This window comes from Diadema antillarum, unplaced genomic scaffold (genome assembly GCF_040938485.1).
Source record: "Diadema antillarum isolate AM-2024a unplaced genomic scaffold, OU_Dant_1.0 seq00000606_RagTag, whole genome shotgun sequence".
Classification (NCBI taxonomy): Eukaryota; Metazoa; Echinodermata; class Echinoidea; order Diadematoida; family Diadematidae; genus Diadema; species Diadema antillarum.
In genome coordinates, this window is record NW_027271533.1 from 266167 (window position 1) to 338255 (window position 72089).

At 37.7% G+C, this 72089-nt stretch overlaps 3 protein-coding genes across 3 annotated transcripts; all 3 read right to left on the reverse strand.

Moving 5' to 3' along the window:
- Positions 1–2096: 2096 nt before the first annotated feature.
- On the reverse strand, positions 2097–28822 carry LOC139735915 (sodium-dependent lysophosphatidylcholine symporter 1-B-like). The gene is made up of 14 exons (XM_071646670.1): positions 28760–28822; positions 12785–12952; positions 11663–11784; positions 10745–10874; positions 9996–10074; positions 9387–9535; positions 8328–8418; positions 7010–7128; positions 6482–6562; positions 5554–5637; positions 4813–4928; positions 4015–4152; positions 3276–3452; positions 2097–2196 (listed from the first exon to the last, which is right to left on the reverse strand). Exons 1-14 carry the CDS (start codon positions 28820–28822, stop codon positions 2097–2099), a joined length of 1617 nt encoding a protein of 538 aa, XP_071502771.1.
- A 2842-nt stretch (positions 28823–31664) lies between these two features.
- Positions 31665–47399, reverse strand: LOC139735920 (sodium-dependent lysophosphatidylcholine symporter 1-like). The gene is made up of 14 exons (XM_071646674.1): positions 47131–47399; positions 44731–44901; positions 43498–43619; positions 42951–43080; positions 42464–42542; positions 41199–41344; positions 38816–38906; positions 37114–37232; positions 36052–36132; positions 34848–34931; positions 34025–34140; positions 33200–33337; positions 32384–32560; positions 31665–31764 (listed from the first exon to the last, which is right to left on the reverse strand). Exons 1-14 carry the CDS (start codon positions 47164–47166, stop codon positions 31665–31667), a joined length of 1590 nt encoding a protein of 529 aa, XP_071502775.1. The 5' UTR covers positions 47167–47399.
- Positions 47400–54781: 7382 nt separating this feature from the next.
- Positions 54782–56224, reverse strand: LOC139735921 (uncharacterized). The gene has a single exon (XM_071646675.1). It carries the CDS (start codon positions 56207–56209, stop codon positions 54782–54784), a length of 1428 nt encoding a protein of 475 aa, XP_071502776.1. The 5' UTR covers positions 56210–56224.
- Positions 56225–72089: the final 15865 nt, after the last annotated feature.

A 72089-nucleotide genomic window follows, 5' to 3' on the forward strand; every position in this document is an offset into this window, starting at 1 on the left:
ACACTCACACAAAAACAAACACAAAACAAACAGAGAAGTAAAACGAAAACACATTAACACACTCTTTTATTCACTAGTCTTACTCTTGAAATGTTGCATCATAAAATAGTAAAATAATAAAGTTGCATCATAAAATGTGACGTAAGTAAACTAGGGTCCGATTCACGAAGGTGGTATATTGAAACCATGGTTTAAACCATGGACAATTTGTATGGAGCGCCAAGTGTTGCATGGCCTATTTCTTTACGATATCTGTCATTTTGTCGACAAAATGATCGTTCGTAACGAAATGACAACATTTCGTCGACAAAATGATCATTTCGTTAACGAAATGGTAATTTCGTCGTGAATTCGGGCCAAAGTGTTACAAAAACTTTTCCCACTTTTGATCCTTAATAGTTCGAAAACTACATATCATGTTATCTTGTATTACAAGATAACACTGTTACTAGATAAGGAATAGGGTACAATGTAGTTTCATTAAATCCATGACTGAATTTAAAGTTAAGTTCCAGATTAAGGTCATATTTGAACCCTCTGTACAAAATTTAACGGGTACCAATGATGTGTATGTGAGTGTGTGCTTAAAATGACCCTGAACAATAAACATGAATACCACCTTTTCAGAGCTCTGCTGACTAGGGTTCTGGTGTGATGCTCCAAGGCACATGAATGAATAATTCATGATGGATTGCCGTGGGAACTGTTGGTCTGAATTCACGGTTAAGGGAAAAATGCATGCACATGAAAAAAAAAACATATAAGCACATGTTTTTATACGTTTTCACACACCACATTTTAGGATGAATAAAAACTATCGTAGCTGTGATAGTGGAATTTCTCATTAATGTGCATTAGAGCATTCAAACCCTGGTCATTGTGTAGGACCATTGTCTCGGCGTTAACCACACGCTCGCATACACACCAATCGAGCCCTGTGCCACGTTCAAGATTTGTACAGAGCGTAGAAAATAAAGCAAAATCTGAACCCTAACTTTAAAGATAAATCTTGAATTTGATGACACTGACTGAATTATGTTTTCATTTTTAAATTACCTCCAGCAAAACTGTACACTATTCAGCTATTGCTCATATCAATGTCAGTGTAATCTGATACACTGTATATTGTTTTTGAGCTACTACGGATCAAAAGTGGGATTTATTTTTTGTGTGTGTGTTTATAACGCCATAACTTATCACGTTTTGTAAGAAAACCTCTCCACAGTCAAAACCTGTGCGTCAAGAAATATAAGTCACCACAAGAGAAGTATCAAGTTCGAATCAAATTAAATCAAATCAAATGAGTAAGCAGGCGGACCTGTCACACGACAGTTATTGATAACGTCTTCGGAATCTGGGATTTGATCACATGGACAGAGGTCAGACAGCCTGTAATGTCCAATTAATGACCATTATTTTATACTTGGAGATTAATATCTCTGGTGTTTGATTGGGATCTCCACACTCCCAATTAAAATCGATATCATTATTTCCGTACTCTTTAATTTCACTTTTCCTATTAATAACATATCAATATGTGGTTGCCTCAGAGAAACTACATACTCGCACATACACGCACACACACACACACACACACACACATACACACACATACACAAGAAAATCAGAAGAGAAACCAAGAGATATGCAAGTAGAAATAAATTGACGCCCAACTTGATATAAACACCATCACAGTTCTTGTCGAGCCGCTTTGTACATCAGTTCGTATTCATCATGAGTTATACAGTTTTCATTCAGTACTTGTGCGGTAAGTCAAAGAATAACGAAATTATGTCATTGAATAGTAATTGCCAACAACAATGAATTTTTGTACAAGAAAAGAACACATGTCATTCATTATGCCCACTTGACTTCCTTTTATCGTTTTTTTTTTTTTGCGTCACAACGTGTTGCTCGACCAACAGAGTGGGAACGGACTTTTGTGAGATTCTTTATGATTCCCGCAGACGAAAGAAGATGAGGCTCATACGGTGTAAAAAAAAAGCACGACAAACCAGATCAAATCTTCATGATCTCTGAGAGAGTTTTGTATGCTATGAAAGGAACGCCCATAGCACAGTAACGCGTTAATGTTTTCATATAATCGACGTTGAGGGCGTACGCATTGATCGTGTCCTTTGTCTCTGCTCCTTGGATCTGAGCACTGTCGTTCGTCTTCGTACATCTCTGTCGTCACTGTATGGGAATAGACACGGTGACAAAAGAGGAATTGAGTGAGCAAGTTAACTGGAGAAAAAACACAGTGACATTTGAATAGACTAGTCCCGACACGGGTAACAAATGAGCAGTTTTAATATGATTGCCATTTGCTCAGGGACATAACAAATACACAGCAACTAATACAAAATAAAAACAATGCTAACAATGTTTTACGACAATGAAACTATAGTATCATTAGTAAGAGAGATGTTGTGAATAATACATTGGCTAGTTATAGGTAGATTCCTAGATCTCAGCCCCTCCTTCCAGTTGTAAATGAAAGAAATGGCAGCAATTGATAACTTCTCGCGAATGGATACAATTAAAATGACGTATCTGTATTGTCTTGTCTAACTGAAATGTAGTTACACGACAGCTGCATTGCAATGAGGAGCCCAGGAGATAATAAAAGCAAACGCAACGTGTTATCAAACAATAACCAGGATCTGTTAAAAGACAATAAAATCATATTTATGATGATTATTTCAGCCACAATCATCCACATGAAACTAAGAATTATGTTAGTGACAATGATACTGGTAATTATTAAAACACGATTAAGAAATGAAAGCTATAAACAATGTTGTAACATGATTATTCAATGATGATATAAAATACGTTTGGGTTTCGAATTTATCATCAAATGTCTAATTTAAGTGTGTTATGCGAATTTTTACGTATTTTCTTGTGAGCAAGTGACCACGAGACAGAGTGCTTCGAGACCCCTCCGAAGGATATTGTGAGGAAACAAAAATAAACAGTAAATTTGCCCCTAAGAGCAGGCACATCCATTGTAACTGTGGACTCGAACTAGAGGCCTTGAGATTGAGAGTTTCTGGTCAAAACCACTGAGCCACGACATGTTTCAACGATGAAAATGATAATGGTAATAAAAGTAACAGAAATGATAAGAATAAAAAAAGCGATGACACAACCAGAAATAACATAGAATAAAATGACAGCAATGCCGGTGATTATAGCTGTTATGATAATAGTGATGATGATAATGCTGTTATTTATAACGATATTGAAAAGCAAAGACGAAATCATCTCACCGCCAGATTTCTAATAATGTCTTATTCTTCTTTCTGATCTCTTCGGTGATGGGGTAAAAGAGCAGGAAGACTAGACCGACGATGGTGCAGCCGAGAGGAGCGGCCGACACCAGGATACGAAGAGTCCTCGATACCGCGTCCGGCTGCTCGCAGGCTGCCGACACGTAACCAGATGCTCTGAAATCAGACGCAGCGAAGCAGAGCAAACAAACGTTACGTTACATGTTTTCAACAGCGATATCATCACACGATGAAATGATAGTCAGTCAGATGGTTGCTTCTGTAAATTTTCATTCTATTTATTCTTCATTTCGAACAGTTTATTGATTAATGTTCGACTGTTTCATGCTTGAGACACTCTGTTTTTTTTTTTTCATTTTGACAGTTCACGTCTTTTTTAGCTTACGATTTCGAAATATATTTCAAATGAATTTTAATTCAATGTGATATATCTAAGTTATTATCCACGTAGGTTGTACCATCCACAAATGAATACAAAGCGATTAGCAGTCTTTTCTTTGGTCCCCAAAACTTTTTTTAAAGATAATTGTTAATCATATAACAGTTTCAAAAACGTCATTATGTTTCATACTATGGAACACCTACTCATTCGGTTAGCATTGCACAATGTGATTTGCAATAAATCAGGGCTTGGTGCTATACCTGTGCTTATGAATGTAAACTGAATAAGAACAAAATCAATATTAACAATCTCATTCTATATTTCGGTCGCACTTACCCTAGAGCAAGTGTAGAAACTGCCAGGGCCACCCCGGCAGAAAATTTTGTAAACATAACGAAAAACGAGTAGAAAACGGCTTCGTAGGTATTCCCAGTTTTAATCAAGAAGTCGTCGATTACATCAGGCACCATAGACCTAAAATCGAAAGTGAGAAAGTCATTCAGTTAGGCCTACTTGAAATCCAGATTTTACATGTAATCTTATTCGCATATCACCAAAGAAACTATTCGCGAATACTGTCAAGAATTTAATAGTACATCTAACATTATAATATTGGTATCGCATTTAAAACGTTTCGTTGCTGTCGTTGCGTTCTAAGCGAGTGACTTCAAATGTTAGACAGGGGATATTGTGCTCTTCATAGATTGTCCTTGCGTGTAGGTGGCATGCATAATTATCTTCTGTCTTAAGGTTTCTTGGAATATACAGGCTCATCACGAATGCTTAAAGATACAAAGAGAACATGAGGGGGGAGAAAAGGAAAGGAGAGAGCGTGAAAGAGAGATACAGACAAGCAGAGATATACCGAAATAAGTAACTAAAAAATAATGATAGTATTGTCTTTTACGTTTTATTCGAAACCACTTTTTTTTTCCTTCCTGTCATAAATGCATTCTGTTGTAAAACAGCTATTTCCGCGTAGACTATCATGACTATCCACACTCTTGTAGATATTTATCCACACTCTTGTAGATATTAATCCACGCAATTGATTGCTTGGTACAGGGATATCGTTTCATTCGAAAAAAAGAAAGAAAAACAAAGAAAAACAAACAAAACATTAAACCGTCGTACCAAGGTACAAGCATGGCTACTGAAATGGCGTTTCCAGCAAACACGCAGAAAATGTAGAGCGCCCACGGGTATCCCGTCGGAAGGAAGGCATGAGCCAGGAACATCGGGATGTTGGCCTTGGAAAGAAAGATTAGAGAGAGATCACTTTGTTAATTACTGCATATGTATTATGCTATTATCTATTTAGAAATCTAAATCAAAACAACTCATGAAGAGAGCACGTTACTGCGATGTTTATGGAGTTAAATAAGGCCTTTGACACCACTGATCATAAAACTCACCCTTACAAAATAGACAAGTATCAATAATGAAAACGAAGCTCAGCTTATTCTTGGTTCAAAGGGTTCCTTATCTGGCATGTCTGATAGGCACTATTGTGATATCCGTTATCCGATGCAATGTAAGAATACGATGGTGACTCAACGTATGTGATCCACCTCATACTCACATCCACATTTTCCTCTTACACGCAGATCTGTATACATAAATAATAACATCATATTGAATCTATTAAGTTTATATGCTAATTTTCGTTACATTTTAATCTACTCTCAAAATAATTGACGCTACGTATTTGAGTGTGAGCCTAAAGTAACTATACACTTGTGTTACATGCTTTCCATGTCTCCTTTGCATTTTCTTCTCCGTATAAGTCCGTCAGCTACGTGTCTCCATATAGGAGATTTCTGACAACATTGCATATATGAGAGCGCAAGTATTACTTATCAATATATCGCTTACCAACGTTCCAACGAAGAGGGCAGCTTTCTTTCCGAATTTCAAGAGAAACATCTGCCACAAAGGCATCAGCGCGAATCCACAGAACTGGCAATGACGGACAAACGTAAAGGGTAGTGTTAACAAGAAAAAAAGGAAAAAATTAGCTCTTTACCTAAAGCTTATTTTCCTCAAAAGGTACTTTAGCACATTTTTCGACATGCTAAGCTGTATGAAAGAAAAATATTATTCAGAGGGGTAAAAGTTCAAGTGTGAGTTTCTTAAGTTTTAGTTGTTACGTTATATTTTGTCTTTTGTGACGGTGAGAAATATCCTCTTTTTCTCTTCTTTCTCCTGCTCCACCTCTTCATTTCTCCTCGTTTTTGATTTCTTCTGTTACGAGACATAAGCAGTTATTGGACTTTGATTCAAAAGTTTGTTGATTTCCCATGGCCCTGGTTACTTTGAAGGGCAGCCATAACCGCGTACGAAACAAAGAGTTATAGCACATGGAGTAACAAACACATCAGCATGTTTCAAGACAAGATGAAGATTCATTTAGGGCTTTCCAGCATTATGGAAATGAATCAGTGTCTTTATCACTAAACCCGAACTGCCATGTGCAGTGTGAGCTTTATCTCCCAATCATGTTTTTTTATTTCATTTAATTTTATATAATTATTTTACTACCGAAATTGAAGAGCTGGCTTCCAAAAGGCGCTAAATCCATCATTTTTCAATAGATTTAGCGCCTTTCGGAAGCAAGCTCTTCAATTGGAGAAGCTCACTCATACCTAAACTTAAACAAACCATCCCTGTATATGTTTAATTCATATGTAAAGTCTTCTCCACATCATATCGAGAAGTTTATGCTATATTCATTACAAGGAGGGAATATCATACTATAGGTAATTGTTGCTAGATATAAACAGTGATGATAGCTAACACTTACGATGATAACGATGATGTAATTCTGGTAGTCATCTTCTTCCATGGAGTATTTTATAAATAGCGCGTAGTTCCCTTGAATAGTCTGAAAATTAAGCAAATTGATAGAATTTTTCAAAAAATATGAAAACTATTAGGAAACACAAACGAGGGAGAACGTCTCCTTGTTAAACTGACAGTTATTTGCTACGATTCAAGATAACATCCTTCAATGCAATAAAAAAGGAAGCTCGTAGATTAATTGTGTGATATGGCAGCACCACCATCGTACTAGAAATATACTTACATGTCACTTGAATATATATATATTCTTCGCGTCTATAGATTTTGCAGCAAGTGATGTAATATTAGTATTTAATGTTCTCTGATGTGCAATTTCAAAATCCCACTAGCAAATTCAATAAACGCACATGCATGTAACTGAAATATATCGAAAGTATGAATTAACTTAATATCATATACATATACTTACTTTATGGAGGAATATAAAAAGAAAAGAGAAAAAAAAGAGGCGAAAAGAGTGACGTCATACCATAACAGCCAACATCAGGAAGAGGAATGAGAGCATCAGTGTGACGTAAGGTTTGAAGGTTAGCACTTTCTTTAATGCCATAGAGAAGTTCATTTCCTCTTCATTGTCTTTCTTCTTTACTGCAAGTGAAAGGAAGGAGAGGAGACTTTAGAGAGATGAATTTGAAAGCAAAACGGGATTAAAGGGAAGGTATAGTATTAGTGGAAATGGAGATGAGGATTGAGCTTTTTACTTTTGAACGATACAAAGAAACCACTTACGGAATGTTACAGAGCGTACCATCTTATGAGGCATTCAAAGTGCATTTGATGAAAATGTCGGTTTTGAAATGGCTGACATATCCGAAAACATAGTAAACCAAACTCGTTATGATAAAAAAGTAGATTCCACATTTTCTTCTTGGATCGCTTTGTTTTGGATATTTCAGTCATTTCAAAACCAATTTCCATCAAAATGAATAAACAATTTGTCTTGGAATGATTATTTCATAGGAGGTTGAAATTTCTTATTATATCTAACCAAAAGAGTTACAATCCTGAAGTCGGGTCTCAACCAAAATTATACCACTTCTTTTAAACACCGTGTTTTAAACATTAAATTCAATTTCAATTTTAATTTCAATTTCAAATGATATTTCATTTCCAATAGCAAATCTTTGTTCATACAAGATCAAGAGAAAAATACTATGTTTACAACAACACTAGATATAGTAAAACTGATGTTCAAATAATTGTATTACTGGAAAAAAAAGAAAGTTATGATAAGAAGCATTTCAGGTATTCTTATTCCTTGCTTCGTTTTCGAGGTTTAATCGCAAATATCTCAAATTGCAGAAAATGGAGTTGACTCGTTTTGAGATCAGTCTTCTATAAATTCACAGACGCTCTTGGAAGTTAAAATTTTCAAACTCTAAAATGGCGAACAAATGACAATTGGAACACATCTTTGGAAATTTGAGGTACACCTATTCTTAAACCACGAATACGGCCTGCAGAAGATGTCTTTATAGTCCAGATTTCAAGTGATTGAATACGGGCTCATATCCACGATGGCACAGGGGCGACCAATCATTAAATTCTAGGCTTCGGGAAACGTTTGGAACATTAAACTTGATTTCTTTTTTTTTTTTTTGCTTCTTACATATCATTTAAAATGGAACTATATCTGCCATTAGACATACTGTGTCATGTGTTGCCATGTTTGTTGAAAGCTATTCATCGCATTAATTGATCTTTAATTCTAAGGCCCTCATCTCTTAAACTTGCGATTATTTCCATTATGAACGAAATAACTGCAGCCATCTTCTGTGTTCACTCACTCTTCTTTTCCGTTGTTCCAAACAAGGCGCTGCTTGCACTTAAAAGAAGGACTACGCATATTACAAAGGCCCCAATGCTGTAGCCCTTTTTCTAAAAAATAAAAGACACGAAACATAGTTAAGATTTGTTGGAAAAATCAAAAGAAATAATCTCTTTATTCTCACTCCAAAATCAAGGGTCAAAATCTACGAGATATGATTATTTAGTACAATGCATCACTTCGTTCAATTGAGGAGGCATTAGTGTGCATTGCTTTTACAATATTCAAAGTGTTCTTGCATGCTGCATCCGAAATGAGAAAGAATACACATCTCAGTTGAAACATTGGACGTATATTGGACATCAAAAATCTGAATTATTGACATGTTTAGATTGGGCTTCCAAATCTTAGTAACTGACTTTTGTCTACTGGCAACCAATTCTTATTATTAGCACATTTTGAATGGACATTAATCTTTGGTACAATGCCATACTTATATTTTATATTGCGGCTATGTGCGTTATTGTTTGTTTTTTTTTCTCGACGTCCGAATCTTGGTTATTGCCATTATTTAGACTGGACCCCTAAATTTTAGTAGTTGTCTTTTTTTGGACTGGACATCCAAATCTGACTTCGGTATATTTAGGATGGACATTATCATCTAAGTTGCTCTCATCTTTAGATTCGACACCAATATCTGAGTTTAGACTTTTAACTATATTGGCCATAAACATTTTATTTATCTATTCAGATTGGACATTCTTTTTTTAAATATCATTTCTTAACCAATTTAGCTTAGACATTCTTAATTTTAAATACATCATGATTTATATTGCAACATATTTGTTAAATTTTCCTTTGGTAGAAACTGTCAAATTATTCTTTTTGTTTGTTTGTTTTATTTTCAATAATGGTATGCATATGAAGTCCAAAACATAATATAAATTTGACATAAGCAGATACAAAATTCTAAAGGCCTATCGCGATTTAGAATGCGAGGTTTAATATTCTCTTGTCCTTTATTGTGTTTCTGTCTTCTCTTTTATTCAACAACTGCTAAATCGGTGACTGTCCCTACCTCTTGTTGTATATACGTTTCGTCGGATATATTGTTCGAAGTGCCGTTGACGTCACAGCCAGGCCGCTCGTAGCCTCGTGTGAAGCCCGCCACCGTTTGGCCCATGATGAGGTTCCCCAACAGATTCGCTGCGACTTCGCTTGCCATGCCTGTAACACACAGGGAAATATTGAATCACTATAGCTTTGGAGTTAACTATTTCGTAGAGATGTTTGCATATATTTCTGCAATGTAGATATTCCAGTCTCTGCAGCGACAAGGTAACTTTTTCCCAAATAATTTGTTGATTTCCAGCTGCTGCCATGGCTACCGCAAGCCTCTTTTATCAATTTTGTGCAAGTGGATGAGATTTGCACAAACTTCATACACAACTTATGGGTATGAAATTCATGTGGCACAAGGAGGGTTAATGAAGTAATTACTCTAAGACGACATAGTCTAATAGCGTAATCTATTCACAAGCAATATGATATATGAAAAATGAATCGTAACGTTCTTGAGCAAAATGTTTTTCAATGCTAGCTTATCTGTGTGTGCGAGTGTGTATGTGTATGTGTGTCTGTGTGTGTGTCTGTGTGTCTGTGTATTTCAATCAATATTCTGACTCACGGTAAAGTGTTGCCGAGTCTCTATCTGCCTGGTTTTCAGACAGATACAGCGTCAACGTCGAATACGGCATATGATACAGCTGCACACACACACAAACAAAGAGAAGAATAAAGTAGATTCATTCAGCTTCGAGCAGTCAGCAATCGGGACATCACAATCCATCGTTACAATTAACAACTGATTAATGAACACACGTGAGCAGACACGTATTGGGTAGTTTATACTGCCTTTCTACGGTGCTGTAAGAAGGGGCTTCGTGCATTAAGCCAGAACGTAATACCGTAATATTTTCCAGTAATCCTAGATTAAAAAGGGGCTATCCCGTTCCGTACTGAATTCTGAAATCCCCATTGACTTAGTACACAGGCCACCACTGAGGCTCCCGGATGGAACGGGCTATTATCTTACCAACATGACACTGTACGACTATGTAAAATTGGGATCAGGACGCAAATCCTGGTTCAGATTCGGCTTCAGCACCTCTACATGATCCCTTTTATCATCCGCATAGAAAGATAGCAGAATAGAACAAGAATTTCAGTTAAAAGGGTGGGGGTTTTTTCGTCCACTCTCAATTACGCGTCTGCTTTTGTGTAAATTTGAATCAAAATGTTTAGAAGTTTGATTTTAAAAGATCTAAACTTTGATCAGATAATGACGATTACTGGTATATCTTTCAGATCTAATAAAGATTGGTTATGAATCTTATCGAAAAAAAAAACCAATAGAAGTAGCAAAGACATACTTACAGTTAACATAGTTTGAAAACCGCAGTAGAACAACAGATACCAGGCGAGCAAGGATCCCTCATTCTCGAACCCAGGGACATACCAGATAAAAAAATACATCCCGGCCGCTGCGGGCGCACCAAAGAACATCCTTCGAACAAGAATGATTATTATGGAAAGATGAACTCCTACTTTTCTGGTGTATATCACAGGGCATTATAGAGACAAAGGGGAAATACAATGTCAAGTATATTATTTTGATCGATTGATTCATTGATTTTATTTTATTTCTGAATGTCTTTTCATATTACATACGTGAAATACATAGTCAATTGAACGAATTTATTGAGCAAAGTATAGTTTGAATCTGACAGTAAAAACAGGAAAATTATTAATTCAAATATCCAACATTTTTTTTCTAACACAAAGCAAAATGAAAACAAAGAGGCATTTTTTTGAAGAACAGCTTGAACAACGTTCACCTAAACGCTTCGCAACTGAATGACCACAACACAGGGAAGGAAAACGAAATAACATATCATAGAATCATAATATAAAGTCATCAAAACGTAAAAAAGAAAATAACATATCACTAAACATTAAAATATATTTGCGTTGTGTTGGACCTTGATACAAATGGCCATACACGTGTTCGATCGCATTGCAAGCAAGTAATTTAATTCAATTGGAACCGTTTTGAAAGTTTGCCAAAAAATCCTTATAAATCGGTGCGTATATATGCGGCGTTGGGCTGTACGCGCATTATCTTCGCTTTCCTTCTTCCTCACCAACAGCAACATCCTTGTAAAAAAAAATAATTGTAATGACAGATACGTTAACAGAAATAAGACTTTCAAATGTCCCCATGTATTATACTCATTCATTCCCACGGACACATGCAATCACACACACACATACTGTGTTGTGTTGGGACTTTACCATGGTTTCAGTTTGCCGAATCGAGTGTCAGTCTTCATGACTAGATAGCCGCAGAAAGGATCAGTGATGGCGTCCCAGAAACGACCGGCAAAAATCACAGCGCTGGCAGACGACGGGCTAATCTTAAGGGACATATCATTACACAGGAGAGAAAAAATATATACACTGTATACATGTTATATGTTTATGATAATATGTTAAACATGTATAATTGTGTCAAAACGTGTTGTTAAACGGTTTCCTGGTTTCCCCTGCCTCTCAATCTCTCCCGCTCTCCGTCTCTACCTCTCTCTATCTCTCTCTCTCTCTCTCTCTCTATCTATCTCTCTATCTATCTATTTGTCTATTTATTCATCTATATCTTTCTATCTATTCATTCATCCATTCATCTATATCTATTGATCTATCTATGTATCTATTTATCTATTTATTTATTTATCTATCAATCTCAGTCTTTTTTTTTCTATCCATTCATCCACCTGTCATTTACTGGTATCTTCCAATCCACTCATCCATTATAGTACCAACTAAACATTTTGTAATACATGCAATACGCAAGAGTATTTCCAGGTTTTGTTGGATATTTCGCTTGTATTTGATCAAACAGATCCTCTGAAGAGCAGCTGAATTACCACAACGAGTATTTGTTAAGCTTTTTGTCTGTTTTTTTTTGTCCCTTGTATCTACCCGAAATAATGCGCCAGCTCACAGTGTATTCTTTCTCTATACGTTCCTTTCCATGTATTTATACTGATTCTATGAGCCTTGAGAGCAATGACAAAAAAAAAAAGTTAATTATGCGTACTTGATATCCTTTATCAAAATTGTTAGGACATTATATCATCATTATAGCTACCATCGTCGTCTTTCTCATTATCGCTACTACTACTTCTACTGCTACTGCTTTACTACAAAGCCTACTCTCATTTTACTTATTGTCATTTATACTTGTCATGTTTATTGTTTATATTACTGATATTATTGTCAGTATTATTATTATCATTATTATTATCATTAGTGGTAGTGTCGTCATTATTATCCGGTATTCCCATTATCCTCGTCTCTACTATCATAGTTAGATGCTGTTCCCTGTTTCCATAGCGACCAAATGATGCAACACACCTGTGCCGTGTCGAGAAGGAAGACCGAGATGTAGAAACCGATGACAGTGTTGGTCAGTTGGTAAGGCATGCCCCCGAGGCCGTAGCAGACCTTGTGTCGCAGCATCACCCGACTCGAGCTCCTCTTCCGGGTCGGTGGGGGCGGCGAGGCCGGGACCAGAGGGGTTGACTGCGTGCAAAGACAGAGGGTTGGATAGATGGACAGATAGTTTGTTTGTTTGTTTGTTTGTTTGTTTGTTTGTTTGTTTGTTTGTTTGTTTGATTTCCATCTGAAAAGATGGCTGGATAGCCCATATTCAGATGCAATAGCTGGTCTTCTATGGGGTCTAGTTGGATGTATAAAAGGCAGGACCACCTCGCCGGACTAAACACCCCCGCTCATTGCGATGAAAAAATGAAGCGGAATCTTCTACGTGCATGAGCTGTGACTTTCTCACACATTGGACCTCCATGGCAGGGACAGAGTATTTTGCCTCTTACTGATAGAGGGGACGGTATGATTATGCACAACATTGCTCAGTGGGACCCGGGGATCGAACCGGGTTCCTTTAGATCGTGAAGCACACACGCTACTGACTGGGCTATCTCACCGCCCATTCACTTCATGCCACCCGTCACTTACTTTGTGTTGCTACTCAATGGAAATATATTATCTTCGAGGTATTAGTCTTCTTTATCAAAGCATTCAAAATGCCTTGAATTGTTGCTTAACAATGTGATTTGAATCTGTGACACATTGTGGCATTCGATTTCGACCCCTCCACTTCTGTCCATATTTCATCGAGTAATAAAAGCAGTTCTCTGAATTATATTTTGATGTCTAGAGGAATTCCAGTAACTTTAATGCTTCAATACGTAGATAGATAGATAGATAGATAGATAGATAGATAGATAGATAAATAAATAAATAAATAGATAGATAAAGAGAGAGAAAAAGAGAGGGAGTGGGTTTGATGACATTTTCTTGGATTCTTCCCTTATCTATTATCATTTGTTATTTATTGAAGCTGCAGCCCCCTACCCCAAAATTCTGTTAGAGATCTGAACCAAACTTGCAGTAAAAAGGACAACTACCTTTGCGTCGCAAAGACATTTATGACGGATTATAATTCCCACCAGTTCAATATTCAACGTTCATCCGTAGCTGCCTGAAGCGACCACAAAGACGTTTCCAAAGATCATTCCATTTCACATTACATGTAATTACTTTGTTGCGATATACAAGTAGCCTGTTAGCATTAAAAAATGAATTCGTGAAAAAGGAAGCTTGCGTACATCTGTGACGTTATGACGGCAGTGTGTTAGGCTGAATATGCACTAATATCACTGTCAGTCCGTTTGTGAGAGTATGTGCGTATGTGTGTTTGGAAGTTACTTTGAGCACGGCTGACAGAAAACACATGCACATAATAATAATAATAATAATAATAATAATAATAATAATATAATAATAATAATAATAAGGTCTTATTTACCCAGGGTAACCTCTTCAGTGTTGCCACTGCTCTGCCAGAGGGTCCTGCCATTATTATTACCCTAGCGTTGCCAGGTACCCATTTATACACCTGGGTCGAGAGGGACATGGTGGGTAAAACATCTTGTCCAAGGACGTAAGCACTGGGCGGAATTCGAACTCGGCTCCTCCGATCGGGAGTCGGGAGTCTCTTATCCACTATGCCACAGCGCCCCCACATATGCTTTCAACTAGCACTCTCAGGATCATAACCATTCATTGTCATTTAGTTGATAATAATGATCGTTTACTGTTACCTTTTTTATTATTATTTCCCTTTCTATCTCTATACTAAACATAATTTTCAACACATGCCGACTTTACCTTGTAGTATACGTTGCTTCGTCTATGGCGTGTGTTTATGTTTTTAAAGCACTTCTTTTTGTGTGATGTTACTTCTACAGGGAGCCAAATTAAGTTGTTGATGGTGTTTGATCTCTTCAATTCATCTCACTGTACTCAAGACGATCTTATGTAATAATTCTTATGCATGATTACTGTCAATATTATATTCCTTGTTGCATAGTATTATGTACATAATGTTATGATTATAATAGCATAGTTTATTTTCTATCTTTCTATAATGTTATTGTCGCTATCAGTATCACCATTCATCATTGTTTAAAGTGTAACCATTTTTTAATTCTTGACTAGCAGTGAGCGTCAGGCCAATATGACCACTTAATGTGACTACATACTGCTTTTTTTTTTTTGCGCTTTGATCTAACGAGGGTTTGTTTTCTAAATCACATGTATTCCTGTACAAAATCAGTCTCAGAGTTTCGAACTTTGGTCTGATCTTATCTCTTAATCAAATTTGTGCGTAAAACAAGCTTAACCTTCCCCAGTTCCACAAATACCACCTCTGAATTAATCTTCAAGGGCACAATGATTATTGGACGCAGTAATTTTTGTTCAAAACACATAACTACAGCCAAGCATTGGCAAAACAAAGAAAACAATAATATGCACACAATGATGAAGCAAACAAAGAAACAAAACAGAAAAAAACATAAACATGCGTGATGTACGCTTAACCAACGAACCAACAAACAAAAGTAAACATAAACACTATGAGTTTCGAAAAGTAGTCCATACACAACACATTTACTGTGGCCTGTACTACGTACTTCTCGAATGTAGTGCATATCATACATGAAGAGGTGGGGAAATACGTATATCATAGTACAAGCTACAAAGATAAAGGGAAATTCCATACAGCCTGATATTATGCTGTATTGTATGAAAAGAAAATGGGAATAAATCAGAGACATAAAAATGTAATGAATTGTTAAAATTTAGGAAATAAGATGACTGACAACTCTGTGTGACGTACATGGAGTGAAACGGCTTTCCATTCGGTTTCGTTTATAAATATTTACAGATTTTAATTTTTCCTAAACATTTCTGCTGATTTGTTCTTGGTATACGACAAGAATAATAGGCTGATGTGTGTCTTTCTCAGCGGATCAGTTTGTCGGTGCTCAAATTTTTAGAAAAATGAAATCAGTGAAATGTTGTGTACAATTATATATATATATATATATATATATATATATATATATATGGGTGAAAACGTTGAACGATGTACAATTGGGCAAAATCAGGGGTCAAAATTAAAACATGTGACTCACTGATATAAATATATCTCAGTGAAATGTCATTGATGTCAGCTTTATTGCAAACCCAATTATACTGGGATATCTCCAAGGGTGTTGTTTTTATTCGAGGTTAAATAGAACTGTGACATATTGGCGAACGTCTCTGACTAGAATAAACATTGTTTTAGTGAAAATTCAAATGAAGGGTGAAAGAGCATTCAAATGAAGATAATTTAATCTTGTTCATACTTTCAAAGACTGAGTTAATTTGTTCATAAAATATTGTTTACCTCCTGTGAAGTTTACAAAAGCTAATACACACGGTAGTTAAAGAAAAAGTGGTGTTTTTGTCATTTAAGCAGAGATTTTCGTATTCTTATCTTCACTTTCATCTCATTTGAACAAAACATATAGCAGGGGTCTCATTTGTTTAAATGTTAATGTTCAGTAGATACTAATAATGAATTTAGTGCATTTCGTTTGATCAAATCACCATAAAAGCCCTATACAGATGCTGGAAGTAAGCCATGTTTTGATCAGAGACGTTCTGGTTTCACTCATAGACGTTCCTCAGACATAGGCAATACAAATGATGTCCTTTGATCCATATAAGAGTTTTGTGAGCAAACAACATTATTCCTTTATTAAACACATGCTAACCTTTTGTCAACAATTCAGAATGGTAATTTCAACTTGAACTAGAGATTGTAATTTGTCATCACCGACAAATTAAGGTGATCCGATTTTTTTTAAATCAATGATTCGAGTCCCGATCGCAATAGGCATGACTATACAAGTTTCATCTGTGTTTCGAGACAATGGCCGTGTGATGTTTGGATTCTCATCTAGAAAAGGGAGTCATATCTGCCATCTTTGGTACCAAATTTTGTATACACTATAACGAAGATACAGCAACAAGTACATATGACCTTTGACCCACCTTTGCACTCCCAAGATGGCATCCGAGGAAAAAGTGGTTATATTGTGAAATGATTCTTGCGACATCATCTTTACGTGTGAAAAATATGGGAAAGATAGGGCAGGTATTCACCAAGATACAGGATGAAACATTTATGACCTTTGACCCTAATTTACATACCCAAGATGGTGTCCTATCAAGTAGTTGTTATCTTAGGAAATGATGTGCGAGACATGAACTAAACATGTGCAGTATATGGGGATGATAGGAGCTGTTTTTCTTGAATTATTGCAAAGAAAGTTGCAAAAAGAAAGAAATATGAAAATACATCGAAGCTAAGCTTTAATTTTAGCCAGGTTTTTGGACGTAATTTTGACGTCGTATGAAAATACGGAGGACGCTTTAACGATAGCGCAAAGTCTCAGCTACAACATATTAAAATCTGGGAGAAATTCACTGAAGGGTAAGTGAGCTAGTGCTCGATAAAGATAGTCATGTCAATTTTCATTTCCAGAAAAACTGCACTCCCATAGAGATAACACGTAAGCTGGTCAAATTTGTCAAGATTACTTTCAATCCATTTTATGAGGTGATGCCGTCATCCAATCAAAATTTTGTAAATTTACGTTTGAAAGAACATTAAATAAACTACATCATACTGAAATCTGGGTGAAAATTGGCAAAGGATTAGTGAGATACTCTCGAGTAAACTTGAAATTTGATGACGTCATTTTGAAAATTTACTTGTTTTATTTTATTAAGAAATTTGATATCTTTTCATCATTTTGCCAGCATCGCTAACCCATGACATGACATGTACAACTCATCAGCTTTCAGAATATGTAAAGAAAATGGGGGGTCACCGTCCATCCTGACGAGTAAAATCGGATTTAAAATTGGCGGTTTTTTGGCATAGTTGCACTGTATAACGCCATTGACGCGCGCGAGGAATTTCAACTTTGACGTGCCCGTATGACGTCATATTGAGTCGGATTTACTTGAAACTTGGTAGAAATATTCCTTGACATTTCAGACATCCGATCAAAGTGAAAAAATGGGAAATTTCTATTGCATATGAGCTGTGCGTGCGTATATGCGCGCGCGCGTACGCGTCCGTCCGATTTTTTCAATTTTTCAGAAAATGCTCCAAATGGTCTGAAACGTGTGCAAAAAAATTTTGAGCTCGATTGGAGCATACAAATATTTTAACGCGCGCGTAGCGCACATTTTAAGATATAGATTAATTTTGAGAATAATGAGTACAATGCGCTTGACTTGATGTGACGTAAATTTCATTGAAAATTTTCATTCAATTAATGAGATATGATTGAGAATGTGTTTCATATAATGACGTCATAGTGACGTCACGGTCGACTGATCACTATGATTTTACTAGATCTGTCATCTTTGCGACACGATACATACATGGTATAAGTTTGAACTTGATAGACATAGCACTTTCTGAGCTAACCTCTGCACAACTTTTGGGGAGAAATAAAGAAAGAAGAAAGAATCCGTACAGAAACAGAAGGTGATCCGAGAGGATACTCGGATCACCTAATTATTTTTCATACTAACTGATTGTAACTACAAATCTCGAAATTGTAAGAGATTTTCTGCACCAAAAATCAACAACAAGCTTGTTCTTGATATACTATTTAGATCTTTACAACACTTTTGAATGACACACAACAAAATTACATGAAAAACTTTCAATTTCAACTACTTTACCTAATAACTTGTTTATATAAGAGACATTTGCTTTTCCATCAGGGACGTTTCGGCTGTTAGTTATCACTAAACTTAAACATCAAACTCCCTATTTTAGAAGATGCTCGTAACTCGACATTCCACATTCATAGAGAAATCATTTTCCTTGGCCTAAATGTCAAGAATTGTTTTTGTTAATGATGACCACTACTTTGCATTTTACCTTCAGGTGTACAATATGCAGGTGTGCCCACACGCTATCAATTTTGTATGTTTGCTTTCAAATGTAGTCCAAATCTATAACAAAGGTAAACACGAATTTATTGATACTAATTTGGTTTGACCCCTTATAAGCCTAAAATATGATTGTATGAGTATGTCAGGCCAATTCAGATTTTTATTAGGGACCGTACCTTGGCCACTGTTATGATGTTGTCTCAGAAAGCTGTGATTAACCTTTGCTCATCCTAGAAGCATCAAATTTCGCTGCACATTTTTTGTACACTATGGCAGATATAAATTGTTAACAATGTAATGCACTTGCCACAACCCAAACTCAAAAGTATATCAACGGTGTGGTATACCAACTGTTTGTTGACCAAAAGTGAACTGAAAAGCTCTTTCAAGAGGTTGACAATGATAGCATAACAATATCACATTTTATCTGTCACACCGTTAGGGGATTATTAATCCTTCTTCCTTCAACTCAAAGGCGATACATAGTGTTTTAGAGGAAACTAGGTAAGGGAAATTCTTAATACACTGTAAAAACATCGGTGCTAGATTTAACACCATGGGTGTTAAATCTAACACCGATCAAGCTTCAATAAAGGACCACATCCACAGGTGTAGAATATGTATTGTGACGGTGTTAAAAAGTGTTCACTTAGCACTTCGTGATGTTAATTTGACACTGTGGCTGGTGATATTTTTGACACTGCGCTAGAGTTAATTCATTAATGACACCGCATGGTGTTGATTTGATATTGGTGGTGTTAATTTCAATGGTATAACACCCGTCCAGCTTCAACAGGAGACCACACCAACTGGTGTTACTGTGTAAATGTGTTTACACTTTTTTTTCAAAAATCAAGTACTTTATCGGAAAATTCTTCATCGTCTTGTTCAGAATTAACAAGAAATTCAGTCCCTAAGAAACTACTAGTATTAAAAAAAAAACAATTTTGTATTTTGAAATGACACCCGGAGGTGTTTCAATCTAACACCATGAATGAGCACCGGAAATTTAACACCAGTTCGGTGTTTCATATTTAACACCGGACTTTTTGCAGTGTAGACGTTTTCCTGTTTCATCACAGACGTTGGTATTTTTCCTTTACTCATATATTTGGCTTACAAACCTCAAAAATATTACTAGACTATTTCACCTTACTTCTAAAGGAAAAAGCTTCATTAAAGGGGAAATTCAGCCCAAATGTATAAGAAAGAAAATCTTATGGGCTCAACAAATATGAAGAAGTTATGACATTTTGAAGTTTCCCTAGTTTTTCAGTAAACAGTTTTTGAATGGTCATTATGAATCTGCAAATGACAAAGTGAGCATGTCATCCCCTCACAATTTGCCTTAACATTTGTACATGACATTTTGAAATTTCCAGTTTTTCATTCAAACATAATTATGCCCTAGGCTTAAATCCGGGTATATCTAAGTGATCACTATTCCGAAGGTAATCAACCAGGAATAGCATCATGTTTCAGATTTCAATGCCAGAAACATTTAATTTTCGTTATTTTTTGTACACAATCAATGGAAAATTGTGAAGTTATGACATGGTTAGCTCACTCATGTGCATATTTTTATCCACTATACAAGAACTTGTTTGCAGAAATGAGCAAAAATTCAAAAAGGCAGTTAAGTAAGGGTGCAATTAAGCATAATTAAAGGTGCAAGTGTGCCCCGCAGGTGTGCTGCCATTGTTTCAAATTGGGTGCAAATTGAACCTTTACTTCTAGCGTGTAAGCCTCCAATTTCACAGGCTCAGAAGGAAACGCAGTGATGTGCATTAAAAACAGAGTCCGCATTATAACATTGAACTGAATTTCTCCTCCATTTGGTATCTCAATGTCCTCAATCAGTTCATAGTACCGACTGTGTCGCTTGCTACCTGAAACCGGAGTTGGGATAGTCATTATTTTTTAAACGGAAGGCACTTCCAAGATATCCGTCCGGTCTTGCCAGTACCACGGCCGTGGCCTTGAACTTGTAGGTCGCATGAACATGACTGAAACTAAAGATCCTAACAGGAAGAAATTCTAATATTCGGAGTGTTTAAAATCCATCTGGTCTTCCCATCTTGCTGTAAGAAAAAAAAAATGAATTAAAATGATATTAAAGTTAACTTGCCATACACTGGAAGAACAATGCATGCACAAATGAACGTCTCTGATCAAAATTATAAAATCAACATTGTTTGTAGATTGCGCAAATTACCTACAATAATGTATGTATACGAGGGTCATCTACTGTGGAATAATTAAAGATCTACTCCTAATTGTAGTAATTGAAATTACGTAAAACGTCCCGTATAACGTCTCTGACGTAAACATCTTTGCTTATCAGTACTTAATGGGTTTTATTTTTATAAGATATTGGCACTATATTTGGATTGAGGAACCTATGTGCTACAAACGTAGGCAGCAATTCGCCATGATGGGTCATTAATATTGGTTTGAGAACAGATCCTACTTGTTCAGAGAATGTCCCTGACTCAAACCTGTTTTTCTTACATTTCTGCTTCTCTCACAAAACATACGTAATTTAAAGTGGCTACTACATTATAATTATAGACTGTTGACCTATTACTAGTCATAAAACATAGTTTCTGTCCAGGCAATGTGTTTAAACTTGCTCAATCAACAGAAAACCTTAAATGTGAAACTCTTCTACATATTTTCAACATCTTTCAGGAAGCTTCATTTTTCTTAATATTATAACACACCCGTGTAAAGTGTGTTCTACTTGTTCCTATTACACTAACCGCACCCATCCAGAGCTAATTTTACTTTAATGTTCTCATAATTTGTACAGTGGATGTCCCTATTTCATGAGACAGTAATTATCAGAGACGTTTTTCATTTTGCTCAGAGACGTGCGGTCTTTGATCTTCACGCAGATTCTTACTATTTTACTGTCTATCCTTCTTTCATTCATTTCTAATCCAAAGATTACAATACATAATTTCACAAATGATACTAATTGGCAAATCTACAGAATAATAACTCTTATAAATCGGCACAAACACCAGCTAAGTTTTTGTTATTACTCACATTTTCAGAATTTGTCGGCATTTCCGTTGTTGAATTGTTCCGACTCGATTCCAGGATGGCGCGTCAGTGCGTAAAATAAGCACGCAAATAAAGTATCATGCAGTGCGTAAGTGTCAGATGAAGGAATATCCCTTCAGAGATTTCCAATCAGGGACATTCGTTTTGATCAGAGACATTCGCCAATGTGGGTTTTCAACCAGAACACTTTTTTGTGGACAGTATGCTACTGAAGTTGCCAATCATCATAGTTGCCTGGCTCACACTGACATACTGATCGCCAGTTTTTATCTCAAGCATAATCCACTTTCATTAATGACACCATTAACCAATCGAACGTCTCTGATGGTTATTCAGTATGATTTTCTTTAATGAGCCACCACGCGATTATTTTATATGGCTCACTCACAAATTTTGATGGAATGGTAGTATGAATAAGACGCTAAATAAATATAGCCTTACATGTTTTCATATTCATCCTGAATTTTTTGCGTCAAGGAAAAGATAATTCATTCAGAGACGTACTTTTTCAGACATGAGTGAACTCAAAAGTTCCTGATAAGATAAATAATACACAAGTTCATGGCAGAAGTACTTGATTAAATAGTTGAAGTATGTGGGCTTACTCACAAGGAAAAACAAAGCTGTAGAATTGGATTAGAACAAAGATTGCGACGTGTGATTCTGGGATTTTTTTCATAAAATATGCATTTTTGTCAATTTTTTCAGCTTTAAGGCATTATTTTTTAAGGAAATGCAGTAACAACAATACAAAGTATATATTTTCTGAAAGGCACAACCCTCCCCTACCAAATGATACCTAAAACTATGAAAAACACCCCCATGTGACAGTTTTACAAGGGTTTGAATATCGCAAAGCCCGAAAATGGCCAATTGTACATCGTTCAACGTTTTCACCCATATATATATATATGAAGAGTTTGTTCGCAAAAACCGATAAGTCCATTTTTGAAGATTTTGAAGTATGGTCTCTGTCATAAAGTACAAAATAATACCTTTTAAATGACATATATTGGTCACTACATAAAAAGGTACATTTTTTGAAGGTATGGTCGAAAGAAACAAAAATTTTCTTATTATTCCCTTTATTTTTCTTGACCTTTAATCGCAAATATCTCCATTTGGCAAATATGGACTTTGTGAACAAACTGTTCATATATATGTGTATATATATATATATATATATATATATATATATATATATATTGGAGAGCTGGAAATTTGTCTATACTCTCTAAACTTTTGCAAAATATAACTTTGTTTTTCTGCGTACATTTTCCCCCAGAATTTTTACTAATTTAGCCACAACGTGTCAGGATGAAATTTCCCTTTAAAGGCCCAAACGTATATATGTCTTTATTGCATAGATCTCGTAAGGACTGGATTCTTCGTGTGGGAACGAAGGTCTCGATATATACAGAACGAACTCCACAGGAAGGTCTAATTTAGGTGTAAAAGTCATAGTTTTGAGTGCAGGTTCTCACCGGGTTGTTGATTGTTTTTTTTTTCAGTTGACTTTGTTGTCAACTTTAGAAAATGTTGAAACGCTTACATAACATGTTTTCGCTGAACCGTGATAATTTGTCATAATCCTAACCGATGACACACAAATCAGAAGAAACAATGATGTCAGGTTTGTACACATAAATATTACAGATTACATTATAGTGTTTGGTCGATAATGCTGCAACCGCAAAAGTTTTCCCTCTAGAAGTCATTGTTGCCAGGGATTACAAGAATAAAAGAATATGATTGGAAGGACATATTTTAAACGATTTCTTGTCGACAACGGAAAACTAATAAAAATGTATGTTTTTTTTTTTTTTTTTACAGGCAAAAGGTGACAACATCATCACCCCACATTATTCGACCAATATGTTTCCAATATATTTCGTGACAACACATGAAGTTTAAATCTTCCACAAAATTCAATCACTGTTATATTTAGAAAATGATTCACATGAAACATTCTGATATTCTTATTCTTACTTTATCAATCAATTTAATTGTTCCCAATTTATCACACATTTACTTCCCCGATCTTTCTGTTGTTCTACAAGACAACATAATGTATGGAATCCCCTCTAAAGACCCAGAACTTTGTCTTTATTGGCTTGATATTGTTAATGACTGGATTCTGCGTGTGCGACGCAAGGACACGATGGGGTTGTAGCCTAATACTGTGGCAGTGCATTAGACTATGATCTCACATTCGGAATAAGTGTTGAAGCAAAGCTGCATGCACCAAGTTATCTGGCCTTTCAGTCTCCGCTGTGCAGCATACATACAATATTCAACCATTTACCAACCTCATGCATGCAATCAGGTAGGTATCTGACCTCCACACCGATTCAATTCAGGAATCATTTCCTCGTTTCTATGCCATTGAGAGCGACTTCATTAAGGCCTGCTTTCAGCATGGGCGAACGCCTCTTTTAGACAGGATAAGTAGAACGCATTGATTCTCCTATAAAGTGTCAGTTATTCAGCCGAAAGCGTCTGTTTTTTTTTTTTATTACGTCGACGTGTTTTGTAAATGACAGCGGTAGTTGAAAAGGTCCCAAAATCTGTGAATAGCGGCAAGGAGGAGGAAAAGACCCAATTCAGTATACCATTACTGAAATGATCCGATTGCTGTTGACTTGATGCAACTGCGAAATAAATACGCCACTGTAGATGCGTATTCTCTACTCTTTCAACAAGGAAAAAAAAAAGATGGCAGGTGTGATCAACTATGGCCATGAATGCTGAGCAGTATCATGGAAAAGTGTATTAAAGAGTCGCTATCTTTCCCAACCCTCTCGTTCTCTCTCTCTCTCTTTCGACTCTGAACAAACGGTTGCCTTCCCGAAACCGAATAGCTTTTTTTAGATAGTCTATCGACATCTCAATATTACAGGGTCTACACCTGACGGAACGTGGTGAGTTTTCGTGGGTCTTTCGTCTTCAGACACCGTTGTTAAAAGCACGCCTGGCGTGTGAAAGTACAATTATGTTTACCATCATCACTGATCATACTGCGATACCTCTTTCACGGCCCTCGCTTAATCCGGAGAGTGTGCTTGGATTATTCTTCAGAATACTAACCCCATAGTGCCTCAGTTGATAAGTTGGTGAAGAAAAGTACAATAAAGGCTATTTCACGTAACTTAGCTCCTCGATCATGTCGCTAGGTATAGCCATCTAACCATTACTACAGCTGACAGCAGTTCGACTACGAATGGAGAAGTGAGTTTTAAACGTAAGGAGCCACATCGTTCAGAACGATAATGTAATAATAAGCTTGAAATCTTCGCTATGGTATATCGGTAATTTTTCTATATCGGAAAAACGGATTTCAACACTATAAAACTGTAATCTTACCTCAACCTCCATGTGTGTTTATGTCGCCTGTTGAGTTTAGCAGTCTAGACACCTGAATTAAATCACCATCTACTCAAAATCAGGCCTAACATGGGCAAATATCAGCCTCTCGGACCCGTGAATAGAACTGCAACCAGCTAAGCATAAACGTCTCACTAAATTGCTCGTGGGTCATAAAAAAAAGATATCGCTTTATTTCCCGTCTTTCCTGAAAAAGGTCTATTATACTCTTAGACGTACTTTGCACTGTCATATACCGTCATAATTCAATGTCTGGACAAACTGTCAAAGCGTCATTATTTTTTACCAGATTGACGTGACCTTGTGACTTTCGAATCATCCATTTCGGTATGCTTTGTTATTGTTGTTTCTATTTGTAGTTGAAAACAAGATTTCAACTTCACGTATCATGACGCAAAGGCAATATTAAGTAAACTAATGTTCTCATTATCTATAGGCAGCTAAAAGTTGTCTTAAGTGCATGTTAAAAGTGAATATCACTAATATTTCCGCCAAAGCCGAGCTTGACAAAAAGAGTGAAGCAAACAAGCAGAAGGGTCAGATGGTTGAAAAGATGGTTGAAAAGGAAGAAACGTTGATTGTGTTTAAATGAATGAAGCATCATTAAGTATCATGCAAATTAGATGAAGTGATGATTATATCTTTTCACGGCTTTCCTGTCGATTAATACGTAAAAAAGGTTACTATAAGTATAAAATCACAGGATGCCGGGGATACATCTCAGATTCACTCGTGTTTTACTTAAACCTTTCTGGGTCATGGACTTTGGACAGTTTGTACAGTGCTGTCGTAGTTTTCTTAGACAATCGGCTACAGATGAAGGACAATTTGTCAGTCAGTGCAATGAAAAGAACTCGACGCAAGACTAGTCAATATGAATAAATGCGCAGTACAGACTTTCGGGCAGAAGCTCGGTATATAGTCTGGTATGACGCCTGCCTATCATAGTAATCAGTAGGTCGTGGGTTCGAATCCCACCTGATTATGCATGCCCCTGACTTTTTCTTCTTTTTTTACCCACTTACCCACGCCGATGAAAATCGGCAGGGGGTTATGTAAAGGGTTCCGTATGTTTGTTTGTTTTTTGTTTGTTTGTTTGTTTGTTTGTTTGTTTGTTTTTTTGTTTGTTTGTTTGTTTGTTTGTTTGCTTGTTTGTTTGTTTGTTTGTTTGTGTACAAGATAACAAGAGAACGGGTAAACGGATTTGCACGAAATGTTCAGGGAATGTTTGGATAATGACAGGAAAGAATCGATTAGATTTTGGTGATAATCGGTTGACCCTTGCAAATTCTGTGTGACCTTGAAGTTTTGACCCCATGGTATAGTGACCATTCCGAAAATTTCCCGTTTCTCACTTTGCGATTTTCCGCTACCATACGAACACATAAACTCCCCAACGATCCGACTTCGCTGCTCAAATGTTCGTAAGAATTCCGAAATTTACGTTTAGGCCTATTTGAGGGACTATGTCCTTCTAGATTTATGAAAGTTCGTTCTCCGTCATCACAAACTGGCCCGTATTTTGATGATTTTTCAAATTAACATTGATTGTTTTTTTCGTTGGAGGAGCATTTTGCTCGGTCGCAGTCACACTGCACGATATGCGTGCTCAATATCAATGCGTGTGCAAGGCCGCTGAAAATGCATCGCGCTCTACACTGTTGGTGCAAAATTGCACCGGGGACGTTGCGGCGCTCGTTGGTGGCCGAATACTGGTGCAGTAGACATTTGCATTCAACCCTTGCATTGAATAATTCCCGTAGACACTAATCATAGGGGTAATTGCCTAGGGGGTACGTAAATTTTGTTTTTCTTTTTTGCTTTTGTGGATACCATCAAAGATCGTACACTCATACGACCTTTGATATTTGATGATTTTTCAAATTAACATTGATTGTTTTTTTCGTTGGAGGAGCATTTTGCTCGGTCGCAGTCACACTGCACGATATGCGTGCTCAATGTCAATGCGTGTGCAAGGCCGCTGAAAATGCATCGCGCTCTACACTGTTGGTGCAAAATTGCACCGGGGACGTTGCGGCGCTCGTTGGTGGCCGAATACTGGTGCAGTAGACATTTGCATTCAACCCTTGCATTGAATAATTCCCGTAGACACTAATCATAGGGGTAATTGCCTAGGGGGTACGTAAATTTTGTTTTTCTTTTGCGCTTTTGTGGATACCATCAAAGATCGTACACTCATACGACCTTTGATATCATCACACTCTCGGCTTGCTATAATCAAAATATCCCGCAAGAAAACGGCGTATTTCTCGATTTTTAGCGCTTTTTCCGCGACCCGTCGCGTAGACAATACTCTTAAAACTGGACTTAATTCGCGCGCGCTTGGAAAAGTTCCGATTCTGCACTTTTGACGGTGGAATTTGGGATTTTCGATGGATTTTTGGAGGAGACTTAAGGACTTTCCTGTACGTGAATGAGTGTTAATACCGTATGTGTAATGATGTGATTTGCGTGTGATGTGACTGTAGAACCAAAGATCGTACACTTCAGTGTACGATCTTTGGTAGAACTCACTGGCTGGTGATAAAGCACACTGGCAATTAAGTGGCCGAATTCTGGTAGATGACCGAATGCACATTATGTTTACCCCGACTTTGTACTTAGGCGTGGGTCTGCCGCCTTTGACGGCCCCTCTCTAGTTTTCTTTTAATTAATGGCCACTACTCACACACTAAATGATCCCTGTTGATTCACATCCATAAAGGGCAATAGGTTGCAAACAATTTTTAGCTGAGCTTTGTGTGCAGGCCAGTTGGTAACATGATACATCATCACATAGAGTAATCTTTTACATGTATGCGATTGTGACATTAACATCTATGTGAAATAATCGTTAAACAGCTTTTCTTGTTCGATTTTACTAACATCGTACAGCTCGGCTTTTTTTATCTTGCGCTGATTAAAATAGTCAAAGAAAACATGGAGAAATGTTTTTACTTAAAAATCAAAGGTAATACCATCGTATTGTAGATAACCTAAGGAATTCCTCTAATGCTCATTGTTAAGCAAGAAAGAGCTTTTCACACGAACTATACTTGTTGCTCTTGTATCAAATATTGATCCAAAAATACATCTCTTTATAAATAATGTAGGGGTATGTACATCTAGGGGCATTTCATGAAGCGTTTTGTCCGACGAACTTGTCGGACAAATTTGCAAGGATTTCTGTAGCTTATAACAGTTTTCAGGAAAATATCTGACATTGCTTCATGAAATTTAATGCCCCCCAGGTTCTACTGTTTCCATGGTTCTGATTTTCCATGATAGTCATCAAATATTTCAATCTAAAACATCGCGCCCCATCAAGGTACTAAAACCATGAAAAAACCAAAGTAAACAGAACTGAATGAACCCCGTCATTTTGCGGATATATTTCATGACTGGTGAATTCGTCCACTAAAGTAGTGATTTTGTCATAGCAGGTACACGAGTCTGGATCACACGGCAATCTTGACATAGCGTCTGCGTTAAACCCCCAGAATCTGGCACATTTCTAAAAGTTTTGATGTATGTGATACCTACCTCCTTCGCCGGTTCTTCCTCGAGTATCGGTTCCTCGTCGATAAATTTCAGTGACTTCTTCATGGTTGTTGAAGTTGATAAACTTGAACAATACAATGCACTTAATCACCTCCGTGAGATGTCTCGGTAATGCACAAGCGAATAAACGGACTCTTTCTTAAAGGAAGATATAAGATAGGAGGACCAGTAGCTCCTGGACCTGGTCTAGCACTGAGTGTATTTTTATCCTCCCAGTGGTTCTCCGTGGGAAAGGGTATATTGCACCTTCTGAATAGCGGTGAATACAAGCCCCCGTAGAAGACTGCTCCAACGCAAGGACCCTCGGGATTCCGTGTGTGATGAAGCGAGCTATGTCCGAAAAGCGCAGTGTCGAAATCCAATCTTTGCGGAAGAATTTGGTGCGTACTGTGGGGGACCTTCCAGGACCCTTACATCGCACCATTGTTTAGTTCGATGTGAGTAAAAAGGACCCATCCCGATCTTGCGAGAGAGAGACTGTAATCCCTAGTTAATGATGAATCGGGTGTAAACAAAACATGGCGAACGACCCACTGACTTTGATCGTCGGAATTCTTTCCTCGTCGCTATGAAAACAGACTCACATTAATTTGTAACTCGACCTTTGATCTGTGGTCATCTGTTGAAATGCAGAAACAGTGCGACCAACACGAAAGCAAACTGAGATACAAGTTATTCACAAGTGGAGCTAATCATCGACACTTTTCGACGTAAACTTCAAGTTTGGCAATTGCGAGTGAACGTAACTGCAATCAAAGACGATGAATAATTTGATAGACTGTCTCTCTCTCCTCGTTAGGAAGATTTTTTTTTAAATTCTGAATCCGCCCAGGAGTTCATTTTTAATGAAGTAATATAGTATGTACTATATTATAGGTCCGTAGTTGTGATTTATAAGCTTTATGTTAGTAAGCCTAAAGCAAAGGAGCAATAAATGTTAAATAATCAAAGCATTTGTGTGGGGGCAGTTGACAGATAAATTAGAATTTGGTCGCTAAAAATGCCCGGTGATTACTACTAACAAGATATCATTTGTGTCTGGAAATGTACTCAAATATGCTGTATACGGCATTAGTATGTATTGATATGGCAGGGACAGGCATAACAGTCCCAACTTCAATGTGCTGGCAGAGGTCTTGAATTGCCGTGGGCCAAAGAGCAGTAAAGCTGAATATAAGACTGTATCAGTCTTTAAACTGTATCACGAGTTTAACATGATATACATGACAATTGGGAATATTTTTAGTGAGGGTATTACTCTGTAAAACCGTTTTCGTCTTTTCAGAAGTCTGTTTATTAAGTTGATATCATTTCTGATTGGAACAATACGCAGAAACATATCTATCAAAGAAGCTCACAATATTCAATTGCACAATAGTACCAAGTATGACACAACCAATGATAACAGGTAATGATAGTCCTTACTTATTTTACCATGTGATTTTGCTGTTATTTTACTGTCTTAAAATACTGCTGTTCGAGTCATGCAATCTCAAGCGATTAACGTACAACGTCCGTGGAAAAAGAAAGTTTTTATTATAAGCCTATTTAAGGTGATATTTTACTTTTTGTACGATATAACTGTAGTAGAATACACGATGTTATAAACAAGACGCAACAATAAATTTTCTTATAGGACGCGAGTTGGAAAAGTACTGAATTTAGAATTCTCTTACACTCTTGCATCTTTCACATGAGGCAGTGACAATTGGTCACAACATTGCGCAATTACACAAGTACAACTCAGGTAAAGTGGTGATATCACCCCCTCCCCCCCCCCCCCCCATTCTCGACAAATACAACATGTAACAATAATGCAACAAAAACTGAGTATCTGAATATAAGAACGACCCAAGTCCATGGAAGACCATTTCGAGTAAACTTTAAAAAAAACTCCATATCTTTTTTTTATTCGTCCAATAATATTCTATTTAACTGTGATGGGAAGGCAACATTGTATATACAAATTAGAGCAGATATTATTATGACAATTAACATTTACATTAATTGTGGAGAGGCCATTTTGTGTGATGGACTTGGGTCGTTCTTTGAATCATATACATGATATTCTGCTATAGAGATGAGAGAAGGACAAGAGAGTATGCTATAATATGAATGTAAGAATGACGCAAGTCCTTCATTCTTACATTCATATAAGATTTAACTCATTCATTTCAGGCACTTCCGGGGGTAATTAGGATTTATCATTTATACACAAGATGAGTCCATGCATAAGCTACAATTTCCCATGTCAAACTGAATTTGGCCAAAAATTGGACTTGGGTCGTTCTTATATTCAGGTCTTCCTTTGTATAACAATGAAAGCATGTTTAGTTCCTAACCGATAAAATAGCTATAGACATCATGCAGTATCGATTTTTGTGAGAATACACGAATCAATCTTTGTGTCACAGTATCCCGTTCTTCTTCGTTGTTATTTCCGAGCCATCTTTTCATAATTATGTTTAAATTTCAGCGAGCGTTCGTTAATATGTCCTGGCGCGTAATCATGATAAAAATCGTGGAAACATGGTATTGATACAAATTTGGCAGTAACAGGGGCTATAACGCGTCCTTTCTCAAGTTCGTTTAACTGGCCAATACATGTAAACTTGACAAGAAGGTTTGTAAAGTCATGGTTAATGCACTAATTTCGGCAAAGGTCTTAACTCTGTATCTAAACACGTCCGAAATGAGGATGCGTTTTAATGGTGCCCACGGGCGTGTAGATACAGAGTACGCTGAATTAGTCAAACAATCCGAGGTTCTGCAACACAAACCCCAGTCTATCCCAGTTACATTCCCTCGTTATGGTTATGAATGTTCCCAGTAGGTGGCGAAAGCGACTTCGGCGTGTAGAGCACTCCTTCCTGGCCTCAGATAAGCTTTACATCACCGTCGTTGAGGGCGTGCGGTATGATCTTGTTCTCGACCTTTGCTCCTTTGATTTCAAGACGGTTGTGCGTCTGCGAACATCCTTATCATTCCTGTTAAAACAACAACAACAAGAAGGATCTATATTCGTGGCATAAGTACATGCTTGCGTCGTTTAAAGTCCACTACACCTTTGGGTCATGAAGAAGATAAGTTTTGATACTAATGAGGAGTAATAACTTGACTTTTTCCAAGGTCATTCGCTGTGTTGCCAATGCAGTTGCGGCAAGTATTACAACTGAATGGGGAAAATCCTTTTGATTTTGTTGTTAGTGGAATTGAACGAATAAGGGAATATTTTGAGCTTTGGTAATTGATCTTTAAAGCGATGGTCAAACGGTATAAAAACTGCAAAAAAAAGACATTGAAACAAAGAAATAATATGAAAATTATGTTGTCGTACTCACTACAAAGATAGTCTAGGAAGTATTGCATTTCATAATTATCTCAACACTTATTCTTCACTTAATCATCCTAAGTGTACAGTGTAAGAACAAAGGTGCACATTCTGAGTTTCTACGCATTTCATAGTTTTTGATATAGCTCCATCTCGACACATAAAACCATCGCCATTGTGAGATTCAAAACCATGCAGTCACGACGATTAATATAATTATAACAGCGTTAAACGGCTCTTAATTATTACACAGCCAGCAAATTATTTGTGCTTACCGCCAAATTTCGAGAATGGTTTTGTTTCTTTTCCTGATCTCCTCTGTGATTGGATAAAAGAAGACGAAGACCAGACCAATCAGACTGATCCCCAGTGGAACGGCAGAGACGAGGAGGCGAAGCGTGAAAGTGACGCTGCTTGGCTGCTCACAGGCCGCTGCCACGTACCCAGCAGCGCTGTAGAAGTAAGAAGGTCGAGTAGGATTAGCACCAATTTCACCATGAATACACCCTTGGAGTTAAAAGGGAATGTTGTGTCTTGTTTCATCGGTATTGCAACTACGTTGAGAGTTGTATAAACTCAGCAGGTACAATTTCTTAATCATTCATTTTCAAACATATTTGTAATTTATTCTAAGTTCGCTTTTGCTTTCTCGGTACAGAACTCATTTAATAAGTGTTTCGCCCTTCTTGTCATGGAGTTTGTAAGTTGATTGATGTCTAAACTCTTAAAGAGGCAAAAACAAAACAAAGATATGGAATGAAATACAATGTAATGAATACATACAGATATTGAAAGATATAGAGGCAGACTTTTAACAAACTGATGGAAAGATAGGTAGAGAGAAATAGATCGATAGATAGATAGATAGATAGATCGATAGAAGGATGGATGGATAGATAGATAGATAGATAGATGTAGATAGATAGATGGATAGGTAGATAGACAGATTGATTGATTGATAAGTAGGTACAGAGAGAGATACGTAAGGAATGGGGAGGAAGAGTCCTTAACCCCAGTCCAGAACCCAAGAAACGTAGTGTAATGCAGCAGTCAACACTCAAACGACGTGTTCAAAAGGAGGACGTTCTTACCCAAGTGCAAGGTTTGATATTGCTAGGGCGAACCCAGTCCCAAATTTCATGAACATGACGAAAAATGCGTAGAACACCGCCTCGTACGTGTTGTCTGTCTTCAATAAGAAATCGTCAATCACGTCTGGCACCATTGACCTTGGGGGGGGGGGGGAGAAACGAGCAAAATGAAATAAAAACAAAACATTCTGAACGATGACATAGTGACCCATTAATGTGTTCAGTCTGCCCGCCAGTTTGATTGAAAACGATGAACTCCGCTGGCAGGCTAGTTTGCACAGGACAAACTCCAAAGTACGTGAGCGTATTGGTTCTACAAACATGAAGATAATATTTATGTGAAAACTGAATGACATCCGATTATGTTACAGGTATTGGGTAGTCTGTATTTCATGATTAGCTGGTTGCTACAATCATCTACAGAGATTACCGTGCATTAAAAATCGTGGACATTCCCCGACCACTTTCTGTAAAAATAAATCGTTATCTTTCATTGGATCCAGTACTAGCATGCACTTCTGTACAAATCCAATGATATGCATCATTACTTTGTGTTGTGTCACGTGAATCATAGGTGTAAGAAAACATAAGTAGCCTTAGTAGTAGTAGCAGTAGCAGTATTAGCAGTAATCTAGTAGCAGTAGAAGTAGCAGTATAATAGTAGTAGTAGTAGTAGTAGTAGTAGTAGTGTATACTAGTATTGTGATGCAGCAATATTAGTTGTAGCACAAATAGTTAATAATATGGAATAACATGACGACAAAAATTGTGAATAAAAGGAAATAAGACGAAGAATAAATTCTTACAGCACATTCTGTTACTCACCATGGAAGGAGCATTATGACAGCTAACATGTTTCCGGCCAAAATACATGTTAGGTAGAGCACCCAATCGTAGCCCTCGGGTAAAACGCCATGTACTATAAACAAGGGCAGAAATAGCTGAAAAGAGATGGGAAAATATGAAACTAAATTTTCTTCATGTCAACTAAGAGCATATATTATCATGTGGCACTGCAATAACTACTCTGAGAGAGCAATGCTGAAATGTTTGTTTGTTTGTTTGTTTGTTTGTTTGATTGGTTGTTTTTGTTTTTGTTTTTTTCGTACACCAAGAAATAGGTAAAATGCAAACCTTCTCAGCCTTCTTAGAGGTTTCTTAATTTAATGACATTCTCCGAATCAGATTCACTATTTCTTAACTTGTCTTGAAATCTACAAAATTATATAACTGTTCATATTTTCTACTGCATTGTTGTATCGTTAGTATGTTTATCAAATATTGAAATCATATATGTTGGAAATAAAATAAAATGATTATATTTGTATCAAACTTTACAAGAAATTTGTTTTGGCTAAAACTTGTCTAGTCAGTAACAAGACGCTTGCGGATGTAAGTAACTTTTAATAGATGGCTGTATTTTTTTTTTCTGATTTTCTATATATCTTTCTTTCTGTATATGTATATATATACATACATATATATATATATATATATATATATATATATCTGTATATGTATATATATATATATATATCTTTCCCTATTTTTTTCTCACTCACTCTTACTATCCATACTTACATGTTTATAGTTTTCTGTTCACATTTCATAACATTCCCGAATATTTCAAATAATTCCTGTCACTTACAAAACCTCCAATGAGAAATGCCGGCTTCTTTCCAAATCGCAGCATTATCTGATTCCAAATTGGTATAAGTAGCACTCCAAAAACCTGGAGTGGGAAACAAAAATAAAATAAAAAATAAACAAAACTAAAAAATAAGTTTGGGCAAGAAGTAGAGCAACATCTTGTTGGGGACGTCATTCCGAAATTCATGATTCCACCTCTCCATATTTACCATGAGCATATCATCTGATTTACATCGCATGATCATTACGTACCGACTAATGAATTTACAATTATGGATGGTTATTAATTATAAATAATCAATTATTGGTACGTTGAAGTGATCATGATGGTTTGGGGTAGTTATTACTACACCCCATCTGAAAAGATCTTTTAAGACGCAGTTGGAAATTAACGAAAGACGAGAGACAGACAAGAGAGAAAAAATAAAGACTGTAAGAAAGAGGGAACAGGGATGTACGCAAATGTAAGAATTAATTGGTATACATTCATACAAATTTGCAGAGAGTAAACATATAAATTCTCTAATTTGTAGAGAAGGTTTACTCCAAGACAATGATCCTACCCATGCAGTCATAGGCAGTGGATTATCAGATTCCCAAGAGATTGAAGAATAGCACAAAATTGCCTTGTCTTTCGTTGTTTTTAATGAACTTCAACGTTTTATTGACAAATGGCACGGTGATGTGCACACGGCGCACTTTAGTTTTTAATGAATATAGAGTACACAAGCAGCTTCTAGTTAGTTTGTATGCTCCGCATTGCTAGGGTGAATTATGTTAGGGTAATTGATTTATGTTATTATATAGATGCCATACGTCATTTGATCAAGAATATCCAGAATGTAAGAGAGAAGCCTAAAAGCCCTGTTTTGAATGTACAATAACATCAGAATGCAACCAGTATCTATTGGACCTTGCATCTAGAATATTGATTCTTGTTTTCTTGGTGTTGTTGTTGTCGTTGTCGCCGAACGATTAATATATTATGCCATGGCAAAGAGAATAGCAAAAATAGTGAAAAATGATGACATGGCAGAAATTGTTTTGTAAGGAGTCCTGGAATTATAGGTGCTACAGTAGTCCTGGAATTATTTCCAATCGTTTGTTTTTACACGCTTCCGATTCATTCTCAACCACACTGTGAAAATACATTCATATCGTCTTCCTACGTTGACAGGTCCAAGAAGTATCCAAAGACTCACCATGATAAGAAGGATGAACGTCTGGTAGTCGTCAATATGCATGACATATTTATAGAAGAGCGCGAAACTTCCTTGAGCCGTCTATTGGAAGAATGGAGTTCGAAAGCCTCTAAAATAAATTTAAATCTAAATTCGAATTGAATTCATTTTCATATTTCTCACAAAAATAGCACAGAAAACAATGCAATAATATAATACAAAATATTACAGGGCATAAATAGGCTAAAACTTCATAGAAATGTACAACAGTCTGAGTATAAACACAAAGGTCTGTTTTAGAGTTGTGCCATGGTCATAGTACGAGAAATAATATTATGATTGGGCCTACGAAAAAGCAAGTTTGTTTAGCCGCAGGCCACAGGATGAATAGTGCCGCTATCATGATGTATGTCGTTTTGTTCTAATCGTGATATACTTTCGTTTTAAGGAAGAAAAATGTTTGTTTGTTGTTATATGAAATCAAAGAAGACAACAATAGCAACCTTTCGCTGTCTAGACGCACCAGTCATCCATATCGTTCCTTCCCGCCCCTCCACATTCATTTTAAATTGTTCAAGGCCTGTTTACTGTCTTATCCAGAATAAAAACTTCTCCAGTGTAATTCTAACTTCTGTGGAGGTAGACGAACATGGCAATAAGATTCAGGTTGTTTCTTAACTTAAAATAATGACTTTCCATGCTTGCATATTTTGTTTGTGTAGTATTATCTTGTTGTTATTGCTGTTTAAGCATGATACCTTTGTTTCTTTTCGTCCTCAGTATTCACCATTCATGGCAAAATCATGATTACCACTAACTCTAGGATCAACGTCATTATTACGGAAGGGAGGAAAATATGGGTGGTACAACAACATTTAACACGTTCTGACAACAAACAAATCACCACCACCATAACAATAGACTCAAGGAACAACAAAACTTTATTCCTCCCCTCGCCTCAAGCGCCATCATTTTCAGCCTCTATCGGATCCTCTGTTCGACGTGGGCCGATCAGACCACACCCACTTTCGCAAAATGCATATCCATGACATCATACAACTGTTTAATATTCATATTACTTACCATTCCGGCAAGCATGAGAAAGACGAAGGCTAACATCAGCATGACGTAGGGTTTAAAGGTCAACACTTTCCTCACGCCGGCGCCAAAATCCATCTCGTCTTCCCGATCTTTTTTCTTTACTGTTGAAGGAAGAAACAATCTCTGTTGTCTATCGATAATGGTATATTCTCTTACATAGTTTTTAGGTTCCCAACTCATATCACTTTGCTTGGATAAAATCTGAGTAAATTTCATTTAAATCAGAGCATCTCTCGTTAATTTTATTGTTGCAGTGTCAAGATGAATCCGTTGGCAGGTTTTTAAATGAATTTTATTCATTCCCTCATATTGACGTACTCATGAATTGTTCACCCAAGATCCTGAGTTTGGCAGATTATTAACTAGACACCAACCAGTAATGTTCCAACAGATATAACATGATGGACGTGCAAACACATACATAACATGTAAAATATGTAAAAAAATAAATTTAAATCATACATCTACATGCCGTCTCCACACATACTCTAAGACGCCCCTACTCATAACTGGGATTTTCTTCTTTTTCTTTTCTTTTTACTCCTTTTGTTTGAAGAAGTGTGAGATCATACGTTATTTTTAATGCATAGGCCTATATTTCCTTTCCATCTTTTTTCATTTAAATTCAACCCAGACCAGACGTTTATGATGGCAATCTCCTTCATTGATTCTCTCCCTTAGACACACAATATCATTTAAAGGACAAGTCGACCTTCATATACATAAGGATTGAGAGAATGCAGCAATATTAGTAGAACACATCAGTGAAAGTTTGGGGAAAATTGGACAATCCGTTCAAAAGTTACGAATATTTTAAATATCTGCGCAGTCACTGCTGGAAGAGAAGACTACTACAGTGTATGATGTCACATACGTACAACTATATAAGGAAAATAAAAAGAGAATTTCACAAAACTTGACTTTTTGAATAAAGTGCACATTTCTTCGACTTGCTACTGACGTATGTTATGGGTAATATTATTCCCCCTGCCTTCTGAAAGAGAAAAGTCGAGTGTTCTTTTGTTATGCGAGAAAAATGGAAATATGTTGAATTTTCTTTATTCTTTCTTTATATCGTTGTACTCATGTGACATCACAAGCTATAGTAGTCTTTTCATTCAGCCGTGACTGAGCAGAAACTTCAAAAATTCATAACATTTCAACGGATTGTCCAATTTTCCCAAACTCTCACTGATGTGTTCTACTAATATTGCTGCATTCACTCAGCCCACATGTCTATGAAGGTGAACTTGTCCTTTAAGCTCAACACTATTCCCGTTTAGGACAAGTCCCGAGTAAACTCGCGCAGTTGTCTATGGGAAATACGTGTTGTAGCAAAATCAGTCCGTCCTCAACGGGTTAAGAGCAATCACTGTTTTTCCCCCTCTTCTTAGTTTTTGTTTGATTTGTTTTTCCTCTCTGTATTCTCATAAAAAAAGCAAAGATAAAACCAAAATGGGATTCAATTTTTCCTTTGGCAATGGCCCCTAATTCGATGATAATGAAACCCGTTTTGTAAAAGAAATGAAAGGTTGCTTTCATTGATGCATTTTTATATAAAAAACAACAAAACACTGAACACGAAAGTACGGTGGATTTTGTACAAGCGTATCATATGGATAGTTGAGAATTCTGTATGTGGATTGAGTTAGTACCTGCAAATGTTGTTATCGTCAGAACTTACTCTTCTTTTCCTTGGTGCCAAAGAGTGCACTGGAGGCGCTGAGGAGGATGATGACGCTGATGGTAAGTGCCCCAACGCTGTATCCCAGTTTCTGAAAAAAAAATAACACACATAGATGGTCATAGAGATGGACTGGTCAGTATGAACGAATAACGTGCGATATATATCAATAAAGGCGGATGGAAAATTGGAGGAAAAGGACGATCCATGATATAATCATTATGCGCATATCCTACTGGAAAGAATACAGTGTATCGACAGTGTTTTCACAGTGTGTTCATAGAGTCGACTATGTGAAAACGCTCGAATTTAACAGTCTGTGTGAAGATGATTTCAGACTGTGGTGTGGTTTTCACAGAGTGTTCACGTAGTTTGTTTCACACTGTGAAATCTCATCACACTGTTAAATTCGAGCGTTTTCACAGTGTGACACAATGTGAAAACGCTCGAATTTAACAGTGTGAAGAGATTTCAAACTGTGGTTCTCACACTGTGGGACACTGAGTTCGTTCCAGCAGGGTACGTATTGTATACCTCAATAACTAGATATAGACACATTGATAGATGTATACATAACACGTACTACACATAACTCAGCACATTCTCTGTTTGTTTGTTTGAATTAAAAGAATCGCACAGTAGTATAGTACATAACTGTGTATGATGTTCGTCACGTCGATTTGTTTTGTTTTGTTTTCAGTTTACCTTTGGATTTATATGATTTGGTTTGTTTTTATTTCTAATGTTTTGTATTAGACTGAGAGCACGCATTGCCACTCTGACCTTCGAGAAATGAGGACTCGGTGGGGTGTTAATATGTCCAAGCACTTTCCAAATGACACCCCACAGTGAGTGTCGGTGACGCATAATTGACCATAAAGACGAGAAAATTAGTTGTCAAAGAATCACACACATAGAAATATAACACACGAACATACACACACACACACACACACACACACACACACAAGTGTGTGTATATATATATATATAGAGAGAGAGAGAGAGAGAAAGAGAGAGAGAGAGAGAGAGAAAGAGAGAGAGAGAGAGAGAGAGAGAGAGAGAGATGAGAGGAAAAAGGACGGGGGCAAAGACAGCGAAGTAGACTAAACAAGAGGCCCTGAATTCCAGACTCATAAGATACAAGCGTAACAATAAAAGAACACTCCATTGTGGTCATTACGCCACTTTAGCAGATGTCTAGGGCCATTTGATGTCTTGATAATCCCCCACGAATGGTGTCAAGTATCCGATCAAAGCGCCCTTGTAACGATTGTGTGCATAGCTGAAGCGTAGGATAGTTACCATTATTGTTGCCATCGTTTAATGGGATAACGTCTTAAAACTGGCTATATGGTATGCTATATTGAGCTGTTGATAGGCAGTCTGGCTTGCGTCATTCGAGCCCATAATGATAACGGTGAAAGTATTTGTATGATAATCATATTCCTTGGCTACAGGTACAACACGAAAACAGGTAGCAGCGGATTTACGAATCTCCTCAGCGTTTTTGAGTTTCTCATTGAGTTTCGGACGTAATTTTGTTTTTATGTAAATGGGTGTCATCAACCTTAAATTGTTTGAACACAATATCATCCTTAAATATAGCGCCACCACTAGATCTGTCTATTTCCTATCATCATAATGCCGATCATTATTTTATGTATATCCATGAAGACTAGATCAGCAATATAGCATTTTAATGCGTAGACTTTGATTATACGTAAACTGTTCTAAACAAAATTATGCTTAGGTTGCAGATAAAAACATTGCATTATACCTATATACGTATTCCTGTGTCCATTGGTGCTTGTTTGTTTGTTTATCTGTTCACTTATCTACATGTCTTTTCCCCACTATCACTTTAAAGTCAATATTCAAAGTGTACATTGATGTTTTGGGTTATTCAATGAAATTTTATGTATAGTTTATCACACTTCATGATACTTTTATCATCTATTTTCTACAAAATGATTGAGTAATGATTGCGTACTATATATACTATTTTGTATTTTGTTATAATAATAATAATAATAATAATAATAATAATAATAATAATAATAACAATAATAATAATTATAATAATAATAAGGTCTTATTCATCCAGGGGAGCCTCTTCAGCGTTGCCACTGCTCTACCAGAGGGCCCTGCCATTATTATTACCCTAGCGTTGCCAGGTACCCATTTATACACCTGGGTCGAGAGGAACATGGTGGGTTAAATCAGCTTGTCCGAGGACGTAAGCGCTGAGCGGGACTCGAACTCGGGTCCTCCGATCGGGAGTCAGGAGTCTTATCCACATGCCACAGCGCCCCCTGTTACGTTTTTTTTTGTTTTTTTGTTTTTTTGTTTTTAGAGAGAGAGAGAGTAAGATTGACCCTACCTCACGCTCCAAGTAGTCGGGGTCGGAGGTGGCGTTCAAAGAGCCGTTCTCGCAGTTTGGCCCGTCGTATCCCCGTGTGAATCCGGCCACCGACTGCCCCATCACCAAGTTTCCTATCACGTTTGCCATTACCTCACACGTCATTCCTGTAAAGATACAGTTGACAGAAAGACTTACTCATGAATCAAACAGAGGCACTCGCGGAGAGTGCAAATATCAAAGAAGACCATACAGTCACTAATGACATAGAACATTAAAGATAAAACCCGCGATCCGTCGCGTTATCAGGATCGCCATAACAAAAAAAAAAAAACAAAAAAAAAAATCACTAATGGCCCGTACCTTTTACAACAACGCACCTGCCTTGAACGTTTTTTTTTTTTTTTTTTTTTTCAGAATATGTTTAGAATTTTTCACATAACATTGCTAATAATAGCCAGGTAAACAAGCAACCACGAGCAAAAACGAGTAACATCCTTAGTGGATTTTATTTTGAAAAACGTGCCGTGCTCCCAATTACTTATACCTTACAGTTATTAGTTTAATTGTATAGAGTAGGGGTAAATTACCCATTCCAACGTCGTAAATTGAAAGTAACCATAATTTAGAAATATATCGCCTAAGAAATCTCAACTGAAGCATATTGGGTGCTGTTCGTTATTCCGAAGGTTCGCTATTCCGAAGGTTCGTTATTCCGAAGGGTCGTTAATTCGAAACAAACAAATTCCCTATACCTAGACGTTCGTTAATCCGAAAATGAAAAAGGGTTCTTTAATCCGAACATCTGTGGCGTTTTTCCGAAGGTTCGTTATTCCGGAGAAATAAGTGAAGCAATAGTGATTGTGCTCGCCCCCTGAAGTCCGAGGACGCCGTAAAGAATTTCATTGTGTAATAAACGTGTTTATTCTTGAAAAAAAGAAAGAATATTCCGACATCCACAAACTTATTTATTCCCGCTTGCATCAACGTTCATTGTATTGGAAACTTCAATTAACATGATTACAATATTGAATCAAAAGAAAACTGAATAAATGGACCGTACGAAGGTGACATACATAGTTATTTCCTTTTCTCAGTGTTACCTTCTTTCCTGATCAGCAAAATACAATATCACTTTCAACCATACCCTGTTCTTAGGCTTAGTCCTCATGTCCTAGACTGACTAGATTGACTAAAATAACATTTTGGTAAAAGACGCCTTCTGTCCAATCACTTATTGAAAAGGCAAAACAAGAACATTGGCCGTGGAAGAGGTGTACACTCACTAAAAAATGTGGCGGAATCTCGCTCTAACTGGTCTTCACTTAAGTACATCGTTAGCGTTGTGTACGGCATGTGGTAAAACTGGATGAGGAAGAATATTAAGTAAAAGAAGTTAGAGGGATGGGAGAGGGGGGAGGATAAACGAAAGAGAGTGGGAGAGAAGAGGGTAAAAGTTATATATTCATTTTTTTAAAAATAGTATTTTCACGTTAAATCGAATTGCATGAGATTACAATGGCAAAAAACACGTGTTTCCCACACCAATCTCACAACATCCACACAATACAGTAAACTGTTCTATGATGGCGTGACAACAAGAATTTGAAAAAAAAAATAAAAAAGCAAATTTTAAAATAAACTGATTTCAGGAGTCAAACCAAAGAGAAGTGATCACAATTATTTTCTACATACCATAAGAAGTATATAATGTTTAAGGATTATTAAAAAACCAGGTGAGGTAGGGAAAATAAATGAATTATTTTCTGTTACCGATAACGCCGTTTGGAAGGCACAGTAAAACAGTAGATACCAGGCCAAGAGGTAGCCATTTTCGGTGAAGTCAGGAACGTACCACAGGAAGAAATACGTCACAGACGCAAAAAGGGAGCCGAATACCATCCTGTATGAATTACAGAGGAAAGACATTGTTATTTCTTTATTATTGTAGGTTTTTGTGAACAACGGCTCTTTACGAACGAACAGAATAAGTAAGCATAAATGATTTTTAGTCATGTGTGTTGGAAGAACTATTTTTACTCATAACATGCATGAAAATAGTGATGACAATTGCTATATCTCATCGGTATATGTATTACTTTATATATCAAATATATAAGATACTAGTATCTACAAATCACTTTGTAAAAATAAAAAAAGAATACTACAATCATATCAGAGGACACAGCCCCTTGCCATATTAAACTATGTACATCATGTTATACATGGAGAAAGAGACTTTGTCTCCTGCCCAACGTTGCCCGGTGAACTTCACCTCAGAGCAACCATTGACTTAAAGTAAAAGCCATCAGTTTGTTACCATGGTTTCAGCTTGCCGAACCGGGTGTCCGACTTCATGACGACATAACCTACGAACGGGTCGGTGATGGCGTCCCATATTCTGCCGGCAAAAATGACGGCACTTGCGGACGCAGGAGTTATCTGCAAAAAATAATATAGTCATAGGTGCATACTTGTCAAACGACGACCTTCGCAGGTTTTAAACAAACAGGAAATGCCGACTCGCGAAGCGTTAAGGTCAAGACGAGATGACTCTACAGGAACCGAAGCAGTTCAAATTTTTGCAAATAGAATCGAAAGCATCATTACATTTTATTTTTGCAGAATCACTGGGCAATAATCAATATTGAATAGAAGAAGGGAATAGGCCAATGCTGACAACAAGGCAAATGTCATCATACTCGTCATCTCCTTATCATTGGATGTGAACATAAACGTGGATGAGCAGAAATATGTATAGAAAAGGAGACATGGATGTCTAAGTTTGTGACAAACTGGTAACTTTTGCCCATTCCGTACGTTTTAAAATTGCAATGTAATGAGATGTCATGCTATTCATTATGATCAAAAGTTCCATAGGGTAGATAGCAAGGTACAACTAAAATGAGACACGGTGTTGATAGTTACCTTGCGGTACATTTATCATTAATTTTTCACAAATACAAAGTCAAAAACTCTTTCAAGAAGCTGAAATAGAATAGAATAAAATTGCATTTCGTTGCAGATTTGCTCTTATATGAAAGATAGAATAAGACGGAACAATTGAGGAAACACTGATTACTTATTCCGTTTTGTAGTTGATTTTCACTCGTTTCATATTCAATTTAGCCTGACATATTATTCCGTTCTTTGTATTAGTAGCGTCATAATATTTATATGTCGTCCAGAAATCAGATAGTAGGAAATTTGTGTCAACATGGAAATAAAATTGCGACAAACATACCTCTAAATATACCTCTTATACCGAAAGATTATGTTAAAAACAATAAATGTTGAACGCAATTCAATATGTGTTCGTAGATTTTTTTTCCTGAACACCTGATTTTCACATCAGTTTTAAAGGATCAATCACTGAATTTTATTTGTTTTTTATATTTTACTTCCTTTTTCTCTTACTCTCTTACATCCATCACAAACAAACAAACACACACACACACACACACACACACACACACACGCACACACACACATTACAAACAAGTGGTGCACAGAGACAGACAAACAGCAATCTGTTGGTGTGTTGTTTTTCTACCTGCGCGGTGTCCAGAAGAAAGACGGAGATGTAGAAACCGACCACCGTGTTGGTCAGCTGGTAGGGCATGCTCCCCAGGCCGTAGCAGACCTTGTGACGCAGAATCAGTCGGTTGCTGCTCTCTTTACCCCTGGGTTTCTGAGGAAAGTCGTCGACTGTGAGAGGCAACGCCTCAAAGTGGGAAAAAAAAACAAAACATAACAATGATACATTGATGTGATGATGATCTCCGTCAGATACTGCAGCGAGAAACAATACGCTCCACCGCAGCGGCGATGACATCAACAAGTACAATGTAATTAGGCAGTTGCTTGACAGGAGGCAACTTGTAAAGGGAGTAGCAACATATGGGAGTAAGAGATTTTTTTTTTTTGGGGGGGGGGAGGGTAGACAGGGGGAAACGAAGAGGTTTCACATTTGGTCCAACATTATTACATTGATGATGTCTATGTGTATTTATGTTATAGTCCTAGTTATCCCTAATGTACTATGAGTATACACTGCACTACCTAACTAAAGGTGGTGGTAACCATGGGGATAAGAGTATTGACAAAATAAAGCTAGTTGTCCCATCATCTTTTTAGACGAGACCAATAGTGCAAAGTTTTTTTCAAGATTTTCAAAATGATAAAGACCCTCTTGATATTAAATGTACATTATCATCATAATCTGTATAGGCCCTATATCACGGCAAATTTGTTATTGAATCAATATAAAAATATGCAATGAACAATCAACCACATGTTCTTCGTAAAATTGCTATGTACATTTCGACATGAGATGAGGAATAATAATTGCAAATATTATAACCGCCATGCAGGGTATCGAATCCGAGACAATCAAGTATCTATTTGATTGAAGGGAAGTTTTTGTTTTTTACATGAACTTATGCAAACAGAGATTATGCACAAATGCACATGTATAATTATGTCCACTTTTATACATATAAATGCGTACTTCAGGAATGTTCAGGAATCAGTTTATTGTTCAATATCTTTGAACAAGCCTTGCAGTGACATCATTGTTCCGAAGCCTCATCATAGGCATTTGAAAACATATTATGAATTGTCAAGAATTCCAATATGTTACGAAAATAGAAATCACACATTCTCATTTGTACAGTGCCTGTGAACTGAAATATTCTAATATCACAAGGGAAGGGGGGGGGGGGGGGGCAAAATAAAGTTAGGTTTTAACCTTTGTACTCAGATCGTGATTATCATAACTTATCTCTGTTGCCGTATTTACTTCTTTTTCTTTTTGCACTAGTGTTTAACCTCTGCGGAGATTACACAAAGATAGTGATCAATTATATAAAAAATGTATGCTATATTTTTATTCTAAATGTTTGATATTGTATAGTTACTGTGTAGTTGGCTTTTGATGTATTGCTATGTATTGGTCAATTTATGCTCTGAGTAGTATACATTTCAGGGCATTAAAGAGAAGTACAAATCAATAATGTGACAACTAAGACATGTTTATATGAAAAATATGATATGCCTATATTGCCCTAATCCCTTCTGAGGATCTTATCTTTATCGCGTTTTTGTTTGTCTCGCGAGCAAAGTTTACAGTTTTGATAACGGAATCTGTTTTTAGAAAATTAGTTGACTAAATTAGTTCTGCATATTTGATTGAAAAAAGGCAATATAGTGCATTCTTGACGAGAAGGAAACACTCGTATACGTACCACTTATGATTACTTATGATTATGTAAAAAGATTTGCTGGGAGGAAACTAGAGTGACTAAAGTTACACTTGAAAACATTGTTTTTGTCAATATAATTTTGTTGAATACAGAATCATTGGAATCTGAAAACAGACGAAAGTTGAAAAAAAATCAAAATTACATATACTTGAACATAAATCATCATATAAATATTATACTAATCAATACTGTTTAGATGGTTAGATGAATGTTAATATCTCAATCCTACAGCTGCAGGTATGTTGCATGGCTTCGAAGAAATGCTAACAAAGTGTGGACGAAAGTTTTTGGCAATGTGCGTATCACCTTGTGTAAGAAGTTGTAGACTTATACTATGCAACTAGCAGAACAAAAGGGGAAAAAAGAAAGAAATGAATGCTGAAAGTTAAGAACCGGACATAGTAAAATTACACTATTAAGAGCTCTATAAAGTAGGATTGATCCGAAAACTGGTCTAGTGTCATTTATAAACATTATTGATAACACCTCACTCGCTACATAACAAGGAATATTCTTGAAGTTATGATAGAATATTTCATAATATATTTTACCTATTCTATGTTTTCTGGCAGGTTTCATCTCAATTATCTCAAACTAAGAAAAATTGAGTAAACATATTTTGAACCTTAGAGCTCAACAAATTTACTCAAGAAATGTCATTGGTCGATAATGTGTTACCATTCACTTACCTCATCGTCCGTTTCCGCCAATTTCCACAGAGTCATGTCTCATGAGAGAGGGAGATAAGAAGAGGGAGAAGGGGAGACAGGCAAGCTAAAAGACGTATCGACAGACGACGGACCGAGAGCTGGACCAGGTACAGCGTATAGTCCTCACCAAATGGATTTCCAAAACGAAGCCAAACAGCTGCCATTCATTTTTAGCTGCCCCTTTCTTCCAGCTTGTGAGGGCAGACAATGAGAAGAGATAATGTGACCACGAGATTTATGAGTGGCGGCTTTGATATTCAGTCAACAATATCCCCAAATTACCTTTTCTAATTAAATTGGACTTTGAGCGGTACAGCGGCAACTTGAAGTAATCGTGAACTTCAACCGACTCGGTCGATTTTGCCGCATCGCGAATATCCAAGGTAGTTGATCGCCCCCTTGTGACAGAAGACAGTCAGTGATAGTGCAGCGCCAGACTGTGACGATCTGCATGGTTTAGATTCAGAAATGTGAGTTTTGATTGATAAATCTTGCTTAATCTTCCAGTGGATTTACAATAAGGAATGAAACAAACTTTATTTGTCTAGTATATAAGATGGAGAAATTCATCAAGGAATTTAAGTAAACTTCATATAGGAGTCTTTTAAAAATATCACAGCATTGATTTGACAGAATATCATTATGCTATTTTTTAAATCGAATCATTATCGGTCTTGTCTCTTGGTTTTTTTGTTAACTCACCTGAGCCGAAGGCTCAAGTGAGCTATTGCTTTGGCTCAGGTGAGCTATTGCGATCGCTCTTCGTCCGGCGTCCGTCGTCCGTCGTGCGTCGTGCGTCGTGCGTCGTGCGTCGTGCGTCGTGCGTAAACTTTTTACATTTTCATCTTCTTCTTGAGAACCCCATTTTTCACCAAACTTGGCAGGTAGCATCCCTAGGGAAATAGGATCTCAATTTGTTCAAATGAGCACAGTGCCCCACCTGGGAATCTAAAAAAAAAAAAAAAAAAAATCCTTCTCTAGAACCAGAAGTGATAGAGCTAAGTTAATACTATGAGTTGGTACATTGATGACTGTAGTTTCAAGTTTGTTCATGGCGGAATCAGGGGTGCCCCCTCCCCTTGGGACCCAGGGGAAGGGGATGGGGAGGGGTCATAATGAGGCCCAAATTGTACATTATTTTTTATCTTTTTCTTGAAAAATGCCGCAATGAATTTTCACCTAACTTGGCAGGTGTCATCCCTAGGGGGATAGAATCTTATTCCCGTCATATGGGCACCATGCTTCACCTGGCGGCCACAGGGGCCCTGATTGGTACCTAAATTGTAAATGTCCATCTTTTTCTTAAAAAGCCCATCATGAATTTTCATTAAACTTGGCAGGTAGCATCCCCAGGGGGGTAGAATCTCAATTCCATCAAATGGGCACCATGCCCCACCTGCCCCCCCCCCCCTAGTAAGGAATCTTTAAAGATTTTCACTAGAACCTGAAGTCATTGAGCTAAGTTAATACAATGAGTCAGTATAGTGATGACTGCTGTTTCAAGTTTGTTCATGGCAGAATCAGGGGTGCCCCCCCCCCCCTTGGGACCCAAGGGAGTGGGGTGGAATGGATCCAAATGTAAATGTAAATTGTACATGTTCATACTCGTTGAAAATCCCTTGATGAATATTCACCAAACTTGACTGGTAGCATGCGTTCAACAGGGCACCATGCTCCCTTTTGGGGACCCGAGGGGCCAAATCCCCCCCCCCCCCCCACCCAACACTAAGGAATATTTACAATTCTTCTCTAGAACCAGACATGATAAAGCAAAGTTACTTTGAGTTTGTACATTGATGACTGTAGTTCCAAGTTTGTTCATTGCAGTGCCCCCCCCCCCCCCCCCACAACTCGGGGGGGGGGTCCAAACGCACCTCCGAAATTAAGGAATATTCAATGATACATTGTTCTCTAGAATCAAAAGTGATAGGGCTTTTGGTTTTCAAAACTGCATAGTCCAACATTCTATAAAGTACAGTGTACCTTGCAGGTACCCAGTGTGATGGAATATGCAAATGAACACCATGCCCCCAGTTCTCAAAGCTACTCCACCACAAGTTTCCATTGTTCTCAGGCAAGAGTCTGCCAGAATGCATGGAAGGTGAACTTGCGATACTCAGGTGAGCGCCAAACCCCGGGTCTCTTGTTTAACGCATGACGCTAATACAGAGAGGCTGGGTCGAGATTAAGGCTTACGTGTGTATATGTTGCGTGTGTGTCTGTGTCTATCTTTTGGGATGCATTTTCTTTGGAACTTCACACTAACCGCGTTCTTAGGCAAGGACAACATTAAATTTTCTTGGACACGATTCGGAGTCTTCATTCCATCACAACTGTGAAAATCATGGTTAACTGTGAAAGTCAATAGTTATGTTGGTGCTCAGTAACAATGTTTTGAACCTCTCGTTCTTTCTTTCCTCTCTCCCTCTCATTTATCTCATTCTTTCTTTCTTTCTTTCTTTCTTTCTTTCTTTCTTTCTTTCTTTCTTTCTTTCTTTCTTTCTTTCTTCCATCCTCGTTTCTTTCCTTCGTTCTTTCTTCATTTGTATTCCTGTCACATGCGCAGTGAATGCCACATTCAAGTAAAGCGCATTCGTGACCCCAGGTGTGATGTGTTTCGAAATCTCGCTCACAGTAGGTGTTCGATCGATCGATGACGATCACAGGATCTCATTATTGCCAAACTATCCCGAGCGGGCCTTGATTAATGCTACGCTGGACGAGTGTTGGATTGCGATGTGCCGCCAGGCATGCAGCATCATTCTTTCAAACTCTTTCCCTCCATCGATCGTATAGTAGTGATAGCTGCATGGATTGGATTCCAGAGGACTACTTAAGATAATAAAGCTCCGAGGGCGTCATGTAATCCACTGAGCGAATCCTGTGAAACTCTTTTAAACAGTATGAGGTCAAAGGTCATGCCGCTTCAGGGTCATGGAGCCACGTGTATCTGCATCGATTTTGTTTTTTCTCGTCTTTCATGTTGATATTACTTCTTAGGCACGATGGCCGTTTATTAATGAGTTGTCATAACCGGAATTGGGGGAATGAAAAGAGCTATTCTTTGGGAAACCTCTGAAAGTCGAAATCAAATTTACGCTGATTCATTGAAATAGTGTATAGGAGATTTTTTTTTAATATACAGCTTATTCCTTATCATAATGACATAAAATGATACAAGATACATGAGTTATTTTCGTGCATGAATTTTTCATGTGATTTTTAGGTATATATGTGTATATATAATGATAATGTGATACATTATAATGTATAATTGAAGCATATTGATATTATATATTTGATAGGTCTGTGTGTGCGCGTGATTTTTAGGTATATGAGATATATATATATATATATATATATATATATATATATATATATAAATGTGATACATTGTAATGTACAATTGAAGCATATAGTAATGTACATAATATATATAATTATATATATATGTATATATATATACATATATATATATATATATATATATATATATATATACAGTATATATATATAGGTCTGTGCGTGCGCGCGCGCGTGTGTGTGTGTGTGTATGGGTGGGTCGCCTGTAATATAAGAAGACTAAAAATGTCAGTGTCAATATGTCATTTACAGAACGTCGTATTTGACATAGAGCTGTATAGGGACATTATCACTATGTGTTATGCGCTATATGCGCTATATAAGCACTGTCAATTATTATTATTATTATTATTATTTTTGTTATGATGTCAAGAGACAAACCTGACGATGTTCATCACCAAAACCGAGTAATCCCATCACGCCCACTCCTTCCTCCACTTGACTCCTTGCCTTTTTCTTGTCCTCTTTCTCTCTTTCTCTCTCTCTCGCTCTCTGACGCACACACACACACACACACACACACACACACACACACACACATACACACACACACACACATACACACACACACACTTCCCCCTCCCAAACACTGTTTTTTTCAAATTTCTCTATAATTCTGTGATTTCTTTTTCAAACTTCATACTACAGAGCATAAATTGTAGTCACTGGCTAGCTGACTGTCTCCAAGAACAAGCTACCGAACGTTGCGCATAAAAGTCTGATGTTCAAAAGTATTCCACCACCACAAAAAGGTCAATATATAAGCAAGAAGGAAAAGGGTATTTTTGTTGGCTTGTGTACCTTGAAGTTTTATTTACACGTCATCATACATCATCGGCTTAATCATGCTGTGCACTAAAATTGTGACGTAAGAAATGAATACAATTTCCAATATCAAATACATACAGAAAAAAATATCTACTCTCCATTACACTATGTACACGATTCTATTTACACCGATGCTGTCAAAAGCTTTTAAACTTAAGCTGCGATCATTTTATGTTACAAGAGAGCTGAAAATGCTTGATTTGATAACGTCCTCACTGTCGCTTCTACCTACAGTTGAGACGGTAGAGATAGGGGCTAAATAATGCACTTTGTAAAATTGCCAATCCCACCAAATGTAACCCATTTTTCTACGATTCTTCTAAAGAGAAACGTCATTACAATGATATTGTGATGAAATATGATGAAATAATTATGCTCACATCTTCTTGATGTGAGCGTTGGGTTTTGTTTTTGTTTTTTTTTTTCGTTGTCTGAAGGGTCATGTTACAACCTTATTGTAAATAAATCCACACGTGTGTTTCAACATTGATTCATTTGTATTATACTTTATGTATGTGTGTGTATGTACTATAATCTATAATAATGTACGTGGGAGCGATGTGTATTAATCGTCTTTTCGAATGAAGTTGAAAAGGATGAGTGCACTTACTCATTGTACAAAAGGTATCAATATAATTATAGCTTGAAACAATTTGACTTTTGGCGTGTTGGTTCCAACTTGAAAATCAGGGGGGTGTTTCATCAACGTTTGTCAGGGCGGACAACAGTCAGCGCTGACAGTTTCAGCGAAATCCTTGGATTTAATTAGCTGAGATGCTCTGGTCACTGACTGTTACTATGGTGATTCAAGTTGTCAGCGCTGACAAACATTGATGAAACACCCCCCAGGCTGTTACGTTGGATATGAGCTTGTTTTGAGATTTGTTTTTTTACTTGATATAACGTAATTCGATTAATTTTGATTTTGCATGTGTACATAAACAAATATCAAAACGTGAACAACACCATCAACCTGATGATGTGCAATGAGAAGCACTTTGTGCCACTTCATTGAACGACACCATTCTAATACAGAGTACGTGGTGTTTATCATATTTACAGTGAGTGCGGAAACGAAAGTTACACAAAATCAATGTTGTCACCTGTTGCAATACAAAAGCGGTTTTTCTCATTGAACAGTCGAAACAAAGCAGTTAGCCACGCATTCTGCATACCTCAAATTCTATTCATTCTTTGTTTGTTTTGTAGGCAGGTGAAGACCTTAAAGCATTCTAATACATGTTTTTATAAAACTGAAACCACACATGGGTTCAAACGTGTTTGTGTATGTGTCTGAATACAATAGCCTTTCACCAATTTGTCTTTCATGTTTGTATAGCTTGGTCTGTGATTTCTTTTCTTCATAGGTTCCTATGCGTGTGTTTCTAGCTCTGATTTTCACGCACTTCGAAATTTAGAGAGACAAGATATTATAAAAGACGTTTTTTCTCCAATTTCGAGTCGTTCATGACTACAACAACACCGAAATCTTTTTTATGAATGCAGTGCACGAATAGACTTTAATCTATTTATATCTGTTTATTTCTATTAAGGCAGCATCTTAAGATGTGTGTACCGACAAGTTAATGAGCACATAGGCCTATGATTTTGAGTAAGTCCTCAGGTGTGCAAAATAGCGAGAATTGGAAGGAGATACTAAAAATGGTTTAGGAAACGGCTTCTTATTTGGCTTTGGAGAAAATACCTTAACACTTTGTCTTTAAGGGTTAATTCCCATTTACGACATTGAAACCAACTATGTGTACATACATACTTATATAACTGCGTGATAGCTAACACATGCATTGTTAATCTGCGGAATCTATTTTAGTATGATTACATCTTCGACATCCTAGTTTAATTAGGAACACTTATCTGTGATATTCTAATGTAGGCTGGTAGGTTAACTCATTTCTGAAAAGAAACAAGATTTTAACCACCATAACGACTCGGTATATACTTAAAGTAATACCATTATACGTGAGGACTTACAATATTCTAGTCAGTTTTCTTCTGTGTGCGTTTGTTACATACTCAAAAAGCTGCATTACTTCGGTGATTCCTCCCATTTATCCCCAAGTTGAATTATCCTAATGGTTTATGCCAGGTTAAAGACAGTGTGGGCGCGTGTGTCACACACAAATACGTTGCTATAGCTTCTGACCATCCAGGCATTGAGAATTTAGGGTTTCTGGGACAAACATTGAACTAGGGCATTCTGTAGCTCAGTGGGCAGAGCGCCTGGCTAGCAATCCGGAGGTCTCGGGTTCGAATCCCGATAGAATCCCATTTTCTTTGCTCATTTTTCCACTAATAATCTATGCAATGAAAGTATAACAAACAATTCCACCCCATCCCCACAACGTGGCTTTTGCTGACAAAATAGCTGCTACCCTAATGGCGGCAGCAAGGAAGCAAAATGTAAGTAAGTAGATAAAACAAATAAATAGACGAATAAACCGAAAAAAAATCCAAACTTCATTCAAGATATTGGCATTACTCTACGGACTTTTATTTTATTTTTTTTTTTTTGCCTCGGCCTAGGTATTTCACGCATGCCACGCGGACTTTAACTACCGTTGGGAAAGGCATTGAAATGAAATTTAGAGGGAAATAAATCGGAACTACGGCAATTAAAGGGGTTCTGAAAGCAAGAATAGGCAACTAATAAAACCACGCGACACGGGTACGGTAGAAATTACCGTCTTGTCTTTCAGACTTTAGAAAGCCATGGTCTTTGGATGATTCATCACTAAAGTAGCTCTTAATAGCCTTTTTTATCTCGCGATATCATTTGGTTAAAGATTCTCTGCAAAAGGCATATCCATTAAGGTTTCAACGTTGAGGCCAACGGCATAAAGAAAAAAAAACTGCATAGGCTCACGTCTATGGAAGTCTCAGGTCAACCTGCTGCGCTTTCTCATCTATAACTGCGAAACGAATCATCTGACTTTTCAACAACAATAACAAAAATGTTTGACAGCTGGGATAAACTTGAAGCTTCTTCAATGTTAGTGTATGTCACTCATTGGCACATGCTCTTCAAGAACGTTCCAAAAAAAAAATCTAGCTACTTCTACATGCGTCAATTTCTATTTGAAGACCTTATTGATGCTACGTAAATACCGTGTAATAATTTCCAACTCCAACCCATAGATTATAATGCACATAAAAGCCTTCAAGCTGTCTCTCGAATGTAAAGTACTTTATCTGGACAAGAAAGGCGATTGGCCTTTTGAACGTTCGTCGATTACAAAGAGTCATTACAAAAAAACAAACAAACAAACAAACAAACAAACAAATCAGTCCTTTCCTCAACTGGTAGGAAACTACCCGTACAAAAAACTAGAGTTTTTTTTTTCCAGTCCTCATTTTCGTAAGTCATTGACGAGTAAGTAAACACAGTTCCTCTCCGAATCAGTCAACGAAAATGAAACGCTCATGAAGAAACGTACACGACTTCCGTTTGAGCGTATGACGTCATGCTATGAAGTCGCTGAAGACCGGGCTTGGAGGAGGAGCTCATTCGGTGACTGTGGCCTCTCGGCTTTAGGGTCTGCTTGAATTTGGCGCGGAAATTGTCGGAGAAGAACGCGTACAGGAAAGGGTTGAGGGCGCTGTTTACAAAGTACAGTGCATGCGAAAATGGCAGAAAGAATATGCCACCGTGGCTAGTTAAGATTTCATCGAACCCGAAGGAGTGCAAGACGACTTGAAGCTGTGCAGGAAAAAGGCAGAGAGCAAAAGAGGCCACGATAAAGACGAGGAGACGGATGACCTTCTTTCGTGCGGCCATCACATTGTCACGTCCTTTTCCTCTAGCTCGCCCACTCGTGATTTCGTCATTGCCACGCTTGCTGGAGCCTCCTTTCACGACAGATGCACTTGATTGGTTACGAGACAGCTTGTGGTCCCGTTGCTTACTCTCCTTAGGGCTTGACGAGGAAACAACAGCAACGGCTTTTGTGTCAACCTTTGGCCCGTTTGCGTTGTTGTTGCCTTCGTTCATTAGAGGCAACTTCACATCAGGGTCAGGGTTCACGGGTGGGTCTTCTTCCGACGTGGGCTCATGCACAAAGAATGGTCCAATCTTTTGGTTCTTAGGCGGCTCGCTCTCTTTCGTTACTTCCTCCAATTTTGACTTGACCACGCCATCCTTGGTTTTGCCAACGTTGTTCATTTCTAAGATCACTGTCCCCTCTCTCTCATTGTCCGGACGGTAGATATTGGCAGAGGTGTGGTTTGTGTTGGCAGTCGACGTTGAATTCGTCTTCGCACGAGAGAACCTCCCCGTGATGCGGCTGGTGAATCGAGATCCTGTTCCGCGCTGGAAGCCACCGCCGTCACCGCTGGTAAAGACGCGCTTACCGGTGCTCGTCGTCCACAGTTTCCGCGAGATGATCCCGTACAGAACCGACATGATCAGGAGAGGAAGCGCGTAAAAGAACACGAAGAACGTGAGACCATGGATTCGACCTGTACGCAGCGTCAGGTCGGGATCAGTCATACAGTACACCATTCCCCCATAGGGAGTGGCCTTGTAGAACAGCAGCAACGGGATGTTGACCACTGCGCTGAGGAGCCAGACAAGCATGACGGTGACTGTCAGGCGTCTGGTGGTGAGGACGCGTCGCGTCTCCAGCGGGTGCAGGATGGCGATGTACCGCTCGACCGAGATCACAGTCAGTAGGAGTATCGACGCCGTCGTGGCTGCGCTTAATATGTATTTGTGGAGTCTGCACATAGCGTCCCCAAGCGGCCAGTTTTCCAGCACGTACCACAGGAGTTGGGGGATAACGCAGAAAACGGCCACGAGGAGGTCGGCCAGGGCGAGATTGGCCAGGAAAAAATTCGTCACCGTGTGCATGCTCTTGTTTCGGGCGATCACGTAGACGACGAGGATGTTGCCGAAGAAGCTTAGAGCGAAGATGACGCTGTAAATAGTGATGAGGATCTCTCTAAGAGGAGAGACTTGGTAAGGATCCTCGTGGAAAGTGCCATTGAAGGACGCAGAGTCAGGGTAGAAGTTTTCACTGTTCAGGCTGCTATTTTCCATTTTGACCCACTGTGGATTGGACGACCAAATCTGGGTGAATGTAAGAAGAGAAAACATGAATTTGGTAATATTGAATTTGGTATATATTTCTGTCCGTTGGAAATGAAAGATAATGAAATGAAATAGTTGCAATAGCTTTGCTTTCGTTTCCTGTAAGGTCTGCCTTCCAGACTCAACGATCAGCTCTACGCAGTTGATGGAACAGACAAAATGAAACACTGAAGACAAACGAACCATCGTTTTGCAAACTGAACCTGATTATCAAGAAATCAAGAATAGAATTAAAAAGAAAGCAGTGAAGTTGTATAGGCAATGATAGCAGCCTCATATATTTTCTCGTAGTATTCATTGTTCGTGCTCGCTCCTCCCCCCTCCCCTTCTCTCTCTCTCTCTCTCCCTCTCTCTTCTTGTATATTCTAAATGAGATAGGTCGAAATGCCAGAAGTCAATGACTTTGAGAATAATCCGTTCTCATTATTCCTTCATTTATTTCATCCTCTCCATGAATTGCTGATTTGTTTAAAATGACCAATGAGTAATGAAATAATGGATCAGGAAGGTGTTTAACAGAATAACAATACATATATCATGTTTTCTCTAGAGACCGCGGGGTGAAATTCAGCAAAAGCGTATCCGGGCAATTACCCCCAGAGGGCAATTACCCCTCGGCCAAATACTGGTTAGTGGTAAGGTTAGAGTTATGATTAGGGTTAGGATTAGGTTTGGTGTTAGGAGTTTGGATTAGGGTTAGGATTAGGTTCAGGATTAGGATTAGGATTAGGATTAGGGCCAGGGGAAGGGTCCGGGGTAATTGCCCAGGGGGTAATTGCCCTAGACCCCAAGATAAGGTGCACTGACGTATTCTCATAGTTGGTTATACTTCACGTCAGGAAAACTCTACCTGCTCTGTGCATGCAGGGCACTTGAGCTTGCCGTGAATGCAACGCATGTCCTGTACGAATCTACGACACATTACTGCGTCGGCCTTTGATTTACCATTCTTAACCGTAATAAATCATTTGTTGGTAACATTTCCTGTGACTATCATAAATGTTAAGATAAACCATATCTGGTAGACTTATAACAAATCAAAGCCAATTTTGGAAGAAAAGTAGATCAATTCGTCTAAAAAATACGCCGATCATGTTTCTGTTTCTTTCCAGCCGCCTGCAAATACTCGACTGTTTAATCACGAAAATTCTGCAATGACATTTATGAGATATTTCGTTACTGAGTTCTACTTTGATTTTTGCACTTTTAGTCTTCTTAGTGAATGATTTTGTTTTAATACAACGGAAAAATGCAAGAGAAAGCAAGAAAAAAAAACCTAGAAAACCAAACTTTAACAAAGTTTATTGAAGAAAATGTTCTTTTGTTTTGATTTGTATTAATGGGCATTTAATACAAAAAAGGAAAAATATTCAAGTTCATGAAATTCTTCCATCGAGATGTTTTCATTGCAACTTACTTACGTCGATGTAGGGCAATTTGTCAATCAGCAGCAGAGAAAAAATTTATATGTTTGTGTGTTTTATCAGAACAGACGTGCAACGAAATAGAATGCGTAAGAAACAGTCATTGTTGGAAAATATATCTTTAAGGAGAAACATTTTTTAAAAGGTGCAGTCTGCTTTGCTGTGCTTCCTACTTTTGAGTATAAGCACAACGCGAGCTTAGTTCTGCCCTTTGTTTCACTTTGTAAGGTGGTTTTATAATGTGTTTCAGCTATTCGTTTTTAATAATGTATCACGTAGTATTTCATATCCCAGTCCACTTAGGAAAACGACAGTGTGGGAACGTATTCCCTATAGCTTCTCACTCTTTAAACAAACAATAACAAACATTCTGCTTGCGGTGTTCCAAGCCTGCGCCGAGCAAAGTGTGTCACGGCGGCAGGGCGCTGTGGGGGCGCTAGGCTCTCGCAGGGGGGTTAATGCTGGATTCTTTATCTCGTTACCCATTTTTCGGGCAGAGTGTCGGCGGACCTCCTTCTCCAACAGCGCGCTCGTAAGGCGGCGGAAATTCTAGACATAGTCTGTTGCCGTGGTGTTGTTGTCTGGAAAGGTGAATACCAGTAAGTGCGAGGGAGGGGCAGGGGGGGGGGGAGCTGGGAGGTGGAAGGTAGAACAAGAGTGGTGAGATAACTTGGCAGACAGTCATGTCAGTGCAGGTATAGTATCTACTTTGTTGATTCAAACTAATATATTCTCTTGACATAAGAAAATATCTAGAAAAAAAAAACGTAGGAAGATTTTCAGAATACCACCCTTTGTGAAATATAAACTTGGAAATATGTGATCGAATGCTTGCGGAAATGTTTATTAAGTGTGAAAATGCGTTAAAACACTATTATCATTAACATTCTGTCAAAAGGTACAAGTAAGCCTCCCCCCCCCCCCAAAAAAAAAAAGAATTAATGAAATCACTCTGATGTGGAGAGTGTGAATGTTAAGTGAAAGAAAGTATAGGCTAGCATAGAAAGATGAAGCAATTCTTTGAATGGAACTAGCAGTACAGACTGTAAAGGGGAAAAGAGAAAGGAAAGGAAGTAAAGAAGAGCAAAGGTAAGATGTGGAGGAAAGAAGGAGAAAGAGAGGGAGAGAAAGAGAGAGTTATAAACAGCAAATGATAAACCATAGCAAACCACCACGTGCTTTATACGCCCTTGGAACCCATGTACAATCAAGTACAAAGTAAGGTCAAGTTCGATCGGTGTAAGGACTGCTTGTTATCTGTCGGTAAAGTTCAAAGTCGTTGGCCTTGGAAGATAATCTTCGTCTAATGACATAGAAGTTTGTTGACACATGAAACAAAGGTCATTGATCTTGGGACGCTCGCATATGATTGTTTCTTTGTTTATCTATTTTTTCGTTTATCCGTTTGTTCGTTTCTTTCTTGGTTGGTTGGTTGGTTGGGTGATTGGTTGGTTGGTTGGTTGGTTGGTTGGTTGGTTGGTTGGTTGGTTGGTTGGTTGGTTGGTTGGTTGGTTGGTTGATTGATTGGTTGGTTTATTGGTTGGTGCCTTTGATTAATTTGTTATCTATTTTTCGTGTGTCTAATCAGCGACAATATTAGGAGCTCTGTTACATCACAGCGCAGTAGAGTATATTTACATAGTAGCTGCGCTATACAAATTTGTCTAATTAATTAATTATTAATTGGTTGGTTGATGGATTGCTTTGCTTATTTGTTGATTGGTTGATTGATGTGTGTGTTTGCTGGTTGGTTGGTTGGTTGGTTAGTTGGTTGGTTGGTTGGTTGATTGATTGATTGATTGATTGATTGATTGATTGATTGCTTTGCTTGTTCGTTTGTTGTTTTTTGGTTGGTTGGTTGGTTGGTTGGTTGGTTGGTGTGGTTGGTTGGTTGATTGTTTCGTTTGCATGCTGGTTAGTTTGTTTGTTGGTTGGTTGTTTCATTGATTGTTTGTTTGTTTATTTGTTTGTTTGTCTGTTGGTTGGTTGGTTGGTTTGCCTTAAGACTGCGGCCCTGAGCAGCATCTATTTTGGATTGATATCAAACCTATACCTAACATTCTCAGATACCCAGGAAGGCAAACTTCAGTCATACTACGAAGTGAACAATGATACCATTGCTGTTGCTCAAGAGATTATGACTGGTGATTTGATCAGTGTGATCTGAAATAGAGATCAAAGTGTAGGTAAAAATACCAAACTACGGTAACGATAACCATGAACAGGGGCAAACGGAGGGCAGATGATTACAAATACCTTAGAATACAGAAAAGAATAAACAATGAACAGAAAACGTAGTGAAGGTAGAGAAGAGGAGATGATGATGACGATGACGATCATAATGAAGGAAAAAAGAAGAACGAGAAAGCGAAACAATAGGAAAGGGCAGATGTGATTGCAGAAAAGAGGAAGGAATTGCAAATGGATGCGTGTTGAAAGGGGTATTGGAAACAATATAGATGAGAGATACAAGGAGGAAGAGGTAAAGAATGTGAGAGGAGAGAGAGAGGGGGGAGGCGGAGGGAGGCGGAGGGAGAGAGGGAGAGAACGACCACATACCGTTGCGTGTGGTTTGCGGTTATGTGTCCAAACTTGTCGCAGCGGCAATTAGCGTTGGATTTTGACCACAGGGTATAAAACAAATTTACAGGCATTGGTCTAGAACAAGTCAAATGTTTAGTACACATGTGACGGTATTCATATCTACAGATGATAACAGGCATATTACTAACTCCACTTGAGACAACGTGGTCTCTTTCTCCTGTACTCAAGGGCCGTGGCATCCGGGGGTAAGGATGGATGGTTTATGCAGAGACTGAGCGGGGGAATAATGTTGGGACAGGGAAGATTTGAAGTGTTGGGAAACGTGTGAGACCACTGAAGTCAAAGTCATGATTAGGATTTGGTCTGGAATGTGTTTATGAGCATCTGTTACAACTCATCAAAATACGGGAGTATTATAGCTTGAGTGTCTTCCGTCTGCCCAATAGGATGGAGTTCGTAATACACTAAAACGAGGAACAAGAAACCAATGATAATGGGGGAAGAAGAACAGGAAATAAAGAGAAATGGAGAGCATGTGTGTGTGTGTGTGTGTGTGTGTGTGTGTGTGTGTGACTGAGAGAGAGAATGGTTACTAAAACACATCAAACACTCATTGTATTACTTCTGTAGGTTTTCGTATTACCATTTGTTACGTACTGGACTCCGGAGATTCTCGAGCCTCCCAGGTATACGAGTAATATGCCATATTACAATGTCGTAACCATTGGTACTGACAAAACAACGGAACAAATTGCGATAGTAGGCCTATATACATACATCGATAAGCGCTACCGATACATCAGACCGTCTGATATTTATACAATAATTTACCTTTTATAGGATGTAAATGTATTTCTAAATCACAGACTGTTTGGAGGATAATGTGCGAAAATAATGTATAAACAGCAATATAAAACGACTATGTTTAACATTGCTTTTCATGTGCTTGTTGGAAAAAAAAAGAATCTACAGCAATGGAGAAATAAAGCCAACCAAATGAAACAGTGAACGCGTTGTGGTTAAATTGTCGTTTATTACCAAAAACTTATAACTGTCCCCACCCCCTCTCCCACCCGCTCCCTCCGTTCATATTGCTTACAGGCTCAATTCTCAAGTCGTCACGCGTGCAATTTCCTCTCTCGGGGAAAGGAACACAAATTAGTCATTGACGATCCCGTCACCTCCCCCGTTCGCGCCCCTCCCCTGCGTGGTCTGATTAAAGGCAAAAATCGAGAGTCGCCCCCTGGTCTCTGAAAAGTCGCAGAAATTCCCCTCAACTCTCCGTTCGACTTCCTTCCGTAATTACCGATCTGTCCGTGAAATTTGGGCGTTGAACGTGTTTCGCCATTAGCAAAGAAATAATCGTGACTAAGGGCAAGGTTTCTATATTCGAACATCATCTGCATGATGCAGCTGCCTGTGCAGCGGCCGCTGACGTGAACGCTAGTAAAATATGGTGGCGTCAAAGTAATAATCATAGAAAGTCTAACACGACTGGTGGTGTCACTGCCGTACGGTTCAAATCCAGGCTTGTTGACGAAACGTGTTAAGCCAATGGCGACCTGACGTAGCATTATCAGTGACGCCATCACCAATACAATGTGATCAGTCTTGGCTTAAAGCTGTGTTTACGACAAGAGTCCGGCATCGATCAATCCGTTGAAAAAAAAAAATATAGTAGGCATAAAGTGCATTTCTCTCTTTGATAAAGTAGGCATTATTTTCATAAAGTGCATTTCTCTATCTAATAATGCACAAATGTACAAACTAACACGTTGTTGATAATGGTAACATTTCTCTTTTAGTTTTCCATTCATCACCTCTCAACGATATAACATCATTGAAGTGAAGAGAGAGAGAGAGAAAAGAAGTTGAGCATAAATGATGCAGAATTGGCCTCTGGCCGGTGATTATTCCACTTCCTCGATAAGAAATCATCTTATTACGTCTTGCGCCCTCTATAGTTCAATGATACATTTTTTGTATGTGTCGCTCGATAAGCTTTTATCAGGCCTCGGCCCAAAGGCGGGGGATTATAATTCGTGTCGATTGACGAATAACCGTCCGACACACATAGGCTTTGATTCAGAGACTCTCAAACGGAAATTGTTGGGGAAAGACTCGAGTAGCGGCGATTAATAGCTCGAATGATAATAATGGAAAAAAAAACCGAGGGAAAAAAGAGAACCGCAGGAAAAACTGCCACAAACAACACATTGATATTTTTCCACGCGAAACCCGCATTCACCATATTGTTATAATTATCGTCCTTTCGAAAATAGAATTCTCCTGGATGTTATGATTTCAGCTCGTGGACGTTCTATCTCAACAGAACTTATGTCGAAGACTATGGAAAATGCTAAGCGTGGGTTCAGTCACCTGAGTGAACCTCGTCAAATCGTAATTGAATAATATCATTGATGACTTCTTTCCCGTGTCTGGTCAAGCATAAATCAACATAGTATATTTGGAAAGGTCAGTCAATAAAAGGTCTATTATTTTGAACATTACTTACAGCGCAGGTAAAACTGCTGAAGAAAAAAAGATTGTCTTGCACAAACTGTCCCAGTTTGTGCAAGGATGAGGCATAAATGTCCTTCCTACTGAGCAGAAAAGTTATCGCCAATTCAGGAGGACATGAAAGGTCAAGGGAGGAATCGGGCCACGCGCATGAATTGGAGGTTTTCGAGTAGAAAGTAGGTTAAAGTGCGGAGTAATGCCACGTGCACCCGCAAAGGACCATCACGTGACAGGTGGACGGTCCGCAAAATATGCTAACCGTATACTGCAGAAAGTGCTATTAGTGGCCGAGTATAGTTTCATGGTCAATCACCACATGAGGTGTGGGAGGAACACAACAATCTAATGATGGTAAAAGAAATGTTCGCTATTACTTCCCCCCTTGTATTTTTTTCTATCTTTCTCTACCTCGCGGAATTAGAGACAGGAACAAATCATGTCTGAAAGGCAGAGTGCCATATATTTCATTAAATTTCAATTAAATGATCGTGAGGATGACAGAATTTTTAAAGTTCCATTTTACAGCTTCCTGCAACTTTACTATCTTTTAATGGTCTTGAGGTCAAGTTTCCAATGTCTTTTCCTCTTCTAACCGTTATTGACGAACTTCAAACATAAAAAAAATATTAAAATTTGACGACTTCTTTCGTTCCTGTATTTATCAGCACTATGTGTGTGTCTTCTTTTCATGTTTATAGACTTAGCAAATTTTTTTCAAGTGCATTCTGAGCGTGTCCATCTTGATAATATTATATATATATATATATATATATATATATATATATATATATAAATTTATATATATTTATTTATCTATTTATTTATTTACTTACTTATTTATTTATTTCCAAAAAGCTATCATTAAGGAGAAGAGTCAAATTAGTATATCAAAATTCCTTAGATATTCTTAGCGAGATGTGGAAAAGCATGAAAGGATAATTACTTACTAACGATCGAAGCAATTTGACATCAAGATGACCCATGACTTTAATAATAACAGCTATCAGTATCATTTTTTTCTGTCATATACTTTTAGGTCATCTACGTCTTTCCGTAATAGTCTATAAGTAACCAAAAACGCCCCATTTACTCTTTTTTTTTCAATATGTGACGGTTGAAATGCAAACAATTCTCCTCACAGAACAAAGGAAGATTTAACGAATAAGCACACATATATAATACATCAAATAAGCAAATACAAATATAAGGGAATAAATATAGATATGCATATACATGTTCAAACATGTCAATAAAGAAAAACATGGCAAAAAAAAACCAGATATACACTAAATAAAGAATACGACATATACCAAATAAAAGATACAATAGTGTTCCAAACATTAATGACAGCAATTACAGTCCTCAGTGTGAGAGGAACAGAAACGTTTTAAGTTTGGATTTGAACGTCTCTGTAGATGACAGCTGCCTTAACTGAATAGGTAACTGAATCCACAATTTTGGTCCCATAGGCCTATTACGGAGAAAGCACGATCGCCCCATGCATGTTTTACTCTGGGTGTTTGGAGTAACAATGCATCTGATCAGATGATGAACCTAGAATTAGGTACTTAGGTATACAGGGGAAATATATATGTATATACATATATATATATATATATATATATATATATATATATTTATATATGTTCAATATATTCATATTGTCAAGACTCCTGAAGAAGACGTAGGACGCCGAAAATTTGAGTCGAATAAACTCGTGCTTTATCGGCCAAAACATGCATTACCAGTTTGTTTCTTTATATGTATATATATATATATATATATATATATATATATAAACCAATTTTATGTAATAGTTTGGTGGAAACTTCGGGCAATATCATTTCACATCATCCATAATCATATTACACAGAGACATGATGATCTTGATATGTTTTTTGCAATATGGCTACGAACTACACACTTTTTGTTCATTTTAGAGCTAAGCTTTGGCGAGAGAAAGAAGGAAGCAAATATTATAGACATGAACAAAAGTCTTTGTCTTTCCGCTTGTTCAGCGATGCAATGTTCAACGCGCGCATGGCTTACAAGGTCTTGGTCGAAGGAAATACTGAGACTGGTATCTTGTGACATTTTCAAGGCCGGGATATGAGTGATACATTCTTTGTCGAGGTTGAGAGGATTGTTTGCACAGCACTGCCCCTAAAACAATAACTATAACAACAAACTTTTCTTCGTTAACACATTTCATACTGCAGTGATACCGTCTCCTAGAAAAGAAAAACAGATACAAATACCTGACACAATAATTATATAGAGCTCTCCACCCCCAGGTTGTCAAGTTCTTAATCTTCTGTTGGAAAATGTTTATCATTATGAAGGTCACGGTTATGGGAAGGTGCGGCTTATTTGCCTTCTAACATTCAGGCCCATTGATCCAGTTCTCGCTAAACGTTTCTTCGCCGTATAATGTAATTTTCCTGTCTCCTGCCCCTTTCTGCTACTGCTGAATAGTCGGATTACAGCCGGGTAAATTGAGACTAGAATCACAAAACCACGACATAATAACAATATACTTTGTGACCTTTACATGCAAAGGGAAAGCGGAGAAGGCAGTTTACTTTTTTTCCCGCGTCGGGACGTATTTGAAGGCAAACATGATTGTATGTTGACTCTGATATTCGCGACAGCGAAAACACTCATCGTCGCCAACATTATACGCCACGCATGCACTCTTGCGCGCTATCACGGTGGAGCTCAAATATACAGGAAGTTTATTCGTCGGTGAAATGCCGTATTTTCCCAGCCATTTACCAACGGTGCGTGACATGAATGAGATAATTTGATATAGGATACAAGGTTTTCTCTCCCCCTGTTTACCGGTGTTCCGTTTCCTTTCGCTCCCGAACGCCCGGAATCGATTAAGCAGCTGCAGCCGATCGCAACGAACAGCCATCCGCCGGTTCGTTTACCGCGTATTTGGTGACAGAGCACGAAGAATGAGCGTCAAGGGCAGAACACATTAACTCTCACTGCAAAGTAATACTTGATTTGCGACTGACTTTCACAATATTTAATTCTGATGATTGAGACTGATGTTTGAACGCTTAAAATTAAGTTTTAGTTAAAGGAAAAAACAAACAAACAGTATGCTCGAATTGTAGACTGAGCTTAAGTACACATTTAGAAAAAAAAAATCAACACTACGGAATCTATGGGATTTCCCCCGGTTTATCAACGCTTTTAGGTATGATCACGTTTGTGCCATGCGTGTTTAACGGCTGCACAGTGAAGTGTTCCACCTTCCTAGGTCACGAATGCTTTCTGGTATGCAAATAAGATGAGACAACGACGTCATCACAATTCACTTGTCTTTCCTCAGTTAATACATAAAAAGGTACGATGATAATTCGATTTTGGCAACAAACAAGTTCACCATTGCTGGATCTTTGCAACTAAGGAAAAATTCAAAACGATTAGGGAAAATCAAAATGAAAAATGAAAATCCATTACTCTCTTAGAAAGTCAAAACGGACTTTTAAAGAGCTTCCACTATCACTCATGTGGAGTGCATATCTAATGCAGATGTGTGACCGATAAAATGTGGCAAACATTTACTCTGTTTCTGTATTATAACATAAGATCTGTCGATAGAGTAAATCCCCTTGCCCTTGAAAACATCATTAATATTGATTATTCCACCACATTTTTTCTAGACAATAATCAATTACCTACACTCTACATCAAGTCAAGTGGAAGTCATATGACATGAGGACTTTTCTAGATTATTTTTCATGAGTTTTTTCAGAGTGAATGTTCTTTCTTTGGTTTTATCTGAGCATACCACTATTTGCAGTGAAGCTTCAATGTAAATATGCTTTAAATTTGGTATGTAGCATTTTGGGAATGATATGACAAGTTTATGATACACATCACGTCACGTAATGACTCATGCCTGCATTTAAAAATGACATGTAGGGCTATAAAATTATTTTTTAAGATTCCCGAACAATTTCAATGCAATGAAAGGGGCCAACAACAAATACAGCAATGCATCGTAATTCTATGGTATGTGCCTGTCATTTTACTTGATTCAGTTTTATTATTCAGAGTTACAGCAGTCATTTTTTAAACTACTGTTTAGCGTGATACCTGCCGAATTTAATCCAGCTTGTGTTGAAGTGTCTCTGAAAAGTTGTTCCACTCACTCGACAGAGAACTTATTTTCAATAGAAGTTCTGACGTCTTGAACAGTAAATCGCTTATCACTAGCCCGCATTTTTGTATAGGGTAAGCTGCAGTCTTATTCAGTGCTGATGCGTGAATGAATAGCTACCTGGACAGCCAATTAGAGAGCAATCTGTCCGTACCTTTCCGGCAAATCACCGACCATAGGAAGCAGACTGTGCGACGGCAAGTTTGATTTCGTGTGTAAGCGATAAGAGCAGTGATTACGATCGCCGGGGTATAATATGTCTGCCCCTTTGAGTATCGAACCGGCGGTCGTTACTTTAGCTCTCTAACCCTCTACGGACCACTCCTGGTGTTATGGCGTACACTGGTAGTGCCTTTTGAGAATGGTAGGGTTAGCAGATGCTGACACATTGCAATGGATAAGTCAATGGGTATTAGCGACCGAAAATCAATGGCCTTGATAACAATGTGAAAAAGCCATTGCACGTACTGGCTATTAACGGAGCACTGTTTAATACCTCGCCCGGGAGGTTACGCACAACACTACGTGAGACTCACTATAGACATGATTAATCACTTCTACATTGATTTATGGGTGACTGGTAAAGATTTCAATACCACATTTTGAGCCGAACTGCATCATGATCAAGTGAAAGTCGGTGCACATATGGTTTAATTTCCATGAACAAAATTTCACGTACCTAGCGAAAGACGTTAAATCGTCTAAAGAGAGAGAGAGAGAAAAAAAGAAGTTACCATTTTAAACAACAATTTAGCGTATAGAAATATCTTATATTTGATGGCCAACAAAAAACGGGTCGGTAATTGGTCATAATGCAATCACTACCTGACGACATGACTAATGTGGCAAAGTAATGTAACAAAATAAAGATGAAATAAAATGATTCAGCACTTGACAATCCCCTTGGTGGATATGTTTGTCCCTCCGGACAATATTTTCCCGCAGCGCACCTGCTGTTTTCTCGGGGAAAAAAAATAGCCCCTTTGAGAAAGTCAATGGTGTACAACACGTATTCTATTCTCAGGCAATGCATTGTATGTACGCGTAGGATATTGAAGTCTTACCATATATATATATATATATATATATATATATATATATATATATGCATATAAGACAGTTGAAACAGAACCCTTACATAATTTTCTCTTCCCATGTATTACAGTTGGCATTGGCATATTGGCAATTAAAACTGCGATATAGTTTAGCTTGCATATGCAAAAATGAGCCCCGATGATATACTTTCCCCTGATGATGTATTATCTACAGAAGATGTGTACATTGTAGAACAGAATGAGATCCACATTCCTCACAACACCAGCACGATCGGATTTGTATTCTAACAGTGGTACTCTTTCTCTCTCTCTCTCTCTCTCTCTCTGTTTTTTTTTTAGTCTGTATAACCTATATATGTGTCATTTTATTGTCAATAAACTACATCTATCATATTAATCAGTATTATCAAACACGTGCAAAGAATTTGAAGTTTTTGTAGAAAGCATATATACGCCAAAGTCGACATGTTATTGAGAGTGTGTAAGGGGAAGATAGACAGACAGACAGAAAGAAAGATAGACAGACAGAAAGAAAAGACAGACGGACAGACCTAGAGGATGGGGAAAGAAAGTGTGAGAAAGCTCTATTTTGAATATGTAACAATTATTATCTGGAATATAATTGTATACAATACATGCCCTACGAATGAACTATTGTATCCCTTATACACAGCACTCAGTTGATTCATCTTCATCCTCTTGTTCAGACATTGTGTCATTATTCACTATTTGTCAAACAGGTAAAGGGGGCTTTTCAAGCCATCTAAAAAAATACTCTGTTTGGAGGTATCTTTCACAACTCTTAACCAGTTCAACTTTTGAGGATGACACGCAAATAAAGTTATACGTATAATACCATTTTCGCAGAGCGGATCATCATATTCAAACACAAACAGTAACAAACACCCCTTACCACTCTCTGACACGCACAGAAATCTGCAATAGTATCATCACTCATACGAGGATGAGTGCAAAACTTCGAGCTCGTAATCGTAAACTGTGATATAAAAACAAAAACATGCATTAAGAGAAAAACAATCAAAACACCAATAAAGAAAAACAAACTTGAATAAAGCAAAACAGAAAAGAACAACAACGAGGAGAGACAGGGAATGCTTCTGCAAACGAAAGAAATATGACCGCTGGGGAGACACACTTTTCACTCTCACGGGAGAACAAACCCATCACTTTATGTAGCGTCACTGTTGTCCTGGCCAATCACAGTCATTCATATTTTCTGGGGCCTTCCCATAGGCCGTTGCACGGAGGGGTTAGAGTTCACCAGAAGTTCAGTAAAGTAAAACCCCGTTGAAGAAGACACGCTTGGTTACAAGTGCACAGCACTCGGGGTTATAAAAATGTACAGAATGTATCAATCGATACAAAAAGGACACGATCGAATAATTGACACCAGATAGTTGAATCCTTACGGGGTTTTGGCGCTCCTGCTTTCCCTTTTTCTCCATATCTCTCTCACTCTGCGTGGAAACGAAAGTATCACAGTTTCCTCTCTTACTTTGTCCATTGTTGCTTATGTCTTCGATCCAATTTACCTAATCTTCTGAGCAAGAGTACTCCATCGTGACTTCTTATTGTATGCAGATTCTACATATCCTAGAGGAAGGTTCGTGTGAGAGATTTTTCCATCTCGAGAATACTGCTAAAAAGGAAAGAAAAAAGATGCAATCTTCTCGGGAATAGAATAAAAGCGACTGCAGAGGGAGACACGAAATCCGACAAAAAATGTTTGAAAACAGAAGAAAAATGTATCATGATGCTGCTACTCCAGCAGTGTCCAGGGTAAAGAGGGAGAAGTTAGAACAAAAGGTTTTGATAACAGTACAACACACTGAGCCCCCGTGTGTTAGCAAACGTAATTTCCTTGCGGTCGAACGTTCATAGGACACGCTAACTCTGTTCACTTGAACGCAAAACTTATAGGAAACAACAACAGCAACAACAAGAATTATGAACCACATCGTGTAGTGATGGTGATTTGACTGATCCGGAGATAATGGTTTACAGCAGATGAAACATTTTTTTTTCCGAATTGAAATGTTCATTTTTGATTTTCCTAGCGGCCACGGAAGTGGAAATATTAATAAATAAATGAATAAAAAGAATAATTGAGGCAAGCAACAGTGAGGTGGATGACTTCGAAGTCTCATATGATGGCCTTGGAAATGAGGATAAACTGCCTTGTCTGAGGGCACATTGACTTTTGCGCTAGTAGTATAAGAATTTATGGTTTTTGTTCTTATCTACCGAGCCGTTACAACTCTTTTAGAAAGTTGAGTGTAAAGGGAAGTGAAGTAGATGCTTTCGTAGAAAACGAGGTTAAAATAATATCATGCATTGGTGTATTAGCATCACTTCGACTTGCCTTTAAGACGAATTTCACTGCACAGTGCCTTTCGATGGACAGAACTGAACAAAATAATTTCATTGACAATTTTGCTAGTTGAAAGCGTATTATCATATCAAACAGATATGTTTCATTCTAATTCTAATTTAGTGCCTATAGATTTGAGGCCGATACAGCCAAACAACAAAGTACGTATTCAGATGTAGCAGCATATTACTTGCCAAAATGCTCTCATTCATTCTGTTATATGGTTTTTAATCAAATCAGCTGGTTCAAAAGAAATGAAAAAGGACACATTGACGCCTACACGCCTTCTTTCTTCACCGCCTATAGTTCGTTCGCAATTAGAGGCGGAGTATGGATGTCATATCCGCCTCCTTATGAAATAAGGTGAATGTTTGCCACAGATAGGGTTCAACCTTTAAAGACTTCAATCTCATTACAAGGATGCCCACGTGATTATTCTTCGCCAATAACCTCACATTATCCTGTTATGGCATCGCCTTCCGGTGTCAATTGCGTAGATTGACCTCATTCCGGGACGACTAGAGCCCATCAACTCTCACATACTATGCTTTTTGCCCCAATTATTTGCTGCTGCCCAAAAGGGAAAAAAAAGAAACAAAAAAGCTGAAGTCATATTGCAAGGGTGAACTGAAGTTCTTTGACCCCTTCCCCATCACGTGACCTGTATTTTCTTGAGTGACCACAGTGCAAGTTGAGCATTGTATATACTACCTCTTCGCCCTTGCTGTCTGTGACCCACAAGAAGAGCTATCGAAAGTTACCGTGTAATTCCATACAACGACGAATCGACCGTAGAAATCCGACGAATATAATAAAAGAGGTTTCAGCAAAATCAGACGAGAAATTGGAACGTTATCGAATTTTGTAGTTTTACACAATGAATACCGAGAACGTGCAGAATGCGAGGTTAGACGAGTATCACTTCTGCTAAGAATGTTATGGTTCCGAACAATATGATTGTAATGTAAAAATATCTGAAACTCTGAAAATTCTTGACTTTTCTATTTTGGGTTCGGTTATATAAGAATTATTTTGTTTGTATACAAATTTTCATTTATCCATTAAAGCCAACTTGAGCGAGAACGATGTTGAATTGCACCTCATTTGGAAGTTCCTTATGAATGGTTATAAAGGCCTACACGGACTCAGCAAGTTAATGTAGAAGGATCAGCGAATAACTTGTTTACTCTCTAAAAAAAATCGAGTGAAAATTTTCACTCTAAAAAGAGTGAATACAACAAAGAGTGAATTTCGAGTGAAATTGGAGTGAATTTTGAGTGAAAATGCTCATTTTCACTCATTTTGGAGTGACGTCAGGGATCACTCGAAGATTTTGGAGTGATCCCTGACGTCACTCCAAAATGAGTGAAAATGAACATTTTCACTCAAAATTCCATTTTCACTCAAAATTCACTCCAATTTCACACGAAATTCACTCTTTTTTTGTATTCACTCCTTTAAGAGTGAATATTTTCACCCGATTTTTTTTAGAGAGTAAGTTTTTTTCTCGATATGTCCAACCTTCAGC

Coding starts and splice junctions, on each gene's coding strand:
- LOC139735915 (XM_071646670.1), bottom strand. CDS start 28,822: ATGAAGAAGTCACTGAAATTTATCGACGAGGAACCGATACTCGAGGAA. Junction 8,419..9,386: donor AAACGTATATACAACAAGAG/GTAGGGACAGTC, acceptor TTTATTTTTTAG/AAAAAGGGCTACAGCATTGG. Junction 4,153..4,812: donor GTAGCCATGCTTGTACCTTG/GTACGACGGTTT, acceptor TTTCGATTTTAG/GTCTATGGTGCCTGATGTAA.
- LOC139735920 (XM_071646674.1), bottom strand. CDS start 47,166: ATGACTCTGTGGAAATTGGCGGAAACGGACGATGAG. Junction 43,081..43,497: donor TTCGGCAAGCTGAAACCATG/GTAACAAACTGA, acceptor TAATTCATACAG/GATGGTATTCGGCTCCCTTT. Junction 34,932..36,051: donor CGTTCATCCTTCTTATCATG/GTGAGTCTTTGG, acceptor TTCCCACTCCAG/GTTTTTGGAGTGCTACTTAT.
- LOC139735921 (XM_071646675.1), bottom strand. CDS start 56,209: ATGCACACGGTGACGAATTTTTTCCTGGCCAATCTCGCCCTGGCCGAC.